We start from the raw sequence: 72,089 nt of genomic DNA, 5'->3' as shown, positions 1-72,089 counted from the left end.
CAACAAAATTACCATTGTAAGTCGAAATTATACATTTTATTGACTCTTCGTCCATTGTGGCAAACTTCAGCTAAGGTAGTTTCTATAAATAAAAAGGAAATGTTGTAATAATTTCGATTGCATGTTACGAGTTATACAAAGAAACATTTGAAATGTGCAAGAAGAAACCAAACATAAGCAATCTTACTCGTATTTAATGTACAGACGAACTGAAACTAAAACCAGCCTAGGCAGCTGAGATCAAGAAATGACAAATGTCCGGAATACATAATGTACAGTAGCTCCAAAACCATCCGTCCGGATCTCACTGGCAGAAGGGGAAGGAAATGGCAAAACAGGTGAGAGTGATACTGAAGGTTGGGACTCTGAGAAGCAAAGCAAGTTGTAAAGAAACAGACTGAGCAAATGATTTATTATTATTATTATTATTATTATTATTATTATTATTATTATTATTATTATTATTATTATTATTATTATTATTATTATTATTATTATTATTATTATTTCTTCGTTATGCCCAACTAAGGAGCGCGATTTAACTGATTTATCTGATTTCGTTGCCTTTTACTTCTCCCAAAATCTGTTCATCTTCTCGCTGTGGCTTTTTTTGAGATCTTCTGACCAAGTTTTGTTGGTGGTAATGCTTGGATGATGTTTAAAGCGGTGATTGTCGACTAATTTTCTGAACTTAGATCTGTCTAACACAATGTCATCTGTGATGCCCATTTTCTTAAGATCTTTTCCAACTTCGAGCAGCCAGTTGTGTTCACTTTCAATGACTAGGATAGGTTCAGAATTATTTTGGTCAATCTCTGATTACTCATTCTGAGAATATGTCCATAAACTTTCAAATGTCTTTTCCTAAGTGTGTCTGATATTTTCTCTGAGTCTTGGTACAGGTCATATTTCCTTATCATCCAAATTCCCCCTGTACAGACTGGTCCAAAAATTTTCCTTAAGATTTTTCTTTCTTTCTTTTCTACATCTTTAATTAATGACCTTCCCCCAACGATCAGTGTTTCAGATGCGTATAGTGCTTCGGGCTTGATAACAGTGTTGTAATACCTTAGCTTTGCATTTCGGGATATATATATTTTGTTATATCTGCTCCAAGTGAGTCTGCACGCTCTTTGTAGTTTAAAGTCCCTTTCTTTGTTTGCTTCGCGATTGAGTCCTGAAGGCTCGATAAATTCTCCAAGGTATTTTAATTTAGAGATTTGGAATATTTTGCCGTATTGGGTTTTCATTGGTTGTGCATCTAGGTACCGCAGGGATCCTTCCATGTAGTGAGTATTCTGATATGAGATCTGGAGTGCTGTTCTGGATGCAATTTCATGGAGTTTTTCAATGGATGCAATCGCTTCCTGTCTGTTATTGGAGAACACCGCTAAGTCATCAGCGAGGACCAAATACTGTAAATTAATTTTGTTTTCAGGTAATCTGCCAAAGGTTATTCCTTTAACTTCTTTTTCCCAAGTCCTAATCACTTTTTCCAAAATAAGATTAAACAATAAAGGAGACAACCCATCTCCTTGTCGGACTCCTCTTTTAACATCAAATGTTTCAGACAATTCCTCTAAGAATTTAACCTTGTTAGTAGTGTCTGTTGGTGTTTGCATAATTAATTCTCTTGTTTTCCTGTCTATTCTGAATTCTTCAAGTACATGAAAAATTGTCGGTCTATCTATAGAATAATATGCCTTTTTGAAGTCCACAAAAGGAATCACCGTTTGCCTGCTATTACGAGTTTATTGGATAGTTTTGAGGTTAAGAATCTGTTCTGCGCACGACGTGCCTTTTCTGAACCCTGCCTGATAGTTTCCAATCAAACTATCTATTTGCATTTCAAGTTTCTTGAGTAGGAGTTTTGAAAGAATTTTGTAGGTGACTGCTAGAATGGAAATACCTATGTAGTTTAATTACGTCAGTTTTATACACTTTCTTATGTAATGGGTGAATTATTGCATACTTCCAGTCTTAAGGAATTGTTTCACTGGTCCAGATAACTATAAGAGTTTTATGGATTTTCTGAGCGAGCCTTCTGCCACCTAGCTTCCACATTTCGGCAATTACACTATCTGCCCCTGGAGCTTTTTTTTAAACTCATGTATTATTTGTTCAACTTTTTCTTCTACTGGAGGCTCTAAATCTGGATTTGGTTCTAATGTTTCAAAAGTGAGTTGGTCAGTAGGAGGTTCGCAGTTTAGAAGGTCTTTGAAATGATATGACAAAAGTGTACAATTTTATTCATTATTTGTTTCTAATGTCCCATCCGATCGCTTAAAACATAGAATGGGTGCTCTATAACTCGCTAGTTCTTCTTTAAAGGTTCTGTATAAGTTCCTAGTATTGATTTTCTTGAACTCTTGCTCAATTTCTGCCAGTCTAATCTGACCATAGTGACGTTTTCGGAATCTTATAATCTTTGATGTCTCCTTTTTAATGCAAGCATGCCACTTCTCTTTGGATTTCTGTGAATTACAGTCTTGCCATGCTTTCATGCGAAGTTCTAACGAATTATAACAGGTATCGTTCCACTCCTGATGTTTGCGTTTCCTCGGTGGCATGTTAGTACACTTGGCTGCTTTTACAAGTTCGTCTTTAAATTCTCTTCAACTAGTAGCATTTTGTTCGGAGTTATTAGATGGTCAGATTTCTTTTTTCTAAAAACTTGAACAAATGTACTTGCCTGCTATATTGATCTCATGGCTTCACATATTCAGTTATTTTGTGACTCTTTTTTTTTTGCTATTGGCTTTACGTCGCACCGACACAGATATGTATTATGGCGATGATGGGACAAGAAAGGGCTAGGACTGGGAAGGAAGCGGCCGTGGCCTTAATTAAGGTACAGCCCCAGCATTTGCCTGGTGTGAAAATGGGAAACCACGGAAAACCATCTTCAGGGCTGCCGGCAGTCGGGTTCGAACCTACTATCTCCCGAATACTGGATACTGGCCGCACTTAAGCGACTGCAGCTATCGAGCTCGGTGTGTGACTTATAAATCAGTACGATGTTGACCTAGTGGTTCTGGGTAAGTTTGCCAAACGTCCGTGTTTAGCATGACATGTCCGTACTTTCGTATTTAGTTTAATTAACGAAGTTGAGTAGGCCTACTACTGATCTGTTTTCAACTCCGTTTCTAATCGTTGCCTCCTCGAACCTTACGGTAAGGTCGAGTTCCTAGTTCTATGAAAAGAGACTCTTTCAGTAGTTATATTTAACAATATCTTCAGCTTTTCCTGATGTGTTGGCCTTTTCTCCGAGTTTATTGGGATGTAAAATTGGATTTTATTAAAGAGATTACTTCAGCGTATTTGTTAAATTAGAAGCTAGTGACGTAGTCATCTAAGAAGATACGAGGTGCTGCGAGCCAGAAGGAACCCAGAAGGGTGAACACAGCAACTGATGGGTGTGAGAAAAACTCGTATTTTTGAAATAGCAACAAGGCGAACTCATCTTTTTATGCTTTCACCATTTATTTATTTATTTATTTATTTATTTATTTATTTATTTATTTATTTATTTATTTACATTTTCAATCTCTGTATTTACTAAAGGTGAAAAAATATAGGAACCACAAAACCTAGTTTGAAAGTGAAGTTAATTTGTGATCCGACTGGTCGGTCATTTTGTTCATAATTATCCGGGGTTTGAAGTACCGTTTATTCCTTTGTAAATATATTTGGCACTATTGCTTAACATTATAAACCATTAATACTACCAAAACCGTCCACCTCCGTGGCGTAACGGTTAGTGTTATTAGCTACCGTCCTGGGGGGCCCGGGTTTGATTCCCGGTATTGCAAGAAATTTAGGAATGGCAGGAGGACTGGTATGTGTTTGAAATGGTGCATGCACTCACCTCTATTGCGGGTGTACCCAAAAAGAGCTGCTCCATTTCGGGATGAGCATGCTGGCCTTTGGTCCAGACGGTCCCGGGTTCGATTCCCGGCCGGGCCAGGGATTTTAACACAGCAACTGGTGATTTTATTTAGTTAATTCCAATGGCTCGGGAGCTGGGTGTCTGTGACGTCTTCATTAGAATTCATCATAGGAAGGGTCCCATCGTCATAGACGCTCAGGTCGCCTACACGGCGTCAAATTGAAAGACCTGTACCAGGCCTCTTCGGAGGCCACACGCCATTTTTTACTACCAATACCGTAATACATATTCCCCTCGGACTGTTCTCAAGATTCTCTACTCTTCCCTCTCTAGTTATTCCTATGTTGCTTGGAGGTAATCCTCTACACCGGGGAGTCTAAACCACTTTCCACGTCCCCTTGCTAAGTTCCGTGTGTGTTGGGTGTGCGAGCAGGACTCTCTTGCGTCGAGAATGGCGGGTGGAGCGGAAGCAGTAGCAGTTTTTGTTCATCTTTAGACTGCAGTACTTAGAAAACATGGGGCAACTGCTTGCATACTAGGTACGTGAGCAGGATTGAGAAACCAGGGAAATTAGCTTCTAAGATATGCAATAATAATAATAATAATAATAATAATAATAATAATAATAATAATAATATTTGCTTTACGTACCACGAACTACTTTTACGGTTTTCGGAGACGCCGAGGTACCGGAATTTACTCCCGCAGGATTTTTTTTACGTGCCCATAAATCTACCGACACGAGGCTGACGTATTTGAGCACCTTCAAATGCCACTGGACTGAGCCAGGTTCGAACCTGCCAAGTTGGGGTCAGAAGGCCAGCGCATCAACCGTCTGAGCCACTCAGCCCGGCTCCGAAAACTTTTAAAAACATGTATAAATGTTAAATAAAATTTTACAACCAATTTACTGTTCGAGTTGGTATAGACTATATTTATGTTATAGACATTATAATAAACTTTTGGGTTTTTGCCAACTCAAGAAAATAAGGTGAAATTCTTTACGTTTCGCAGATAAGTTTGCTCTGCGTCTTCAGAAGAAAATCTCGACTGTTCACGAGGAAGATTTCTCCAGTTGGAGGTGTCTCTCCTGGAATGCGGACATTTCGAAGAAGTAAGTGGTGAATAAAGTGTCTTTAGTCCCCAGATGGACAAAGCGTTGTGAAAATTCTCAAGTCTCCGTATCCCTCCTCAAAGTTATGGTAACATTCAATACCACAGGCGTAAATACTTCAAAATCCTCAAACATGTAAGAAAATGACTCAAAAGTTACAAAATAGGCTAATAAATTCCGTAAAATGAACAAATAAAGACGTATAATTTTAGAAAATAATCTGCAAATACAAAAGGGCAAAAATGACAAAAATGACCTAACAAATTAGCATTTCTACAATGTGGGAACTATGATCAGGATTTCTGTACGACTTAGCAATGATTGTTGTGAACCAATTAAAAGTTGACATGTCATCAAAATCCCAGCCCTAATAATAATAATAATAATAATAATAATAATAATAATAATAATAATAATAATAATAATAATAATAATAATAATAGTGTTATTGGTTTTACCTCCCACTAACTACATTCTTGTTACCGTTTTCAGAGACGCCCATGTGCTGCAAATCTGTCCTATACATGGATGTAATCTATCGACACGAGGTTGAAGTATTTGAGGATTTGTAACACCACGGGAGATTCGGGATCGAACCCACCCACTTGGGATCAGGTCTACTGTCTGAGTGATCCTACCGGCTCTCAGATATTCAAAAGTGGAATTTGAAGCCATTTCCCTCCTTACTTACTTTACGAGGCACCATGTGAAATCGAGATGAAGCTGTACGTACGAGTTTTAATTGCACATTTCATGTTGAGTCAGATTTGTTGGCTCTGAACGAGGGAACTTTCCGTGTCCGGTATCACTGTACGAGTTACATTTGCTACAGTGCGCGAGCAATCCCGTTCCATTAAAAGCCCTCTTTATCAGACGTGCATGTCATATGGCGTACGTTGGAGTTAATAAACGTTCAGGGAATACGGCTGAACTCTCTCGACCGTCCCCGGATTGATTTCCAACCCTCTGCAGAGGTGTGAGCAGTCAGAAGAATTGTACGGTCGTCGCCACTCAGTCAGTAATCAACCGAGAACCTTTTCCTTACCGTATCAGAGTCTAAACTTCAGTAAGTTACTCCTCCTCATGAATTTACGTTCGGTTTCAGAATTACCATTAGCACTACATAGCTAAACAGAACTGTTGCCCTCGAGCAAGTTGGGTAAGCAGTTCACGCCGCGTAGCTGGGAGCTTGCATTCGATAGATGATAGGTTCGAATCCCACAGTCGGCAGCTTTGAAGAGCTTGTCCGTGGTTTCCCGTTTTCGAATCCTGCACAGATTAACACCATGGCCACTTCCTTCTCAATTGTCCTTCCCCGTCCCTACGTCGTCAGGAACCGTCGACATGTGAAACGACGTTCTACTGCCTGCAAATACATAGTTGGTCTAACCCTAACATTGTAAATTAATGTGCAATATGTAGAGAATTAAATACATGTAATATCGTGTAAATTGATAAAAGTTAGTAAGGATGTGAATCGTAAGACGGACCGAGCTCTATAGCTGCAGTCGCTTAAGAGCATCCATTACCCAGTATTCGGGAGATAGTTGGTTCGAACACCACTGTCGGCAGCCCTGAAGATGGTTTTGCGTGGTTTCCCATTTTAACACCAGGAAAATGCTGGGGCTGTACCTTAATTAAGTCCACGGCCGCTTTCTTCCCAGTCCTATCGCTTTCCTGTCCCATCGTCGCCATAAGACCTATCTGTGTCGGTGCGAAGTAAAGCAACTTGCAAACAAAGAAAATCGTAAGACGTGGAGCAAGAATGACATGAAAATTAGCATTTCGAAGACGAAATGCAGTAATAATAATAATAATAATAATAATAATAATAATAATAATAATAATAATAATAATAATAATAATAATAAAAATAAAAATAAAATAAAGGCCAAAATTACAGAAGGCCTACAGACTCACCTGGAACAGATAAATAATGAAGAATCAATATTCAGGAACGCAAAATTAAGACATTACAACTCAGTTATCAAACCCGAAGCGCTATACACCTCGGAAAGCTTGATGATTGGAGGCAGATAACTTATTTTAAAGACATAGAGAAACAGGAGAGAAAAGCATTGAGGGAAATATTACGTACAGTCTACTCAGAGAGAATCTGGATGAAACGGAAGTCTGAGGAGCTTTATCAACATTCCGAAAAGAGCACCGACACAATCAAAAAACGGCGATTGAAGTTCTATGGTCACATTCTCAGAATAAACAATGACAGATTCACCGAAAGGATTCTCATCCTTGCTCTCTCTATGAAAGTCAACAACACCTGGCTTAGTGAAATTAATTTTCTTTTTTACGATTTGTTTTACGTCGCACCAACACAGATAGGTCTTATGGCGACAGTGAAATAAAAAAAAAAGACCTTCAGTAAACTGGCATCCTACAGAACATTAATCAAGACGGACTCCAATTCAAAAAAGCAGTCAACAACCATTATTTTGCTAAGAAAATGAATACGAGAACCAATAAATCAAGAACGGAGGAAAAGTTTCAGTGCCCAGATGAAGTGACTTTGGGAGAAGACAAAAATCAACATAAGCTACTGTAAATAAGGTCTATCGCCCTCCACAGATGGCCGTAACGCTGTCAAAAACAAAAACTGTTCATATCAGTTTTACATCTCAATCTAGGCCTACATTCCTTTACTGTTTTTAGAGACGCCGATGTGCTCAATTGCAGATAGGAAATACGAAAATGGAAAACAAGTGTATCAAACGAAGTCGATTCAAGGTGTACCAAAACTAATGTAGAGACCTCCCAGTTCCGATCAACAGTATTCTGCAGAGAATAAAATTTGAACTCTCCGAATTAAACTTCTTTATATCGGTCTGTCTTGAAGATGTCTCTGCTGTACGGGAGTGAAATATGGATGGGCTCTGGATATCTTATACCTATATTGGATGTAACGTACATGAAAATAATGAGAATGATTGCAGATACAAACTGGTGGTGAAAATTGCAAGAGGGAGCTCGGAATGAAAATATAAAGGTAACTTAGGAATGAACTCGACGGATGAAGCTGTGCGTATCAGCCGACTTTGGTGGAAGTTATATGCGAGGCAAATGGAATAGGATAGAATGCCTAGGAGAACAACAGACTAGACTATGGAGGATAAGATAATAATAATAATAATAATAATAATAATAATAATAATAATAATAATAATAATAATAATAATGTTGTGCATCCGGGAGATAGTGGGTTCGAACCCCACTGTCGGCAGCCCTGAAGATGGTTTTCCGTGATTTCCCATTTTCACACCAGGCAAAATGCTGTGGCTGTACTTTAATTAAGGCCACGGCCGCTTCCTTCAAATCCTATCCCTTTCCTATCCCATCGTCGCCATAAGAGCTATCGGTGTCGTTGCGACGTAAAGCAGCTAGCAAAAAAGTAATACTGTTGTTACCTTTACGTCCCACTAACTACTTGTACGGTTTTCGGAGACGCCGGGGTGCCAGAATTTTGTCTCGCAGGAGTTCTTTTACGTGCCAGTAAATCTACCGACACCTGGATGGTGTATATGAGCACCTTCAAATACCACCGGAGTGATCCAGGATCGAACCTGCCAAGTTAGGGTCAGAAGGCCAGTGCCTCAACCGTCCGAGCCACTCTGCCCGACACCAGTTGTTTTACCAAATAGGTTCTCGGCTACGTAAAGATCGAGGCCTTAATTAAGGTATAGCAGCTCTGTCCAGCTTTAATCTGGTATCTAAGTGAAAAACATAGGTAACCATTTTTCGTATCGCCGAGGGTGGTGCTCGAACCCCAGCTTACTTTTACACTGCGTAGCCAGGAAGCTCAGTTCATTGGGATTTTTAAACTATGGATTAAGAATAAGTCGCAAGAAGACAGGTTTTTCAACTTTGCGCAGACAGGGCAAACGGGCCCACATAACACACTCTTCCTCGCTGGAGAACCACTGACAATGACCGACAAGTTCAAATATCTTGGATCTGCCGTCACAACTTATTGATAATATCGACGCAGATGTCGAGCACCGCATCAGTGTTGGCTGGATGAAATGGCGATCTCCAACTGGTGGGCTATTCTGTGTGATAAGCGGATGCCAATCAAATTAAAGGGCAAAGTGTACAAAACCACTGTCCGGCCTGCCCTCATGTACGGCTCTGAATGTTGGGCAAGACAGAAAAATCATGATCATCGAAGGCTTGTCACAGAGATGCGGATACTGCGACGGTCGGCAGGCGTCATTCTGCATGATAAAGTGCGCAATAAGCATGTGCGAGGATCCTTTAAAGTTGTACCCATCAGCTACAAGATGGAGGAAAAACAAAGCCCTTGCCACCGAAGAGCAGAAAAGAGGAAGACGGCATCCAAAGGCAACATGGAAACGAACTGCTGAGACTGCCTTAAGGGAAAGTGATCTGGTACAAGAACGTCGGACATATTCTCTCCAAGTCAGACGAGCCAACCCTGAGTGAGCTCGGGAGTGCCCGTTTTGTGGCCAGGAAAGAATAAGCCAAGTAGAAAATACTTCAAGATATGGATTGTTTCCTCACACCAACGGGCAGTGAAAGGTGAAGCTTTATCAATCAATCTAACGTGCAATTTAAATTGATCTGTTAGTCCTTCATTCTCGCAGGTCGACTAGAAGCACGTCAGCAAACATAATGATTTAACATTGGTGTGCGATGTTCCATGTAATAGTTTTCTAATATATGAATGAATTATAGCACGAACTAGAGAGCTTTATGTGGATATATACTGCACCCGTAACCCCATATCAAACGGCTGCAATACATCAGCCGTATGATTTAAATCACATCATTAACAACCTTTCGTGATGTGAATGGGCGAGTTTCTGAATTAAGCAGCGTTAAATCACTTGCCAACAATTGAAATAAAATACTTGAAGATCGATATAAATATAGTACATAGTAGGGTGACTGCCTATACTGGTACCTAATGTTGGATGAAATACTGTAAGACAGCAATTCAAATTTATATAATTAGGCACAGCCCACATGAAATGCGCCTATAATTTAAAATAATACGTGAGAGCACTCGCGTGCACCAGATGATTAACTACCGAACAATAATAATAATAATAATAATAATAATAATAATAATAATAATAATAATAATACCATGAGGGTTGTCATGATTTACATCGCGCCGATCTCAGTGGGTGTCAGACGGAAAGGCGTTGGCCTTTTTATCCCAAGTAGGCTGGCTCGATCCCGGTTCAGTCTAATAGTATTTGACTTATGCTCACGTACACCAGTCTCGTGTCCGTAGATTTACTGGCAGGTAAAAGAACTCCTGCGAAACAAAATTCTGGCACCTCGGCGTATTCGAAAATCATAAAATTGTATAGTGGGACTAAAACCTATAATATTATTTATTACGTTTATTGATAAATTGTTCCTTGGACAAATGTGTGTTACAGAAAATGAAGAAGTATTTTATAACGAAAGACCATAGCATGGTATGAGGTGTGGTTTACTGGGACAAAGCCCACTCAGCCAGTGAATTACGTAAGAAAGGGATTTATTTAATTTGTTGTTGGGATACAGGAGAGTGGGTTCATTTTCTTGTCATAAGATCCTTTATGACTTTGAACGGTACACATGAATAGGCCATGGGACAGGAGGTAGGAGTGGATTGGTTGTAGTAGGGTAAGATGGATGCTAGGTGAAGGTTTAATTCCGTAGTTCAATATCAGAAAGAAACGCATATAACTCGAGGTAGGCAGACTGGTTACCTTTATGGAGAAATGACGTAAGAGTAGGTGGTAATTGGCATCGAAATGGCAATTTTTGCAGTAGATGAGTAGTGCGAGCAAAATGGCGTGGACACGCAAAGCATACAACACAAGAATAGAATCCCCCATGCTTGTTTCATTGTAGACTTTGGTGAAGCTTTTTCACAACATCAATAAGACAGCAATCTGCTTCAGAGATCCCTTAATAAACAAAAATTAAAGACATCCATTTCCACCAAGTTAAATCGAACGACAATACTCACTTCGGAAAAGAAGAGCAGCTGCAGAGAACACTTTTTTAATTACGATGTAACATCGACACGAAAAAGGTTTTCAAAAACATTTTAATAAATGAACACGTAAGAAAAACACACACACATCAAATATGAACACTGTGCTATATACTTAAAAATTTTAACATCTATTTAAGTGAATAGTAAATTGTTTTACATTAGGTTAGAACACAAGCAGATTCTTCTTCCCTTCCCACCGCACCGCCCCATTCAACACTTCCCACCTATTTTAATTATATTTTATCCTTTTAAATTTAATTTATTTTAAGCATATCGAAGGTACTCTTTTAAGATGGCTTTATGAGAAGATAAATCTATATAATTTCACCTAAGCTATGTTATGTATCTGAAGATATTCCTAAGGAATGAAACATGTTCAACAAATAATTCAATTGCTTAAACAGGTGGAAGTTCATTTTCATTGTTTTAATGCATCCAAAGATAATGTGGGATGAGGTATACAAAGTTTGATGCTTACTCTTCCGTACTAGAATCCCCTCTACTTTCGACATATAATACGTCTATAGTTTCGGAACCGTACTTGACCCCGTGAGCGTTCCAAAAACATGCAAGTTATAAATTTGAAATAGTTTCAAGACAGTACGCGCGAAGACAGTGTTCAATATCTCATTGTAAAGAAGAAGGATCATTGTACTTAGAAACAAAAGTCTGACGTCGGTATGACGTCATCGGGTGATGCAACACTGTCGCCCTCTTGTGCCACATGGGTAACAATAATTGATGTAGCTCAGGATACCGGTAGTGAGGTGCCATTTGATTCTTACAGTGAGCTCTACAAGAAACATATGAGAAAACTGTGGTGTAAATAAGCGCGAACAATTTATTTATTTCGTAAAATGTCATGGCATATGGCTAGAGGTATGATTTTTTCGCGTTAACGATAAACGCGACAAAAACTATTTTGAAGTGATTATGAAATATCTTAACGACTCAAGTGAGTCTGGTTAAGAAATTAGTGCTTTTGTTTTCGCAAATTACAGCGAATTAAAGCCACAAGGCTAAGTTAAAGCGAAATTTACTTATTTTGTGATAAGTGTGAAAATGCAGCGAAATTCATGGAACATAACGATCTTGATATTGTATTCCAATATCACGTGTGTGAAGGGAAACAGAAGGCCGACTACGGATTTCTCATTCCAATAGAAGTGTCTCTTCGTATTAATATGCTGTAAAATCCCTCAATGCTATGACCATGTAGGGAGAAAGCTGTGGTCATGTAGGGTGCAAGGGTAATTGGTTATGCAATCTTGATTAGGGCAATATTATAGTTCTAATCAATTTTTTATCAGGAATAATGAATTATTATCAATAATGCTTCTCGTTATTTATCTATCTTTCACATAAATAATTCACAAATCTCACGAATAAAACTTTTTATAATTAACGTTAGAAAAGGATTAAAGCGATGGGGGTCAGCTCTATTTCGCGACATAACGCGAAAAATTGTTTCCTTTTTGCGAAATCGTACATAAATTAATGCGAAAAATCCTGCCTCTACATAGGGATTTAGAACTGTACAACACATATTTTACAAGATGGAGCGGTTTGTCAGAATTACAGAAAGTTTGAAATCACCGATGTCGAACGTTAGAAGGTTTACGGGAAGCGTATCAAAGTTTAGGCGGCAGGGCATCAAGAGGCAAGTGCCGAGGAACTGGAGCCGCAGTCGAGCACATCTACTACCTCACTAGTCCGGCTACGTGGCTAAATGGTTAGCATGCTGGCCTTTGGTCACTGGGGTCCCGGGTTCGATTCCCGGCAGGTTCGAGAATTTTAACCATAATTGGTTAATTTCGCTGGTACGGGGACTGGGTGTATGTGTCGTCTTCATCATCATTTCATTCTCATCACGGCGCGCAGGTCGCCTACGGGTGTCAAATCAAAAGACCTGCGTCTGGAGAGCAGAACTTGTCATCGGACACTCCTGGCACTAAAAGCCATACGCCATTTCATTTTTCACTACCTCAGTGGTAGAAACCGTCTTAAAACTCATGGATATGGATAGGCCTACTGATCACCCTGGTCAGCTCGAATTTTTCTTGAAGACGTACAAGTTTGTTTAAAATTAAGAAATGCTATATCCAGGATCAAATTTCACACCCGTACCGTCTAGACAGTGTGAGCTTCCGCGGCTCAGGTGGCAGCGCGCCAGCCTCTCACCGCTGGATTTCGCAGTTCAAATCCCGATCACTACATGTAAGATTTGAGCATGATAAAGCGGAGGCGGGCAGGAGAGCCGACTTCAGTTAATTATTGGGGTGGGGAGGGGGGGGGGGCGCTTGACTAACACGAACACAGGCATGTTAAATGAGAAACAGATATTAATGCAAACATTCCTATATAATAGCAATATTCACTAACAAACAGGAAAAGCAGAACAATAATAGAGCTTCTTTATCAAGTAAATTTTCGAACGAGTCTTATGTACGAAGTTTTCAATAATATTCAAAAGTAAACAGGAAAATAGGACGTGATTCATAAATATTTTAAAAGAATGTTTTATGTACGAAGCTACCAAAAATAATCACAAGTAAAAAAAATTAGACTTGGTTCATAAATACATTTTCTTAATAAATGTCCATTTCATGATTAGAAATGTGAAAAGCTCTACCGTCAGATGTACCGCCTGAACAGTCTCCATTGGAAAACGTAGTTCTCTGAAGAAATACCCTCTTTCTAATCTCATTTAAACCTATATATAACTGTCTACCACCTTCTCCAGATTTAACTCCTTAGCAGCCTACCAAACTACCATGACTACCAAACTCCATGTTTTCAGGGGACTTAACATCTAGGAGGAGTTTTTTTGGGGGGTGGGGGGATGGCACTCTGCTCCCTCAGATCATTTTTGGGGGTGGGCAGAAAACGCCTTGCTCCTCCAAAGGTGGGACAGGGTTTTCTCCCGGTACTCCGGTTTTCTCTGTCACCTTTCATTCAAATAACACACTCCAACATCATTACATTTCATCTGTCAGTCATTCATCAATATCCCAGAGGAGTGCGACAGGTTTCGGCAGCCGGCACAGATCCTATCCTCGCCGGTAGATGGGGGCTTCATTAATTCCATTCCTGATCAGGTTGAAACAGGCTGTGAATCTGAATTTTCACTGACTAGATACTTCATTTTGAAACTAGCTATCACGCATTACATATTTTACGTCAAAACTTGCCGCGCAGACCCCGGCATAGCCCCATTCGACTTACTTTTTTTTTAAGTCTGGAAGTGGACTGATCACCTGTGGGTGGTGGTACTGCCATTCCACTGGGTTTGAAATGGGAAACCACTGAAAGTACAGGGTGACCTAAAAGTCCGTTCACATTTGACAAGTCAATACTTCACGCAATATTGGAAGTAGAGAGGTAATAACTGACATACATGATTGGCATGATATGTGGTAGTGATGGGACATTCGATTCATTTTACTGAATCGATTCATTTGATTCCGTTCACGTTACTGAATCGATACAGTGATCCGATTCACGGCTCATTGGTCACCGCTCCTACTGCATCTGTGTAGTATGTGCTGGTAAGACAGCAGCAACAGCATTCAGTGCTCGCAGCTGCCATCTGGTCTTCATACTATGAACTCCTTTCTTAGAAAAAATGCTAGTTACTCTAATACATCTAAGGTTTCCGGCGACGCAGGGTGGGAAAGGTTAGGATTAGGAAGGTAGCAGCCATGACCTGAATTAAGGTACAGTCCCAGCATTTCCTGGTGTGAAAATGGGGAAACTACGGAAAACCATCTTAACGGCTGCCGACGGTGGGATTCGAACCCACCATCCCCCGAATGCAAACGCATAGCCACGCGATATTAACCGCACGACAACTCGCTCAGTCCTTTTTTTAAAAGTATTTTTCTATCAGCTGAGGATTTTTTAAATCGTCATATTTTGTATAGGCTACTCGAGATGTACAGTAGCCCGCTGGTTTTCTGATTCAACATACTGTTATTGCGTCTGTCCACATATGATTGAAGTCTTGTGCAACGATGTGACATATGAACTGAGAGAATACTGAGCCGTTCTTCCCAATATAAAACAGGTACTTTTGAGTGGTCATGAGCATGGCTCATAGTCATAGGGCAGGCTAGAGTCGAGTTTAATTGTCAAATGTCAACTAAGTTATAATACTAAGATTCATTAAACTAATAAATAGTATAACCTAATAGCCTACCTACTTACTAGCTACTTCAGAATTATGTTGTGACTACCTTTTTAACACTGCAAATAAATCAGTCTATTATTTAAACCTCCCTGTAAGAAGAGGACAGTGAATGCAAATGGGTATTATTTTCAAATGAGCTGAGCTCGAGAGTCCATTATAGCATACGATTCTTTCAGTCTAGCATGTCTCACTGTATGTCTCGCTGCAGCGGAAGCTCGGCTCTCCGCGTGTCCAGTGAGCCGATAAGGAGCCGTGTGTATCATGTGTCTCACTGAGCCGCGCTCGTTCACGATTCTTTCGATGTGCCATGATTCACTGTATGCCTCGCTGCAGCGGAAGCTCGGCTCTCCGCGTGTCCAGTGAGCCAAAGGAGCCGTGTGTATCATGTGTCTCACTGAGCCGCGCTCGTTCACGATTCTTTCGATGTGCCATGATACACTGTCTCGCTGCAGCGGAAGCTCGGCTCCCCGTCAACGTCCAGTGAGTGCGCCACTCAGCACTGTCCGCTGGGAGTAAGCTGAATCGTGTGCCGTGAGCTCGCCTTTCCTGTGAATCGATTCACTCGGACACTTGAATGAATCGATACACTGCTTCGAATCATGCATTCAGTAGCCAACACTAATATGTGGTACTGTCGACACCAAAATAAAGTAAATAAAACTTCACTAACAGTGCCTTTACTGGTAACGTCAACATGCCGCGATTGCAGGCACATCTGACGCTCTCCTTCATGACAGCTCCTTTCATATCGCACACGAGTCTCACGAGGAATCACTGATGTGTTGCTGTCCACCGCCATCTGTTGGCCTGTTTATACACTCGTTGTTGGTGTCAATAAAACCCCATGTCATGTCAAGCATGTGCGGCCATTTGTACCCGACGTGTTGCTGTCCAGCGCCATCTTCCGGTCATTTTGTGTACTTTCTTTTGGTGTCAATGAAAGCCCATGTCATGCCAATCATGTGTGGCAATATTACCACTCCACCTCCAATATTCCGTGAAGTATTGCCTCGTCAAATGTTAACGGACTGTTGGGTCACCCTGTATTTATTTCTAACATGGCCTAGGTGGGTTAACAACCCAATTCTCGTCTTAGTATCGTTTCCCGCTCGATTTTCACATATTGATTTGAAATTTCGGCAGAGCAATAAATGATCCCACCGGGCGAGTTGGACGTGCGGTTAGGGGCGCGCGGCTGTGAGCTTGTATCTGGGAGATAGTGGGTTCGAATCCCACTGTCAGCAGCCCTGAAGATGGTTTTCCGTGGTTTCCCAAATTTCACCCATCTTAATTAAGGCCACGGACACTTCCTTCCAACTTCTAGGCCTTTCCAATCCCGTCGTCGCCATAAGACCTATCTGTCTCGGTGCGACGTAAAACCACTAGCAAACAAAAAAATGATCCAGTGCTTACTCGACGGGAAACTATTAGTCTATTGATGGGTTGCAAAAACGCATTTATAGGTTCATTTAAACGCTATTGGTCTGACAATAATTTTTGATGGAGCGTTGCAAGAACGATCTTTAAAGTTCCTGGATCGTTAAATCGCTCTTCAAACTATAAGTAAAAATCTGACACATAAACTGTTAACGAAACGATAAAAGGATGATATTATTCGTTATTTGTGCTCTTGTATCCAAATAATTACCTGGATATGTCATCACCGGATACTGGTAAGCAAAAACTAAACACTTACAACAATAAACCCGTGTTTATCATGCGTGATGGCGTAGTTATGGTGTATAAATGGATTTTATTCGTAATTATAGAATCATCATCGGACGTTGAGGTTATATTGGTCATTGTACGGCATCTTCTAAGGTCAAGAATATTCAGACAGAGCAAATACTTTAGAAGAGTATGTCAATGCGGATATGAAGGTAAGATTTAGATTGTCGAAGTACACATTCATGTATATTATACATGTAGTTGGGCCTCATCTAGAAAAGCTAACACCTCGCAGTATGGCAGTGCCAACAATTAACCAGCTACTGATTGCCTTGCGCCGTTATGCAACAAGAGCATAGCATTTCAGAATGTAATAGGGGATCATATTGATGTTCTCAAGTCTACAATTTGTAGAATAATAAGTACTGCAACGTGTACCATTGCATGAATGAGAGAACAGTTCATAATTACGTATGCTCCAGGGCAATTCTCCACAAATAGTAAAACAGGATTTTTTCAGTTAGAAATTTCCGTAATACTTTTTTAGCTATTTGCTTTACGTCGTACCGACACAGATAGATCTTATGGCGACGATGGGACAGGAAAGGCCTAGGAGTGGGAAGGAAGCGGCTGTGGCCTTAATTAAGGTACAGCCCCAGCAATTGCCTGCTGTAAAAAACGGGAAACCATGAAAAACCATCTTCAAGGCTGCCGACAGTGGGGTTCGAACCCACTATCTCCCGGATTCAAGCTCACAGATGCGCGACCCTAAACGCACGGCCAACTCGCCCGGTTTCCGTAATATTATTGGTGTTATAAACTGTAGCCATACGAAAATTCAAAGTCCTGGTGGGCACTTAATGAGATGAACCGAAACAGGAAAGGTTATTTCTCTATTAATGTCCAGACTGTATGCACCGCAAATCTGAAAATCATTTATGTTGCACGCTGGCCTGGCTCAGTTCATGAACAATATTTGATGCCTGTCTGTTGCACGTCAAGTTCGAAAATAATGAATGCCCTAACTTCTTTCTATTAGGATATAGTGGCTACCCTTGTAGGTCTTATCTGTTGACCCCACTTGATCAGCCTACGACACAAGCTGAAGAAAGGTATCAGGAATCAGAATTCGCCTATAACTAGAAGGAACGTAATAGGGAGATCATTTGAAGTTTGGAAGAGGAGATTTCGCATTCTGGCAATAAGAATGAGAACAAAAAACGCATAATATTTTCTGTGCCATCAGTTTTTTATTTTCTATAACGTCCTTGAATTCTCTAATGATGTCCAGGAGAAGCACCTTCTCTCTTTCGGAATTTTTTTGCAGGGTTTCTTTTTTGATCAATATCTTTTCCAAACAGTTCGCAACATAGAACTACGGTAATATTATCAGTACTCCTGTACAAAACGAACTGTGAATACCACTTCACTATACTAGCACACGATGTTGCTCGAGTTCAATGGCGTCCAATCCACGAGAAAGAGGTAAGTTCAAAAGGACCCTCTCATTCCGTGCAAACAAGAGAATCTGAGAAGTGACAAATGAATAACGTTCTGCGTTTTGCCTGACACCGTTCAGAAGATCGAAATAATGTTAATGCTACACGCTGCTTACCCGGTCTTTAATGGAAATGGCTTCTAACGGTCCGTTATATAACGAGTTTGTTTGTTTGTTTGTTTGTTTGTTTGTTTGTCCAGCACTTGTCCCGTTTCTCTACGGGATCGGGTGTAAGGTGAGATGAATCTGTAGTGGCGGGTTTTTATGACCGGATGCCCTTCCTGACGTCAACCTCATCACAGGAGTTAATGAGATGAAATGAATGACGTGATACATGATGGTAGGAAGGAAGAGGGTGAAACCCGGTCCCGTCACATAGCCTACGCCTAGTCGTTAACGAACGGATCGTTAGAGTATTTTTAAAAGAATATTGATGAAACCGGCCTTATGTTAAGTGACGGACCTCAAAAGCGGCTACTGATTCAGTTTACCACGTTCAAATCACTAGGTACTCAAATACGTCAATTTCGTGTCGTTAAGGCTTACTGGCACGTAATAGAACTCCTGCGGGGCAAAATTTCGGCACCTTAGCTCCTACGAAAGCCGCAATAGTAGTTTGTGAGACGTAAAGTCAATATCATTATTAATATTCTCTTGTTTCCATCAGCATAACGTTGATCGCAACTACGAACTCAAAAGTATTAGATGCAACACTTTACTGAATTCAAAAACTACCATCGTGAGAGAACACACATCCTAAATATTTAAAGTGAACCACTTGTTCGTATTTTGTTTTCCCATTCTGATATTCAGTTCTCTTAGGCTCTTCCAAACTGGCATCACTTTCTTCTTAGGAAACCTTATTTTTATACCATACTCGCTGCACATCTTTTCAAGCGAAAAGATATTAGATTGAAGGCTTTTAGCACATTTTGACATAATGACCAAGTCGTTGGCATAGGCCATACTGTTTACTACATTTCCAGCCAACTGAATCTCCCGCTGCAGTTTTAAATATTCCATATCGGAAGCCATATTTTTGGTCATGCTAGCCCGGCAGGGCATAAATAGCAAGTGGAGATGCAATTCTGCCATAGTACGTCGGCACTGCATTGTACTTACCACAGGATAGTTTGCAGTGGTGTTGCAGTGGTGCAGTCTAACAGGCCACCTCCCCCTTCAGGGGAGAATGAAAACAGTTTAGTAGTGGTGGTAGTAGTAGTAGTAGTAGTAGTAGTAGTAGTAATAGAGGTGTCGCTACCGGCGTGCTAGCCGGCCGGTAGCTTGGGAAGGTGCGGTATCCAACTGATGAACACATGCCGCATTGGGGCGAAACACTGGGAATTTTTGACTATGGAGTTTCCTGAAGTTTGTTTAACAAACGTGGAAGTTGCCTACCTATTGTAAATACTTTGAATCAAAGGGGAATGCATAAACAAATAAGAAATTACAACAAATTTAAATTATGGATGTAAAATATTGAAATATTACGTCCATATCTGTAAGAGAAAGAGCAGCTAGCATAAGTTTACTAAATAAGCTGTGTTTTTTTTTTCTATTTCCTTTACGTCGCACCGACAAAGATATGTCTTATGGCGACGATGGGATGGGAAAGGCCTAGGAATGGGAAGGAAGCGGCCGTGGCCTTAATTAAGGTACAGCCCCAGCATTTGTCTGGTGTGAAAATGGGAAACCACGGAAAACCATTTTCAGAGCTGCCGTCAGTGGGGTTCGAACCCACTATCTCCCGATTACTGGATACTGGCCGCACATAAGCGACTGCAGCTATCGAGCTCGGTAAAATAATAAGCTGTTGACCACATTGTGCCTAAAGTGGACTCAACAAACCGCGCTTGACAGAGAAGAAATTCAAATTTCATTCGGTTATTTCTTGAACAGTATACATTAACATCAACCGAATAGAGTACACACAGGATACTATTTGAAAGTCAGATGAGAGTGTAACTATCATGTTTGAACAGAACTACTGTAGCAAACAAACAGATCAAATACGTACTCTGGCTACGGTTTTAAACACGAGTCCTTTAAAATAAGCTTCGTTGCTAGATGCTAAGAACATGTGTACATGTCTAATGGAGGAAAGTAACTCCCTAATCTGTTTCTAATAGCTTTCACTGGCTTACAGTCTCGCGATAACGTCCACTTTATATCGTAATAGCACGCCAGGAGCATATAAAGTAGCACGTAGAGGTGACTAGAGATTTCATTCTACTAAGGTGTTATAAATTAGAGGAATACGTTTCGCTCAGATTTACTTATCAAAAAAGGAGACCGTGTCTTAATAAAAGACAAAAAAATGAGGAAAAATGTATAATGTTGATGATAAGAATGTTATCTATTTTTTTGTCCCACTAACTACGTTTATGGTATTCAGAGACGTCGAGGTGCCGCAATGTTATCCCGCAGGAGTTTTTTTTTTTTTTTGCTAGTTGCTTTACGTCGCACCGACACAGATAGGTCTTATGGCGACGATGGGACAGGGAAGGGCTAGGAGTGGGAGGGAAGCGGCCGTGGCCTTAATTAAGGTACAGCCCCAGCATTTGCCTGGTGTGAAAATGGGAAACCACGGAAAACCATTTTCAGGGCTGCCGACAGTGGGGTTCGAACCTACTATCTCCCGAATACTGGATACCGGCCGCACTTAAGCGACTGCAGCTATCGAGCTCGGTACGCAGGAGTTCTTTAAACCACTTCACCCCAGTGACGTCATTTGATATCTCAATATTTCTGGACGTTTTAGACCATTTATAATTCACCATGAAGCCATGTAATATCACGATAATTTACCTTGGAGTGATAATAAACAGCTGATAAAAATGAAGTAGGCTAACTCATCAAGTGATAAGTCAAAACATTTAAACACTTTCGGGACTTAACGGGGTATACAAGAGACGCCAGTCTGAAACCTCGCCATTTGTATTACACACAATGCTCAAAAAAAAAAAAAAAAAAAAAAATCACAACGTTGGTATGAACTAGCGTAGACACATACTGTTTCACGTCCATGGTGTTCTGCAGGGTTGTTTTGTTTATCCCTTGGTGACATTAATGTGGTGGAATACTGAAGTCAAGTACATAACCTTCCAGTCGTAACAGTTATCTCTGTGACCGCACCCCAAACATGAGTGGTTCGTAACGTACAGGATGGCCTGTCAGTGCTGTGTGAGCTGTCGTATTGGTAAGCAGCCCAAGCAGGATGGAGCAGAAGACATGGGAAGGCATTTACTATCAGGAACAGTCATGCGTGTAGTAACCCTCTTCCAGGAAGGACGAATGCAGCGTTACGTGGCAGAGCGTCTCGGAGTGTCTCAACCAGTCGTCTGCAAATTGTGGCAACGATATCAAGAACTACACAATGTCAAACGGTGACCTGATTCAGGGGAAAACGGAAAACAACGCCATCCGAGGACCGATATCTTCGTTTACAGGCCCTCCGCAATCGCCGCAGTACAGCTAGGAACCTACGAGGTAAACTAATTAATGCACATGGAACTGTTGTCAGTACACAGACAGTCCGCAGTAGACTAGGGGAAGGTGAGCTCAATTCCCGAAGACCGCTTAAAGTGGCCAGGTTAACCTCTCATCACCGAAAATGCCGTCTGCAGTTTGCACATCAGTATGTCAACTGGCAGCTCCGACACTGGACTCCAGTATTTTTTGCCGATGAATCCAGATTCCAGCTTTCTGGGTCAGATGGTCGTATTCGAATCTAGGGACGTCAAGGAGAACGAAATTTGCCCTGCAACATGCAGGAAACAGTCGCTTACAGTGACGGATCAGTGACGGTTTGGGGAGAAATTCCTTTGAACCATAAAAGTGACCTTATAGTCATTCAGGGGCGATTGACAGCTGTGCGCTGCACTGTGGAGGTTCTGGAGAACAATGTACTACCTATCGCTGACAATATTGGGCATCATTTCACATTAGTGCATGATGGAGCCACTGCACATTCTGCTAGCGCCACCAGGGACTTCCTTGCAGCTGCCGGTAATGGTCTGGCCCGCACGTACCTAGCCCCGACCTCAACTGTATCGAGCATTTGTGGGATCAACTTGGTAAGCGTATCCAGAATATCCCACAGCAACCCCCCCACACACTCCAGAAGCTGACAGCAGCATTATTAGAAGATGGGATGCAATCTGGAGGCCTATCAGAAGCATGCCACGCCGGTGTGCTGCTGTGCTACGGTGCTGTGGGAACACAGAGTACTGAAAAGTGAAGTGTAAGTTTCAGTTTGTTTTTAGTTGCATTCAAGTGCAATGACTTTCGGTTTTGGACAATCAAGCGTAAACGTGTGCGTTTTTTGTTCACTCTTGGTTTCTGTACAAGTAAATGAACATGTTTTGGTTCTGTATAATCTACGTCTGCAAAACGAAGGCACACAAAGTATTACAGTCTAACAAAAGTTCGATAAGATTTTTTGTGTGAGCAGTATATAAACCTTTACATAGCATTGATATTCACTTCAAATTTTGTTAACACATATTGAAAATATTATGAATAAATATTTAGTTTTATTATTCTTCGCTTAACTAAGGACAAGGATAATTTTACGCCACTCATATTAAGCTGCTAGAGGACAATTTCTCCTTGAATTTCTAGTTCTATTTTCTCTCTTATTTATTTCTTAAATCTAGTGATTGTCCTATGCGTTTTCATACCTCTTATTTTATTCTTTATCACATCAAATGCCTTTGCCTCTATACGTGTTCTATAAACAAGAATTTCTATAAACCATGGGTCATCTTGATAAATGAATTTAAATTTGTATTCCTGTTTTATATGCAGAACGTTCGTAAGAACTTTTATTGATTTTGCTGAATGTTGCCGTATGGCATAAGTAATATTTCAACTTGGAAACGACCGACTATAATATTTCTTGTAGCACAGTATTCAGTACGTCAACACGTTTTCTTTCTTTCTTTCTTTCTTTCTTTCTTTCTTTCTTATAATCAGCTACAATGCTAGATTGTGAAAACATGTGTACATGTCTAATGGAGGAAAACAACTCCCTCATCTGTTTCTAATAGCTGCCACTGTCTTCAGAAATATTTAAAGTAACGAACTCCTAATATAATGCAGTTTTGCACTTCCATATTCAGTACGCGAAATAAGGAAGGTTAGGTTTTGATATGACAGAGTCTCACTCCGCAGCATCCACGGGAAGCTGGCGTTACGAAAATCAGCCTATTTCATCAGAGGCTGTTTCTGGTAAACTACAGTGTAAGTGTTACATTCGATATTTTGATATCACTGGGTAACTCAAGATCTCAGCTACATGCCACAACAATGAATTGGCGTGATGATATAACCATCGCCAGTGGGAGCCTCGTCCATTGAGCGCTCGATCATGCGAACTCACGTCACTTCGGAGCGCCGCGCCGCCGTGGCGAGTGCACGCGTCAGCCGATTTAAAAGATTCTAATCTAGTTTTGTTCTCAACCAGACAAACAAATGTAAATGACATTGTAGCGAATACAAGTACATTTTGTGAAAAGTGACTGTGCAAAAGTTGCAAAGTTGTAAAAAAACAGGCGATTTGCCTATCTAAATATAAATTCCGACTCCTCTTTGGGGTACCAATAAAAACCTCTGTACCCTCTTCCCACACTTTATTCTTTTTTTTATTTATGTAGCTCATTGCTTTTAGTGCCGTGAGTGGCCAAGGACATGTTCGACTCGCCTGATGCCCATGTGCGGCTTGCGCGTCTGGTGATGATGATGATGATGATAATGATAATGATGGTGGTGGTGGTGGTGGTGGTGTAGGGAGAAAGTGAAATCTGGTGTCGGCACATAGCCTACTGCTCTCGAATAATAATAAGACGGCTGCTCAATGCTTAACGTCGCCATCCGTCGACCATCAACAGCGTAATATGCCCTCACTCCACATGAACACTGCAGAGAGGTTTAGAACGCAATCAAGTGAATAGAAATTGTAACGTGCCAGCCAACATTCTGATGGTGATTTCTTTTTTTCTTTTTTTTCAATTATTGCATTACGTCGCACCGACATAGATAGGTCTTATGGCGACGATGGGACACGAAAGGCCTAAGAGTGGGAAGGAAGCGGCCGTGGCCTTAACACTCCAGTTGTCGCGGTTTTCTTTGTGATATACGGCTATTCTGTACCATTTATTCAATGAATATGGTTATGCATTGTGAAAAGAACTTTATTTTCTGTACAATATAATATAATTCTGCATGCATTTATAAAAAAATACCAGAAAAATTACCGAACATTTTGATTTGTCTCACTCCCTCCATAATGTTTTTGAGGTACCTCACTGTCTGATTCATTCAGCCATCGATTTATATACTCCTAGTCAACCATTTTGTACTTATACACCAAAAATTAATATAAACTCATAAAACGGAGCAGATACATGCACATGAACTGAGATTAGACACCGTAATACGAAAACAAACAAAGTCGAAATAAGTCACGCTAGTAGTGGTCGCACGGATCACAGTAAGTTGTGATCCACAAGAAATAAATTGTTCTATAACGCAATAACCATTAGTCAAGGTTAGCAGATTACTGCATTATCCGAGAGGGGATGGGGCACGAGGAAGGTACACAGATGCTCAAGGTCAACAATCATACCAAAAAACAGGAGCGAAAAAAACTAAACGGCTGGATCACGGAAAATCATCTTCGGGGCTGCCGATAGTGGGGGTTCGAACCCGGTTTCTCCCGGATGCAAACTCACAGCTGCGCGCCTCTAACTGCACGGCCATCTGGCCCGGTATGGCTTTTTCTCCACTCGAACTGGCTAACCACAGTGTCAGACTTAACGCATTCACGATCATGGCCACCAAGCGGGCTACATGGTAAGAGCATGTGTGCGTATCCAATGGAGAAAAGTAACTCGCTAATCTGTTCCTAATAGAGTATAAATTGGGTTGGAAAGGGTTAACTTGCCTGTGAATCTACGACATGAAGCTGACATATTTGAGGACCTCCGGATCTGAGTCGGGATGGAAACAGGTAACTTGAGCTCACAAGACAAGCCCTTCTACCGTTTGAGCCACTCAACCCCGGCATAAAAAAAACGTGTATGACAGGAGATAAACGGATATGAGTGATAATGAAAAAGGTTATCACGATGACAGGGGCAGGGGCTAGGATGAAAGGAGGAAGGAAGAGCTCTTTGTGGATCCATGTTTAAGTGTCCTACGGACTAATAAAAGACTTCAAAGACGCCACAGTGATGGACGCTCAACCCAGAGGAATTCTTTTACACGCCTGTGTTGTAATCATGCCTCAAGAAAAAACCTCCTGATCCTTGAAGACAAACGATGGAGGGGCCCGGTATCTCGGCGAGATAGCCTCTTGTGCAACCAGGGTAGAAGATGCTCGGAAACAGAAGCACTCATTGACGGAGTCGGCATTTTAAAGAAGCTTCGCGTACAACTACTGTCGCCCACCTGGAATTTATTTAGTCTCAGAGTTTTTTTTGGACAACTTGTTTTACGTCGCACCGACACAGATAGGTGTTATGGCGATGATGGTATTGGGAGTGTTGGGAGTGGGAAGAAAACATCCGTGGCCTGATTTAAGGAACAGCCCAAGCATTTGTCTGGTGTGAAAATATGAAACCACGGAAAACCACCTTCAGAGCTGCCGACAGTGGGGTTCGAACCCATTATCTCACAGCTGCGCGAACCTAACCGCACGGCCACTTGCCCGGTCTCTCAGAGTTCTAATCTACAAGAACAGAGTCAACTGACCTCCCTTTAATTGCTATTGGCTTTAAAAGACGTTGGAATGCCAAAATTTCGCCCTGAATAGAGATTGCGTGTTGTCCTCATTTCGCTTTTAACAATATTCACTAATTATTAATTATTAATAATAATAATTTTACTTTTGTGTCCTACACCTACTTTTATGGTTTACGAAGACGTGGAGGTGCCGGATATGTGTCGAAATCATCGATAGCAGGTGTCTTTTTGCCAGACGACTTTCTCGAACATGGAACCTAAACCTACGTGACGTGCTGTGAAGATACTGCAAAATCTAAAAGGTGCCATGAAGTCTAAAACAAATGAAATGCTATCGAACGACATTATCCGTCTGACTTCACAACAGATGAGAGATGCGTTTAGAGATTTGGATGGTAAATACTTCTATATCAGCTCTATATCCTAGACCGGGGATGGCAAAACTTTTATTCTCCTTTAAAATCATAATGAAGCCCCTTACTTGTCTTCATTTAGGTATGAGATTGCATAACATGTAAATCCGTTCGACTGAATGTTTCATGATTTTGCAAACATCGCTGAAAAACATTTAAAAACCTGTACAATTTAAGAATAAGTATAGTTTTGTTTTAATCTCATGACATTTGTATAAAAATATGGCCACAGAATGACATACTTCATTTTTAAAACGTAATGTTAAAGTAGATTTTCGACCTATTTATTACATGTTAAAAACATTAAAATATGTTAGTATATGATGTGCCATTGAAATCGCGTTCGCGTGTCACCTAGTGGCACTTGCTGACAAGGCAATACTTTCGTCCCAATATCATCCTGTCTATGGCACAATCTGGACAACGTATCACTCCTTTTCTCCTGTCGCCTAGTTCTTCTGGTGTGTGACCAACACTACAATGGCTGTCTCTATTCTCCTTGAAGAGCTGAAATTCCAGAAACTTTTAAGTGAATTTCATAGAGACCAAGGGAGGGGTAGATTTAATGAGTTAATATTTAATAACAGTAAGTGACATCGTCACTGGCTTTTCATCAAGGAAGCTGCGGTTCGAATCCCAACCAGTACATGTGGGATGTTTATGAAATGATAGTCGCATCGCTGTCGTACGGATTCCATTTAAAACTGAAATACCTATGGCTAGGATTACATCAACCGTCGTGTAAAACTAAAAGCTTGCATTTTTGTTTTTCTTGCAATGGAAATACCTGTCAACCAGCATGTCAGTTTTCTTCCGATTTCGCTGCCAGGTCGTCAATCTTACTCTTACAAAATCATGTACGCCGCTGATGATCCACTACAATAGCCAGTCGCACACATCCTCATCAGTTGCAAAATCGGTGTCCACGAATGTCTCTCTCCAGGTTGCCATAGATGTGAAAATAGCATATATTCACCACCCTCGGCGGCGGTGGCGGCGGTGGTGGTGGTCGTGGTGGTGGTGTTAGTGGTGATTTTTGTTTTAAGGCCGGGCTGAGTGGCTCAGACGGTTGAGGCGCTGGCCTTCTGACCCCAGCATGGCAGGTTCCATCCTGGCTCAGTCCGGTAGTACTTGAAGGTGCTCAAATACATCAGCCTTGTGCCGGTAGGTTTATTGGCATGTAAAAGATCTCCTGCGGGACTGAATTCCGGCACCTCGGTGTCTCCGAAAGCCGTAAAAGTGTTAGTGAGACGTAAAACAAATTATATTATTATTATTATTGTTTTAAGAAAAAGTATAATCACTGCATGGTAGGGCCGTGTAACTATAAATCTGCATTCGGGAGGTGGTAGGTTCGAACACCACTGTGCCCGTTGCATTTTCGGACGTGTTCCAAACTGGCGCCTAGGAAAGGTATAGACCACTCAAACTAAAGAGAGTATACAACGAAGTTTTAACATTTAGATTCAATAGGAGGCCATGACTATCTTCGAACGACTACATTTCAAAGGCGGTGCAGAACAGAGCAAGGTCAAGCGAATTGTTTAAAAGAAAAGTAAAATAGAATAGATTATTGAAAAAACTTACTTGAAAAACTGAACTCGAGAGGACAAGAAGTGAATTGCTGTTGCTTTGTAGAAATAAGGAGATTGTCAAGATTGTGACAGTAATCCTGAAGGAAAACTATCATAATTTTGAAGAAGACGGCAAAACAACCTGCAGAAATACTGTGGAGGATATAAAATACAGCGATATATACGAGGATTTATTCAAATACGTATACTGATAGTCCCTACGTGCAAGATCAGCAATACTTCGGAAAACATTGGAAGCCGCAAGAAGAGGAACGGACAGGAGAGAATTACTCCATTAAAAGAAAAGTCGTGGAAGGAATACAATTTTAGAAAATAAATAATCGAAATTCGAAGATTTTTCGCAAGACAAGACAAAATATCTTACACGGACTTAGAGAATTGGCCGATTATAACACAAAAGAAAACTAAAAGAATAGTCTGAAAGAAATATTATTCTAACAAGGATCTAACATGAATATTTACTTCTCGGAAATATTTGATTTTATTGGCAGTTATTTCAAGAAGAAGATGATCTGCTAAGCATCCATATGGACCAACCTGGAGGGAGCTATCATCCGAACAGCTGAACCTACCCGAGATGAGAGGAGGAATTCGTCCAGCTGAACTTACCTAAGATGAGATGAGGAGTCCATCCGAACCTCGAACCATGGCCAATGAACCAGCGATGTGACGAGCAGAAGGAGAGCAACTGACGGCTGATATGATGAAAGACGAGCTAAGTGTTTATAATAAGTAATATAATTCTTAATTTATTTAGGCATATGCGTTAGAATAGAATATTCTAAGTATGAAATATTTAAGTGTGGAAGTGAAACAGTGAAGTGAAGTGCGTTACATTTAAGCTGCTAATGCTATATTAAGTCACTGTAGAATTAGATAGATATCTCGTGAAGTATGATTGTGTATGAACAGGTGATTCAGCGAGGTAGTTGAGAGTACAAGTAAGAAGAAAAGTAATATAACAGCTGATTGCAAATATTGCCATATGATGAATAATATCTATGAATCTCGCGAAGCCATTCAGTCAAAGATTACGTCACAGGTGGATCGCGCTTGAGAAGTGTTAGATAGAGTCGAGTTATTCCTTGTAAAGTAATGTTGTTAAATGCACAAATACGGCATTTAAGGTTATGCATCGTAATTTTGGAAGAGAATTGATCAATGTAAAGGAGTATTTACGTACAGAAGAATGTTACGTCTCAGTAGTTGCAAATAATATGAAGAAGGTTATGAGTAATGAAAATAGATATTGAGAAAGTTGAGATGGAATTAATTGAAGGTTGTATAAGGTAATAAGAAGTCATATGAGTTTATTTGAGTATGATAATGAATTAAAGGTGTATAAATTATGAGAAGGAATTCCAAATTTTCCTAATGTAATGGTGTCACAATGATACATGTGAATGACTAATTTTTTCAAGGATGATTATAGATAATTTGATTTCATTTCAGAAAGATTGAATTCATAATATCATGTTATTTTATTAATAAGCCAGCGCTGACTTAAATATTGAATTTCACGATTTATTAATTTTGAACAACGATTGTGGAAGTTCATAATGATACTAGTTCTCATTTCTTTGAGTTTTTCTTAGTTAAATAAATATCTTTCTTCATTATTTTATAATTCAGTGAGTGATAATTTATAGTAGTAGTTAGTAGATATCACTATCAGCATCCCTGAAGACGGTGTTCTATGATTTCCAATTGTATCATAAGGCAAATGCTGGGGATGTAGCCTAATTAAGGCCACGGCTGCTTCCTTTCCTATCCTGTTGTCACAGTAAACCTACCCAAGTTGGTATGACGTTAAAAAATCTCCATAGACTTTTCACTGGTTTCTTTTATAATATTCGCCATAAGCTTCATTAAAGGTCTAAAATCTTAGTTATGTCAATTCGTGGCACTATAGACATATTTAGCATTCATCTGTTTGGCCGCGTGTGCGTCTAATTGGCAAATAACATGCACTATTGTATAATATTAACAGCAGAAGTGGTGATAGTATTGTGCGTGTTTTGTATTACGAACACGTGGTTGGGATATATGTCCTAGCACACCAAACAAGATTATTCTGTAAAATGAAATGATATCTCATAGAAAAAAGCAGAAAAAAAGAAAGTGGGGAAATATTCGCACACCATATGTCAATATAGTCAGGGACTGAGCCATTTCACTGTTGTGAAAAGTGCTGCATAACATTCAGGTTTTTATCGTACATGTATCGTATCTGTTCGATACACAGGGCTATCGTGGTACCAGTGCTGAAGTATTGGATGATGAACAGAAGGGAATGTATACGGTATACGAAGGCTTCAAGAGCGTAGGATGTTACCGAAATACATAGAGAAAGCAATGGTAACACTTCATGGATGGCCGACGGCAGGGATCATGAATAGTAGCCATTAATGTGTGAAATATGTAAATGAAAGTTATCGTATCTCAAGATCGATCCACTCAGATTTAAGCTGTTAAGTCTTTGGGCTTTTTTTTCAATCGTGAAATGACCAGCGTTTCGCCCCAGTGCAGCAGCGGGTTCATCAGTTGGAATGCTACACCTTTCCAAGACGCTGGCGCTAGTACGCCGTTGAAACACCACTATACAAGTGGCGGTACATGCTTCCCCTAGTACACCGTCACTGCATTGTCCTACATAGGAGTCTTGTAGTGGTGTCTCAACGGCGTACTAGCCGCCAGCGTCTTGGAAAGGTACAGCATTCCAGCTAATGAGCCCACTGCTACACTGGGCGAAGCGCTGGTCATTTCACGACTGAAAAACGGCCAAAGACTTAAGAACTTGAAAGTTTTAACATTTTTAGTCGATGACATTAAATTATGGTTTCCTTCTAGGTACGTTATTTTTTGATACTCATGTTTATTTTCCTAGTCATAACTCTCATTACATTACAATATAACAGCTGTCCAAAGCGAAGGCTGTCTCGATAATTCCAAATTCCGAATCGCGGCCTAACGTAAGATATGACTAGCAAGTGGACTGTAACGGAGTGACCCCGTCTTGAGAGGACAATTAATTGCTAAACGTCTGGTCATGTAAGATATTGCCCTGGCACGCAAAGGTAAGTTTAAATGTTTCGGGGGTGGCGTTGCGTTAAATTCACTCGAAATCAGGAGACCACGATTTGAGCTGATTCTAACTAATCTTTAAATGTACAATTACTTGATTGTTATAATCACATATTTGAAATTCCTCTAAACGGTGTATATAAACATAAAATTAATGAAAAACTCCGTATCAACTGTATTTACGAAGATTGATCCTCTGCTGTACATAAACTACATAGTTCTGTTTGTAAACTCCAAATGACTTGCCATATGATAATACAAAATTTATCAATGGTTCACCAGACGAAAAACTTACAAGTATACAAACATAAATTCGCTACGAATCTGATGGCAAGTCGCTATTGGAAATTCGTGAGATATGGTCTACGATCTGGGAATCATTTTTACCTATGATTTGAAACTTGAACATTACAAAGAGGATATCGCAAGCTGGTGATGATATTGACTGTTTTAAGAGGATGTTCAACCAGGCAACCGTTCTCTGTTAGCACTAAACCCAAACCCCATGGAGCAACAGCCCTGAAGGGCCATGGCCTACCAAGCGATCGCTGCTCAGCCCGAAGACCTGAAGATTATGAGGTGTTGTGTGGTCAGCACGACGAATCCCCTCGGCCATTATTCTTGACTTCCTAGACCGGGGCTCAGACTCATCGTCAGATAGCTCTTCAATTATAATCACGTAGACTGAGTGGACCTAGCTCTCACATCCAGGTGAAAATTCCTCATCCGGCCGGGAATCGAACCTTCCGGGTAAGAGCCAGGCACGCCAACCCTACTCCATGGGGCCGGTGACCTCTCTTAGCAGTAATCAGAGTAAAAATGGAAGTGATCCGACCATTGGCAAACGAAAGGGAATTGCCAATGAAGGTAGTGAAAATGAACGACTGCATTGGCCCCACAAACCTCATATCATCGGGATCAGAAGAGAGCAAGAGTTGGTCAAGGAAGGTCGTATAGGAAATTTTAAGGTGAGGAGCCTGACACAAAGCAGTGGAAGCAAGTTAACTTACACACGACTGTATGGGGTTTGTCATCAGAAATTTTCACAAATGTTCATATAGGGCACCATTAAAGCTACACAGTACTTCTGCTATACGGAACTCACACACCTTAATGAATTTTGATCAGATAGAAATAAACAGCATATGTTAAAAGGTATCCGGCTCAATAGTTACATGGTTGGCGAGCTGGCCTTTGATCCAAGGGGTCCCGAATTCGATTCCCGACACGGTCAGAGATTTTAATCTTCATTAGTGAATTCCGGTGGCGCGGAGGCTGAGCATGTGTCTGCACCGAGCTCGATAGCTGCAGTCGCTTAAGTGCGGCCAGTATCCAGTAATCGGGTGATAGTAGGTTCGAACCCCACTGTTGGCAGCCCTGAAGATGGTTTTCCATGGTTTCCCATTTTCACACCAGGGAAATGCTGGGGCTGTACCTTAATTAAGGCTACGGTCGCTTCCTTCCAATTCCTAGGCCTTTCCTGTCCCATCGTCGCCATAAGACCTATCTGTGTCGGTGCGACGTAAAGCAAATAGCGAAAAATAAAGGGAGGAGTAGGCCTATGTTTGTGCCATTTTCAGCATTAATCTTCACCGTAGATAAGGACTCATCCTCATAGACTCGTAGGTCGCCTATAAGGCGTCAATTCGAAAGACCTGTAACAGGCCTCTCCAGAGACTACACGCCATTATTATTTAGTAATTCTTGAGAAATAACGGGCATGGATTTAAGAAAATAAGAATTACCGAGATTAACCACTGAAAATTTAGAGTCCCAGAGGCTGGTACAGAATTTAAAAAAGGAAAACCCATGGCGCAACAGCCCCGAAGGGCATGACCTACCAAGCGACCGCTGCTCAGCTCGAAGGCTTGCAGATTATGAGGTGTCATGTGGTCAGCACGACAAAAATTCTCAGCCGTTATTCTTGGCTTTCTATACTGGGGCCGCCATGTCACCATCAGATGGCTCCTCAGTTATAATTACGTAGGCTGAGTGGACCTCGAACCAGCCCTCAGATGCAAGTAAAGTTCCCTGACCTGGCCGGGAACCGAACCGGGTCCTCCGGGTAAGACGCAAGCACGCTACACCTACACCGCGGGGCCGGCCTGTTATAGAATTGCTTAGGGGTATTATTTCCTATTAAAGATCAATTTTGAGTCAGAAGGCTCATCTTATATCACTGATCTCCTCGCCACTCCCTCTGACTTACAGTCAACCCCAAGCCCATCATCGGCCAGATAATAAATTAAAATTGTATATATGCTATCAGCGCTCGTAACAATCACGCAATCCCAAGTTTCCGATACAGTGAAGGGTGAGCGGGAAAGGGAGGTTTAACAACTCTGAAGACGCCTACCTGTCTGTGCGTCTTCGATCCGCAGCGATACGTCTTGCCTTGCGTCTGGCATGGGCACGTCCCGAAGAACGGCGCCGCCTGTTAACTGTTGGGTCCCAAGCAGGAGATGCCGTAGCTGCGTCTGCAGTCCCATGTCCTGGTACTTGTCCTGGTGAGATCTCCGGGAGCGACGTGACGTGTGTAGCAAGAGCGAGGTCCCGCAGGAGCGACCACAGCAGGTACGACAGAGTCAACATCCCAGTCGACTGATCTTTCACCGAGTCTTCTCCATCCCGCACGTCCACAGCGCGTGGTGCAGTAAATTAACAATATAATGTCAACACAGGCTGCAGATTAATTTTTTATACATAAAAACGTTTCACAGTCCGCGCAAAATATCACTATTCTTCTTTCCTCTTGAAATGTTTCCCATTCACTGTTGTAACAAGTGCATATATGATATCACGTACATACAAAATAATATCAGTAAGTTATCACTGTTATGTAGAGTTTCTCGTTCTTTGCGTTAAGAAATCTACTTTTTGTCCTTTTCCAATAGAAAAATTTTACGTCAAAATGTTTCCACTCAGTGTCTTTATACAAGATCAAACAACGGAAGGAACTAACTTGAGCTCTAGCTTAAGAAGAAACTCTCTGTACTAGGGTTTGATGTCTTGAAGATAATTCCCAGACCGGCCGGGCTGCCTCCAACGTCACTTTTCCGTACACTTTCCGAGAGAGAGAGAGAGAGATTCAGTAATAGGAGATCAGAATACGTTACTGCTCATTTTACAAATAAATTTTATTTAGAATGGTGCAATATTTTTAGCTGAATTACGCGTTTAATCCGAAGTAAGTTGAGATTTGATTCAGAGATTAAGGGCATAACAATTCACAAGAAAGAAAAATCACCTACATTTCTCCAACGGAAAACTATACTCACACGAGGAAACACTATTTGAGAACAATTGGTTCAAAAAATTATCCCAGACCAGCTGGGATTCCAATAGCTAACAGCTTGAGATCAAACTAATACTTGGTAAAGGGAACTGCACATTAAGGGTGTATTCAGCTTTGCGTGCCGTGCCACCTACACGATCATTGTCTTTAGGAAACTTTCCTAGTACTCGTATTATTATCGTAAGCTTATTTCACGCTACGTCCATGATGGATCGAACACAATACTCTCTGACCCCTTCAGGCATGCATAGGATAGAAAATTGGCTGGCGTGCTGATCTTCTGAGGCACTCAACCGTGAACAAGTTGTTATTAATTTATCAAGGCTACGAACTCCAAGAGGATCGTCTCCAAACCTAGCCCATCCTACACAATACCTAATTTTAAAATATAACATAATTACTTCTTCACATACTGTACTTTAAGAACTGGGTATAAAACAAACGTTTCAACTAGGCACCAGAAAACATTTCTCCGTCAAACGTTACCTTCTACTGTGAGAATATTTCATTATTAATGTATCTGTGATGGAACATATTAATAAACATAATATGCCATATTTTTCAATAAGTGAGTTTTCGTTACTTTAGAAAGTAGCTATGTTTATAACGATCAAATCATTTCAGCTGAATATCACAAGGCGAATATTACCGATATTAAATTTTAACGGTGAATTGCATTCATATCGCATTCATCAGAAAATTGAATGTACACAACCTTTACTGTTTAGGACAAGGGTGACACATCTGAGTTCCAGCACGTCACTTTCGTACTGTTTTTCTGAAGTAAATATCAAAACTCTTTACTTATTCTTCCATCTGAAAATAAAATAATCGTCGTCAGTTATTGGCATAGTGTCATGGCGCAGCTTATTCTGTAAACGAATAATTTGAAATTCTACAACATTGTGTGTAACATTTAGGGCCGGATAACATCGTCTATGGAAATGTCCTAATTTTCTAATTAAAGATTAAACCTCGCAATTATCCTAACTCTACGTCTAAGGTGTTTGTCAGAAGAAATGTCACATGCTCATTCAATAGCGTATTGTTACTATGTGAATTATATTTGGCACATTATCTTGGAGGACAATCTAATGACATTTTGCAAGCTCACTGACACCTTTACTAAACTAAGTGAAGATATCAGGTATCTTTGTATATCTTTCTTATTTACAGCGACATGCTACTGACAGTAAGAAGATAAAAGCTAGCCTTGGCCTGACATTTCACGTCACAACAAAATAAGGCAATCTCTCTCTTTCTCCGCTGAACTTTCCCGCGTGAAAATACCAAGCACTGCTCTTAAACTTTCGTGTTTGACGGCGTCATTGTTTGTAACACCGCACAGCAAGGGATGAATAGTGTCACCAATAGAATTCAAACACACGAAAGTTTATAAGATCGCATTCCCTGCATACATTCTGTAAGACAAACGCCGCACTTATGCAGAATGAAATCATCTTTTCGTGGAACACGCACTAACTAAAATTTGACTGCGAACGTCAGAAATTTTCTTAGCTACTCGCATCAAAATATGTCTTTTCTTTTGGAATCCTAAATGTCATATGTCAGTTCGTTAAATTGTAGTGTGACGTTGCATTACGTCTATGACATATAAACCCATAATTAGAATTCAACTGTATCACTGAATACCACAGAAATATTCTTCAAAGAGAAAATGGACACTAAAACTCATACGTTACATAGAGATAAGATTTTTCTTTTATTAATTCACCGTACTTAAGGATCACCACACTATTTTAATTGTATTAACATTACTAAACAGCTCAAATTCTCCAAATCATAGCGCAAAAAATACACACGCTAACTTATATAGCAGCAACAAATTCTCGTGTTAATACAGAATTATTGTGCAGCACAGTTAATTCTGTGTACTGCAACCTATCCCTTTGTTTCCAGAATTGTAATAGGATATTGCGTTTGCTAATTTTTTGACATTTCATTATTTCCTGCATTTGTTTTAATATCATGTCATTACGCGAAAATTATTCTTTTCGGAGAGAAAGAGAACCAGATCGCGACGTAATCACAACATTCAACAGCCACGCTTAGACGTTGAACCCATGGCCCGACGGTGCACGAGTACGCGAAACTTCCGCACGCCCGGTACCCGCTGTACAATACACTGAAGGATATACCCGTTGCGTCATGGCAAACTATTCGCCTACTAAGCTACATGCTGTCAGACTGTCCACAATGCTCAGATATACGCCCAGAGGGGACCGGGGAGCCGTGTTCCGGCTATTGCTCATGCGCACATCTTCCGTCTCGCTCGCTCCCAGGACTTCCTTCAGATAATACCCATTCCTCTCCCCTCCTGCGCCCTGGCAGGCTACACAAACGAGAATGCACACATCGCTTGTTGCGGATTATGTTTTATTTTATTTTTTATGGTAATTGGGAACTATTTCAAGCCCCCACCACCATCCTTTCTATTAATGAGACCAGCAGGATAAAACTCCCGGCTTTTTTACTCTGTACTTGCTTCCAAATAGCTGTCGTATAAAAACTGTACCTAATTACGTTAACGAATTCGTCGTTCCCTGAAGGCATAAAAATGCGATTAGAATGTGAATGAATGCTGGAGGGATGCGACAGGAATGAATACCTTTTACAACGAACGCTCAATATTCGCCAATGACAGAGTGACTGGTGGGTTATTCCTTGATTACAGGCAAATTGTCAGCATATAGCCTAAACTACTACTTTCAACCAAACAGTCCGGCGCATTAGAGCTGGGTTCGATTATTGGGCGGTGGGATATTTTCAGTGCGAATGGTTAATTCCTTCTAGTTCGGGGATTAGGTGTTTTTTGTGTTCGTCTTGATACAATCCTCTTCATCTGCATGCAGCGCATCACGTAAACACGCAATAATGAATATAGCCCCACACATAGGACTGCCATGAGGGAGGACATCTGGCCGTAAAACTGGGCCAAATCCACATCAAGTGCCGACCCCAATAAATTGCTAAAAAGCCCAGGAAGCTATATTATTATTATTATTATTATTATTATTATTATTATTATTATTATTATTATCATCATATAAATAAAGTTGTAGGGGGTTCGCTGTTTGTAATTTCGTTTGTTTTGCCAATTTTTCAGATATTTATCCGTTTTAGGTCAACTCAAGACCGAATCGGTGGTTTTCACTTTTCGTGCCTGTTGTCTGTTTGTTTGTTTGTTTGTTTGTTTGTTTGTTCCACCATCACGGCAAAACGGCTGGATAGATTTCAACCAAACTTCATATTTGGAGTATATTCACCCCGAGGAAGGTTTCTATATGCATTTCATTTTAAAATCTTTGATTAGACGGGGGTTTATAGGAAAACCAGAACGGTTTTCCTCCATTTTCTGTTATACTATTGATTTCCTGTAAACTCCGTAGACCGTATGTGAAACGTCTCTTCATTATAAACAACTTTCGTTATGTTCATAATTTACCTTACTATTCAAATGACGGAGAAATTTACTATTTTCTGCGGGTATCATGGTCTGCGTGTGTGACCGACAGACCGACAACGAACCTACAGGTTACCTTGGCAACGTCTCTGACTGCTTCCCAGCAGGGAAGTAACGTATTGCCATTTTCCTCATCATACCTTTAAATTCATGGTTGTTCCTTGGGTAGAAGGCAAAAGAGGGCGTCAATCGGCCATTCTGCGGGATATTGGCGGAATATCGTTGGAGTTTATAACCGTCCTCGAATAGCTTAAGTAATAACACCATTGACCTAAGAATGCCTGCTCCTAAATTTCTCCTCTGTTACCTCTTTCTTATATCCATAACTCACACCAGCATAATTTATTGAGGGGCATTTGATTTTCCAATACGTTCACTTGGTATTTACATATTTGTCGTCATCCGACTGTCCTCAGTTTTTAATCCATTTTCTATTAATTTCAACATTCTTTACTGAATTATTTTCTTCCTTAATTACACCGTATGTATGCGAGTGCTAATCCCGAAAGCTTGACACTCTTTCCTTTGAGGAAATATTCTAAGCTATGCAAATGTATAACTTTCGGCCCCGGAAAATATTGAAATATGGATGTAATTTTAACGACGGTGCACACCTTCGTTTCGGGATAATTGGTGGCTAATCTGTAAGTCTTATCACAAATCAGAAAGCACAATCGCGTTTCATTTTGGAGAGATCTACAACTTTGGTCCTATGACTTTTTATCGTATTTCTATTCCTTATACGTTAAATAGAGCTGTATTTCTCGATTTCAAGTTAATTTTGTACTTTCACACGCATATGTTAACATTAATGTGGCACACTTATAGGAAAGATAGAATCATGACATTCGGCACGCACATTGGCATGACCTGGCAATGTGATAGCCAAATTTTATGATTCTATCTGTCACATGAGTATCACAAATATAAAGTAGTATGCGAAAACTGTACAAAATTTCACACCCAATGATTCTAACTCAATCTAAACCATAAATATAGGAGATACGAGAAGATGTCATGGGACCAATCATGCAGAACACTGAAAGAGGCGTCTGATGGTGAGGTCCGTTTGCAGATATGTCGCAGAGTTTCAAAGCAGTAACTCTCGAAATAAAGGTCTGCACTTCTAGAGTGTGTCTGTACATTGACTATTTTGGCGACATTTCTGTACAGTTATACCTTTTCAGGTGTAGTAATGACCATCTGCATATTTTTAGCTTTGGTGTCTGTTTTTCTGTTTGTCTGTCTGTTTGTCTATAACTTGGAAACTACTGGATATATTTCCACCAAACTTCATATTTAGAATCCACCTGTTGGGTAGGTTTCCTAAATCCATGAAATGACTGGGGGGTTTATACGAAACCGAAACCGTGATTTTGCACTCCCACAAAATATACACAACCAAACTTAATAGAAATTACCTGCCTTAATGGAAATTAATTTTCAAACCTTTTTTCTCATGTGCATCATTTCGGTAAGAGGATTTATAAGGGAGATATCATTAACCGGACTTAACTTAAGAACGGGCGCGTGTTGAGCGTATTTCTTACAACTTGAAAACTATTGAAGATATTTGAACCAAACTTTATATTTAGCATCCACCTTTCCAAAGGTAGATTTTAAAGGTCAATAACATTTCCTGTTCCTGGAATGGACTGGTGGTTTATAGGGAACCGAAATGGTGAATTTACTCTTCCACAATATATAGAATACATGACCAAACTGACGGGAAATCGACCAAATTTGTCGGAAATCCATTTCTAAATCTTTTTTCATGTGTATTTTTTCAACAGAAAGATTAATAAGGGAGATATTATGAATGGTCGGTTTTGCAGGGTAAGTCCAGCAGACATAGACCAAAAGGTGTTGTACGTGGAGCAGATTCCTTATCTATCTATATAAGTAAAATCCTAACGACTGTGTGGCTGTACATTGACTATTTTGGTGAAATGTTCGCACAGCTACGCGTTTAAGGGGTAATAATAACAACCATCTGCATAATTTTTTGGTTTAGTTTCCTGAAAGTCCTAATTTTAACCCTCCTCGCCCAAAATCCACATTGCGGCATAATCTGCCAGACGAACAAGAAAACAGAAATTTGGCAAAATTATACGTTTTAGCCTGTAACGGACAGAAGATTTCCAAGAGCTTTAAATTTTTAACTTTTTCCCCGAAGAATATCGAAATATGGAGGCAATTTTAATGATGGTGCAGATCTTCGCGAAGTCCTATCACATAAGGGAATGCACAATCTCCATTCAATTTGGAGTGATCTACAACCTTGGTCTTATGACTTTTTGTTGTATCTGTATCCCTTTTACGTTTGATTTTTGTCTATTTCTCGACGTTAAGTAAACTTGGACTTTTCACATGCATGATTCATACTTTCAATCACTTATAAGAAAGATAGAATCATCAAACCCTACACGAAAATTGGCCCACCCAGTAGCCATATGTGAGCCAAATGTTATAGTTATGTATGTAGCTGTCACATGATTTTCTGAAAAGTAATGCAATGTGAGATATTCTTACACAAATTTTACCCTATTCAATGTTTCTAACTCACTCGGACCCATGAATAGATCAGATATCATACGACCAGCCATTTAGGCCGCTAAATTTGACGTTTTATGGTACAATACTTTGTCGATATGACGTCCGTTTTGCAGCAGTCAATCTGTAAATGAAGGTCTGCAATATTTTAAGCATGCATATACTTTCGTATGTCGATCTATAAATATTCACTGATGTCGTCTTGTAGCGATCGAGAAGGGGTGTGTCTGCTATTGTAATCAGTACTCCCCACACCGACTTTGACTGGCAGTAGGAATGGGGTCCTTCTACAATTCCTGTGTAACTGGCATTAATAAGGCAGGCCTACCATTGTAATGTATAATTCACTTCTCGATTTGACTTTCAGAAGGCAAGGGAGCATGCAGCATACCGTCCTTGGCTGTAGGCAAGCGTTCCCGCAGTTATAAACAGATGTACCCATCTAAAATGTGACTGGCATTAGGGATACTGACCTGCTATTTTGATGGAAACTCACCAACTTGGTATGACTGGCAGTAAGCTGGCTGGCAGTTGGAAAAGTGGCCTCTCGTTATAATGATAACTGCACAACTCAATTTTGACTGGTTGTAGTGAAGTTTCCTGCCTTTATAATAAAAACTCCTCAATTTGTAATATGTCTGGAAGTAGAAAAGGGGGACTGTCATTGTAACGGAAACTCCCCAGATCGATTGTGACCGCGCAGTAGGCAATGGGGCCTGCAATAATAATGTAAACTTCCCAACTCGATTGTGAATGGCAATAGGCAAGTGAGCCTGTCGTTATCATCACAAATCCGTAACAAGCACTTTACATTGGAAACAATGTATGGGGACCTCTCCATGCCGTTTCTCGGATAACGCTAAGAGACATGCTATTTTAAAGCAATCTTATTTACTGCATGTACAGTATTTAGTTCAATATTCGTATACAATGCAGAATACCGTAGCGAAGCACGGGTACATTTGCTAGTTATTATTATTATTATTATTATTATTATTATTATTATTATTAATAATAATATTACTAACGGTTTAATATCTCACCAATTCGGACATGTTTTCTACGATGTAATAGGAAAGAAGCGATGGTATCAATAACTAAGGTATGGTATTAAAATGGGAAACCACGAAGAACCATCTTCAGGACTGCCGATAGAGGGGTTCGAACCCACTATTTCCTGAATGCCAAAAGGTACTCGGCCCGAAACGCGCAACCAACTCATTCGATATTATTATTATTAATATTATTATTATTATTATTATTATTGTGATAATTACTGCTTTGAGGAGCATTAACATCAATGCATCAGTGTCCGGGAATATTACCTGATTTTTTTTTTGGGGGGGGGGGTAATATTTGAAGTAATCACTTTTCAGTTTAACCATTAGGTTCCTTATTCTGCCGAAACTAATTTTGAGTAATAAAAGAAAAACATATGGAAACAGTATTATACACTGACTGACAGAGCAAATGCAACACCAAGAAGGAGTGGTTCGAAAGGGATGAAAGTTGGGGAAAAAACAGAGACGGTACGGACGAATAATTGATATTTATTTCAAACCGATATGCAGGTTACACAATGCGCACGGCATCGACTCAGTAGGATGTAGGACCACCGCGAGCTGCGATGCACGCAGAAACACGTCGAGGTACAGAGTCAATAAGAGTGCGGATGGTGTCCTGAGGGATGGTTCTCCATTCTCTGTCAACCATTTGCCACAGTTGGTCGTCCGTACGAGGCTGGGGCAGAGTTTGCAAACGGTGTCCAATGAGATCCCACACGTGTTCGATTGGTGAGAGATCCGGAGAGTACGCTGGCCACGGAAGCATCTGTACACCTCGTAGAGCCTGTTGGGAGATGCGAGCAGTGTGTGGGCGGGCATTATCCTGCTGAAACAGAGCATTGGGCAGCCCCTGAAGTCACGGGAGTGCCACCGGCCGCAGCACATGCTGCACGTAGCGGTGGGCATTTAACGTGCCTTGAATACGCACTAGAGGTGACGTGGAATCATACGCAATAGCGCCCCAAACCATGATGCCGCGTTGTCTAGCGGTAGGGCGCTCCACAGTTACTGCCGGATTTGACCTTTCTCCACGCCGACGCCACACTCGTCTGCGGTGACTATCACTGACAGAACAGAAGCGTGACTCATCGGAGAACACGACGTTCCGCCATTCCCTCATCCAAGTCGCTCTAGCCCGGCACCATGCCAGGCGTGCACGTCTATGCTGTGGAGTCAATGGTAGTCTTGTGAGCGGACGCCGGGAGTACAGGCCTCCTTCAACCAATCGACGGGAAATTGTTCTGGTCGATATTGGAACAGCCAGGGTGTCTTGCACATGCTGAAGAATGGCGGTTGACGTGGCGTGCGGGGCTGCCACCGCTTGGCGGCGGATGCGCCGATCCTCGCGTGCTGACGTCACTCGGGCTGCGCCTGGACCCCTCGCACGTGCCACATGTCCCTGCGCCAACCATCTTCGCCACAGGCGCTGCACCGTGGACACATCCCTATGGGTATCGGCTGCGATTTGACGAAGCGACCAACCTGCCCTTCTCAGCCCGATCACCATACCCGTCGTAAAGTCGTCTGTCTGCTGGAAATGCCTCCGTTGACGGCGGCCTGGCATTCTTAGCTATACACGTGTCCTGTGACACACGACAACACGTTCTACAATGACTGTCGGCTGAGAAATCACGGTACGAAGTGGGCCATTCGCCAACGCCGTGTCCCATTTATCGTTCGCTACGTGCGCAGCACAGCGGCGCATTTCACATCATGAGCATACCTCAGTGACGTCAGTCTACCCTGCAATTGGCATAAAGTTCTGACCACTCCTTCTTGGTGTTGCATTTGCTCTGTCAGTCAGTGTACTTGAAAAAGAACCAACTTAATTAAAACAGGATAACATATTCCGTTCTTGAAAGATCATCATCCGATTATATCACATCACACTGAAATATTTGGAAAAGTATATTTATGTTTATTTCCGTTTGAATACTTCTTCTTCTTAATCTGTTTACCCTCCAGGGTCGGTTTTTCCCTCGGACTCAGCGAGGGATCGCAACTCCACCGCCTCAAGGGCAGTATCCTGGAGCTTCAGACGCTGGATCGGGGGATACGACTGGGGAGGATAACCAGTACATCGCCCAGGCGGCCTCACCTGCTATGCTGAACAGGGGCCTTGCAGGGGTATGGGAATATTGGAAGAGATAGACAAGGAAGAGGGAAGGAAGCGGCCGTAACCTGAAGTCAGGTAACATCCCGGCATTTGCCTGGAGGAGAAGTGGGAAACAACGGAAAACCACTTCCAGGATGGCTGAGGTGGGAATCGAACCCACCTGTTCTCAGTTGACCTCCCGAGGCTGAGTGGATCCTCTTCCAGCCCTCGTACCACTTTTCAAATTTCGTGACAGAGCCGGGAATCGAACCCCGGCCTCCGGGGGTGGCACCTAATCACACTATCCACTACACCACAGAGGCGGACGTTTAAATACTTACGAACTTAAAATCTAGAACTTGATCCACTAGTTTTTTCGAATACAGAAATGTCGATAGAATCTAAGGATCAGAAGTACAATATTTTCAATTAGAACTCCACCTGTGAGTTACTTCCAGTGAATAATATCCTGAGTCCACTCAACTATCATTCAAACACCGATTCCCATACTGTACTACTATCTTGGGATAATGCACATATTATGTACTTAGGAACGATCCACTGCTTCTAGTTTCGTATTTTCTATCTAACATTCAATCCATTTAAGTTCCCTCTCTACTGACATCAGATTATTCTTGGACCGAAAATTTTCCTATATTTCCTTCTGTATATTTCCGTTTTCTTAATCTAGGTATCGATATTCGTTCCAACTCGTATAACTGTACTTTTATTTTCCATATTCAGTTATTATCGTTCGGTACATAACTCTTAAATCAATGGTGAAATTTATGGATTATATATTCTTACTTATTGCGCTGTAGCCCCTGCTTTTATTTTAAAATCATGACCTCGCGAGGAATTCCTCCGGAACAGCACATGCTGCAAGATACATAGCGCTATTGTTGACACGTTGGGAGATACCGAGTTGGCTTGTCAACAAAGAGAAAACTTATGATAGCTTTCACGGATACTACAAAGACTGATTCCGTTGATAGGCTAAATCCAGTAGTAAACAAACAGAAAAGCTTTTAGTTTACGTGACATAATCGTTATTATATCGTCAAAAATTGCAGTTTTACGTTAAATCCGGAACCCCTGAGTGCGAGTTTTGATTTCATAAACCTCACATGCACTGGGTTGAATTTGAACCGCGGCTGACTTGGTGAGAACAGAGAAACGATGACATTCAACTACTACTAATCCTCATGAAGCAAGAAGGAAAACCAATTGTTAATAATAATAATAATAATAATAATAATAATAATAATAATAATAATAATAATAATAATAACATGCTTTACGTCCATGATAACAGCCGATATTTAAGGGACGTCAGAGTGCAAGAATTTTACCCTGAGAAAAAGAAGTGTAAATCAATTAATATTGCTTTTGAGGACAAGAGCTTTCAAATACCCTAACTGCCAACATACTACGTCGGAGTTCGAACCTGCAAACTTGAGCAAAGCGAGCAAGCGTCCAAACAGCTTAGTTAACACAATTGGAATAATATTGATGAGGTTCCCCTTTATTGCACTAGGAATGAATAAAGACAAAACAATTAAGGTAAATAAATTTGCCGCGGTTGCCGATGAGCAGCCAAATGGTCTTATGATATTGTTTCATATGATTAGTGCAACTAGTTCCTTAGCTATAATACTTGGCTTCCACGGACTATCATATGTGGCATTCCACATTTGACCGCACGATGCTGAGATATCTTAATCACCGGGTCGGGTTTCTTTAATAATTTCAATCGTGATGAGAGGTTAAGCCATATTAATACAGTTCCTTATTTAGCGTTCAGGAAGTCGGAAAAATGAAATGGCGTATGGCTTTTAGTGCCGGGAGTGTCCGAGGACAAGTTCGGCTCGCCAGATGCAGGTCTTTTGATTTGACTCTCGTAGGCGATCTGCGCGTCGCGATGAGGATAAAATTATGATGAAGACGACACATACACCCAGCCCCCGTGCCAACGAAATTAACCAATTAAGGTTAAAATTCACGACCCTGCCGGGAATCGAACCCGGGACTCCTGTGACCAAAGGCCAGCACGCTAACCATTTAGCCATGGAGCCAGACAGGAAGTCGGAAAATTTAAGAAACGAGATTTTCTCTCCCGGAGGTGAAGATGGTCCTGAGGTTCACTCAGCCTACACTAAAAATAAGTACCAGATTAGTTCCTGAGGGCAAGGGCAGCCGGGCGTAGAGCTAACGACTCTACCCCACCAAGTGCCGAGGTTACGGATAGTGAAAGCCTTCATGGCCTGTACGGAGATGACTTTGTTTTGTTTTGCCTTATCCAGCGTACTTCTCATGGATGGTTGGAAGTTCGGTTTTTAGGGTAGGTTGGTGTTTGTTATAGGCAATATTTAAGTGGACTTGGCAACACTTGGTTAGAAAGGCAACAGAAAACTATCCCACTCTACATTTCCCTAGTATAAGTGCTGCTCAAATGAAAGAAAGATAGAGCTGACAACAGTGCAAATAACTGACTGGACAGCAAAGGTGGCAGCACTGCATGTTTGATGTTTTGTAGTATCAGCTCAGAACGTGGTCAGTCTGAGAGACGCGCTAAGAAGAGGAAAAGGTTGAAGCAGCATTCGTGTTTATTGGTTACGTCCAAACGAATACAAAGTAGCAAAGAATCGACCAGGAAAACTGTCAATAAGTTTGTTTGTGCTCGACAGTACCGTACGTCTACACGCCGCCATTGCAAAAATCGACATACGGCACTATTTTCGCTGGGGTTTTACGGATCACATTTCTTACAGCCAAGCTCTCTCCCTTTGCGACAGTTACGTCATTGGTCAGCTGAAGAAAGCCCTGAAGAGAAAGCATTTCACCTGCGATCAACTGGTTCCTAATGCTGTGGAGGGATGGTTCAACCAGCGTCCTTCATTGTGGAGATCTCTGGGACTTGTGTATGGATACACAAATTCATCGACGTGTTTCCCTTTTAAACATGCTCGTCATTGTGTATCGAGTGCTGCAAATTATAGTAAATCGCCATCATCCTGAGTCGCTAAAGAAGAAGAACAACCATGCTTTCCCCACGTCCTTTTTTTTTTTATTTTTATAATTAGCTTTAATGTAAATCTTTAACGTTAGGGGAAAAACTTCCCAGAATATCTGCAAATTTAAGGAGGACTGAGTAATATGTTCGATTTGTACTCATGTTGACGGTGTGTTTATACGTGAATGATTAAGAGGACATAACTCCGCAATTCAGGAAAGACCGAGGAAGGGCCCATTAATTCGCCTGAATTCCGTAACTTGCCCTTCAGACGAAAAAAAAAAAAAAAAAAAAAAAAACAAAAAAAAAAAAAAAAAAAAAAAACAGGTGTGTCCGGCTAGCTTGAACCTGGTAGTAGGGAAGAACATAGTACCGATAGTGGTGAATCTAGTGCCGAGAAAGTAAAGTGCTGTTAGACGTGTAGGATAGCGACACTGAAGATGAAAACCAGTGTAAAAATAATGTCATATAGTGAAAGAGGTCAGACACTTCTACTTTTTTTAACTTTACATTCAGACATTTTAGGAAAGTGAGATCTGCTGGTGACCACAGTTGGAGATGCTCGAAGATGAAGTGTAATGCCAAACATATAACATTGGGGAGTGATCATGTTTTGTCTAGGTGCGTGGAAAATCACACTTTTGATCCACCTTTAGAAGCGTACAAAGAGACTTTTACATTCGACTAAATAGTGCCGGCTCTGGTTCTAAACCAAAAACTGACAGGAAAAGGAATGAACGAAATCCAGAAGAAAATTGTGCAATGGAAAAACGGCGAAACAGATTGCACTTTTTGAAAAGTGTTTCGTACAAAGTTCGTACAAAGTTTAAATTATCATTAGCTTACAAATATCTTCGGAATATAGGTACTTGCAAGTTTCGTACGAATATTAAATGTTATCGTTAGCTAAAAATAAATATTCTGAATAGAAGTACTTTCAACTGAAGCACGCTATTATATAATTTATTTTCTTTGAGTATGTTCATAAAACGAGCGAAGCGAGTTTTATAATTTCCATACGAGTGTCTTAATTACCATTATAGGCGAGTTGTATACGACTGTTTATGCTCGACGATAACTATAACTCTATTTTTTAAATATTCACAAATTTCTGTCGAGATGTCGCTTAACAGTTGAGTTTACTGAGCAGGCGCAGAGCACATGCACTGGGTTGTTGATTTTTCGTGACTAGATCAAATACCTTCACAAATTCATATGTTTTCAAAGCTTTGATAGACGGTTATCACAACCTAGCTTTATTTCAAATACAAATTGTTTATTGTACAGTTGGTGAAGTGAATTTGCGGGAATGTGCCGTGTGGTTGTGGAATATTGGAAGTAGAAGGTGTGTGTGTCTGACATGTTTGATTTTGCTATCCTTACCTAATTGGTCAAACAGTTGTAGCCTATCATAATGAAAATCTGAACTCTGGTTGGCGGAGAACCTGTATCATAATGAATCTTGAACTATAATGAGCCTCATTAAGATTCCGTTTTCTGGCATATAATACTTATATTTCGGCATCGTTGAGCATAAACACTTTTTCATGATCCCAATGTTATAGTTAGCTTAAACTAATCTTCTGAATAACAGCATTAGTACTTGCAATTGAAGCTCGTTATTATACGGTTTACTGATCTGTTGCGGGTAGTGGCCACGAGAGAATCACAGGTCTGCCGCTAGTTGCGGAGTTCTTGTACTGATAATAAGAGCAGTTTTGGGCAAGTTGCGGAGTTCGGGTGTTGAGCAGGTAAATATAGTCTACTTAAATTTATTGTTGGGAAGTTCAAGAAAGTAACTGATGATGATGATGATGATGATGGTTGTTGATTAAAGGGGCCTAACATCTAGGTCATCGGCTCCTAATGGTACGAAAGGAGACGAAATGTAATGACAAATTAAAAGTCCAAAATCCTCCACTGACCAGAATTCAAAACGTGAGGACGAAGAATGGACGGATGGATACGAATGTAAGCCAATCAGTGGATCCGACCCGCAATGCCTCACAATCACAGAAACTGACGTAAAACAATAGCATTACTGACCAAGGGACTGCTTCTATAGCACAATACTGAATCGATGATGCTTGTAGTTTAAAGGGGGTCCAAAATCCAAGTCATCGGCCCCTCATAATGGTACTTATCGCTAAGAAAGTAGAACCATGGTATTGGTTATGCTGCGGTACTAATCAAAACTAACGTAGATTCGCGGTATTCCACACATGATGGTACTTCTCACAGGTAATGAAATTCGCATTTGTAACACAGACCTATGGTGTTTCGCACATTGCGGCGCCATTTATATGCAACGCAAACCTATGGTGTTCATCACATAAGTGTACTAACCACAGGGACTCGTACTATCCCGTCGTGTTCCTGATATAGTTGGTACTAACCATAGGCAAGCCTGAACCATGGTGTCGCTCATATAGTGGTACTAATCACAGGTACTGTAAAAGCCGACAACGCACCCTGTTGCCACTTATCACAAACCTAATTTGTACCTGACATAGTGGTACTACGCGCAAGTAAAAGCGACCCATGGTGTTCCCCGCGTGGTGATACTAATTACAAGTAGTCTCATGGTTCTAATTCGATCATCCTTTGGTCGCCCCTTTTAGTAGCCTCTTACGACAGGAAGGGGGTACCGTGGGTGTATTCTTCGACTGCGTCCCCCACCCACAGGGGGTAAGAGAGTAACCTAGGTGCAGATCCTGTCCTATTAGTCGTTTCCAGGGGTTAGGTAAGGCCCGAGTCACGGGAAGGTGTGTCCCATTAGAAAATGTGCCGTGTATGAGCCCTGAGCGTTCCGGCTAGCTGCGGCATAGCTGAGCAGTCTGTCACAGACACCAGTGTTGTGAGTTAACCGACTTTGAACTTGGGGTGATCATCGGCGCACGGCGCACGGCGCACGGGTCATTGCATTGCGGAGATTATACGAATTTGGTTTTTCGAGGTCAACAGTGTCGAGGGTGCATCTTCAATATCGCAAAGAGAATCTTACCACGAACGGACATCACGTTGCCTCCGCAGAACCATACGGGGCGCTCGACGGGCTATTGTGAGTAAGATCACCGCCCAGGTGAATGTTGGGAGTCAGGAACCCATTCTACCAGTACTGTAAGAAGGCAACTGCACCGCATAGGCTTCACCAGCCGACGACAAACTTGTATCCCTTTGCTGACACCTTGACAGAGCTCAACAACGTGCATGGACCTGCGAACATTGGCGGCGTGTGGTATGGTCCGATGAATCCCGGTTCCAGTTGTATCGAGCTGATGGGCGCGTGTGAGTGTGGCGTATGCCACATGAAGCTATAGATTCTGCGTGTCAACAAGGTTGTGTTGATGCGGAAGGTGGCTCAGTTCTGATCTGGGCGACGTTCTCATGGTCGCAATTAGGCCCCATTGTCCGACTGCAGGGAGTGCTGACAGGTGCACGTTATGTGGGCATTCTTTCAGACCATCTGCATCCCTTTCTGACACTAGAATAGCCTGATGGAGATGCCATGCTTCAACAGGATAATGCGCCATGTCACTGCTCTGTGGTGGCACGCAGGTGGTTGGAGGAGCGCTCTGGTGATGTTACGACTATGAATTGGCCCTCCAGATCGCCCGACCTTAATCCAGTGAAGCATTTATGGGAGGCTGTCGATGCTGGTGTAAGCGTACACTCCATGAACCCCACACCAACTACACAAGACCAATCGTGGGTAGCAGTACAAGATGCATGGGATCAGAACCTTCCAGAACGATACCAACACCTTGTAGAGTCGATGCCTTGCCGTATTGCTGCCGTTTTCAGGGCTCGCGGAGGAGCAACCCGTTATTAACATCACATTCAGTGTCTTCTCATGACTTTTGGCCACACAGTGTACATGCCCTGGGAGATGATAATTTTCATGCTCTATGAACATTAAATTCGAGGGTTCCATTCACGATATACTCTGGCGCTCGAATCTCCAGATTCATATTATTATTATTATTATTATTATTATTATCATCATCATCATCATTGTTACGGAGATATCCGTGGTAGTTAGAGGTGAAAGAATGTGCGGGCGGGAATAGGTCTCAACTACAAAATTAAAGTTAATTTAAAACTTTAACAAAGGTTATATTTTCTTTTCAAAATCAACAATTAACAGAGTATAACAGGTACCAAGTAGCAGATCAACAAATTAACAAATTACAGTTCGTTACAAGATTTGGGCTTCGAGCCCCAAAGTCTAATTTCTGAGCTCTCAGCTCACAACCACAATTGCTAAAGGGCAGAAAACTCCTAAGTACGAGGAGCACTTGCTCCTAATTACAATGTTAAGAAAAAGAGCAGACCCGCTCTCAATTTTACAGGCCTATCAAAGGCTACAACAAACCTCATTTCTATCTGCCCTTAAGGCACACAAGAAAAAAGGGGTAATTAATACCCAACCTACGGGGCCTTCGCATGAAGAAAACAAAACATCAGGTTAAGTTACTGGCCCAAAGTACAGAAGAGATTGGAGGCGTGAACTTGCACTCCTAAATACACTTTAAAAACCTAAGTGGCTCTAGGCCGAAACACAGGGGCTAATCCCAAGCTAGGGAGGTGACACGTATGAGAAAACTTACTACATTAAAGAAGAGAAGAACGGTTATGAAAACGTAGTCACTTCCTTTTCAAAATGAAGGGGAGTTCGAGAGGGTGAAGCACTCTCTATCCCCGCTTTACAGTAATTTATAGATTTATAATTTATAGATTTTACATAGACAGAAAAGAATTTATATTTTAAAACGGTAGGTTACATACTAAAGGTTTCGAACCCTCCCCGAGAGTTAAACTGCTGAGCTAGCAAGAAATGAAGATGTTAACAGGCCATTACCTTGTAGAAGAACTGCTGCTTGAAGAAAGAGGCGCTTCCCGCCCCCTGCTACATATTCACACACTAAGAAAGATGTTACTGAAGTGGCCCCGAGACAAGAAAATCAGCAGTTTATATACCCTCGTGGAACATTCGAGACCTTTAAGGAATGAGTAGACACACCCTTTCGCTTTTATTGGATAACAGCAAAAACTAATACACAAGACGAGGAAGAAACACCTTATTGGTGGAAAATTAATTACATAAATTCCTGATTGGTTACATTCAAACGGGCGGGAAGAAAGGATTTATATTGCCAAACCAAAAACCACAGAACAAAATTTAGTAAAAACAAAACTTAGGAATACAATATTTCTTTCAGAGAATACATTCCTTTACACCAGAGTGCGTTATCATAGTTTTTGGTAGAAACATCTGTTAGAGAATGTCCCAACTTCTTGATACGGAGCAAACAAACACAAATCGAAATAGACACAGTTCAGAACACTTTAAAATTACCAAAGTGACATCTTCCGAGAAACCGTTGAGTTAATTCAGTTTGTTAAAGTTCAGGCTTTCTCCTGTAGAGGAGTTTCAACTGACGCAATATTTGAATTAGCGGCGTGGAGGTGTACAGCCCGGTACAATCATCATCATCAACGGTAAGGTGAGTGTAAGGAAGAGTAGTTACCAGTTTCGTATATTTGTATGATCCCCTATGTAGGTCAAATTATGCCTTCATTTAACCACAGAGCCGGCCTGCCTCCAGCTTGACTCGGTTATAATTTGCATTCTACTCACGAAGTTCTATCGGGATTATTCGAAGTATTCTGGCCACGAACCTTCAGTCAAACGGTGAAGTTTAGAACGAAGTTGGAGAGCGGAGTGTGGGTGGTGATAAATTCGTTTACTCGTTGCACAACCACAACAGCAGAGTAATGAAATTCGTTCCCAAACAGGGAGATTCCGTTCCGCAACATAAGCAAAAATTTATCGCGTTAATTTCTAAGCAGCCTTTCCTTCAACACGCACCAAGCCTTAATTGTACAGTCTTTGGTAGTATTGTACAGTCCGAACAGGCACTAAGAATTAGTGAACAGCCCAGAGAAACATAGAATTCTGAAATGAAGACAATTACACGCTCTAGTAGTTATTGCTATAGTGATAATGATGATTGGCCGTGACACATCACAGTGAGAGGGGATGCAAGCAAAAGAGATTGAATACCAACGAAGGATTCTCAACTCACGTCAAAATAATTCTGACGGCGAACATAGCCTGAGGTCAAATGTAGAACTGTCTCGTGTTTTACGGTCATCTCTCTCGAATGCTTAACACCGGAATATCACGCAAAATTCTGGAATTCTCATGAACTGGAAATGCACCACTTCATGCGCAACTGCAATGAAGTAGGATCTGACTGGTGCGTCTGGGGCGCTATTTTAAGAAAGAAGTAAGTGCAGGACATAAGGACATGCGATAAAGGACTTTCCGGAAGGAGTGCGGAGAAGAACTGGCCAAAAGTGGTCTGAAGAGCAAAGAACCACGATCTTCACCAAAATTATACGTTTGCTAACGGTTTAAAGTCGCAATAATACACATGGCCTTTCGGTGTCGATCGTGAGGTTCGAACCCACCATCTCCGAAATGCAAACATATAGCTATGCGACCCGTACCATGCAGCCAACTCCCTCGCTCCCCCAAAGTGAAAGAGGATAATAATAATAATAATAATAATAATAATAATAATAATAATAATAATAATAATAATAATAATAATAAAACGATATATTTGTTTTTACGTTCGAATAAGTACCTTTCATGGTTTCCGGGAACGCCGAGGTGCCGGAATTTAGACCCGCAGAAGTTGTTTACGTGCCAGTAAATCTACCGACACGAGGCTGACAGAAAGAGACAGGTTACAGAAAGAGACCTAAAAGCATTAGGATCACCAAAACTACTTGACCGGAATGAAATCAAGAAAATCACTCACACACGGAGTTTCGAGGAAGAAGAGAAGACTACACAACATACATGGTCAGAACAACGAAAACAGATCCAATCTTCGCGCATGAAGGAATACTGGACCAACAGGAAGGCTAGAAAGTGTTGATTCTGAGTGGTCCTAAGCGCCCCATTCGCGAAGAAGAAAAAGAAGAAAAAATTGTATAGCAAAGCCGTGTGCTCGTAGTTGCAATCAACGGTACTTTCCAAGAAAGCAGTTAGCTCTCAGCCGAAAATACAGTAGGCCTACGTGGCCAAACGTCTCCGGACATCCCTTTCTATTCGATCCAAAGACACCAGCCATGTAATTAATACCGTGTAGGACCTCCTTTTGCTACTGTTACAGCGTTTAATGTTCGCGGGAATCTTTCCACTACCTAAGTTCTGGTACACTAAAGACGAAATTTGTTTCTATTCTTCCTGAAGCATCATAAAATGTTGTTACCGAGTAGTTGCGCGAATTGATCTGGCACGTATATCCCAAATATGTTTGATTTATAGACAAGAAGTGTGAAATGAAATGAGACCACAGACCTAGTTTCATGTAGGTCTATGGAGACGCTTAGGTCATTCACAGACTCTTCCAGACTAAGCGCTGAAAGGTCTATAGTAATGATGTATGTACTGGGGCGAGCCAGTGGAGGGGGGGAGGGGGGGGTTACTGGTGGTTAGAACACCCAACCCCATGCAATTTTTACATACATACGTAATCATTATAGACCGTTATACCTTTCAGCGTTCAGTCTGCAAGCCTCTGTGAACTTACTAAACGTCGCTACAATCCTCTATTTGCAAGTAGTGCTGTGGCCTCATAGAGTTCTATACCTCTTATATTTTAAATCGTTAGAAACTGAGTCTAACCATCGTCGTCTTGGTCTCCCTCTACTTCTCTTACCCTTCATAACAGAGTCAATTATTCTATCTTCTTCCATTCGCCTCACATGGCCCCACCACCGAAGCCGGTTTATGCGTACAGCTTCATCCATCGAGTTCATTCCTAACTTAGCCTTTATCTCGTCATTCCGAGTACTGTCCTGCCATTGTTCCTATCTGTTTGTACCAGCAATCATTCTTGCTACTTTCGTGTCTGTTACTTCTAAATTATGAATAAGATATCCTGAGTCCACCCAGCTTTCGCTCTCGCAAAGCAAAGTTGGTCTGAAAACAGACCGATGTAAGGATGGTTCCGTCTGGGAGCTAACTTCCTTCTTACAGAATATTGTTGATCGCAACTGCGAGCTCACTGCATTAGCTTTACTACACCTTGGTTCAATCTCACTTACTATATTACCATCCTGGGAAAACACACCTGTTCCACCTTTGTATCACCAATCTGACATTCAATTCCCTTGGATTTCTTATCTACTGACATCAATTTACCGAGCTCGATAGCTGCAGTCGCTTAAGTGCGGCCAGTATTCAGTAATCGGGAGATATTGGGTTCGAGCCCCACTGTCGGCAGCCCTGAAGATGGTTTTCCGTGGTTTCCCATTTTTACACCAGGCAAATGCCGGGGCTGTACCTTAATTAAGGCCACGGCCGCTTCCTTCCAATTCCCGGGCCTTTCCTGTCCCATCGTCGCCATAAGACATATCTGTGTCGGTGCGACGTAAATCAAATAGCAAAAAAAAAAAAAAGACATCAATTTAGTTTTCGAAAGGCTAATTTTCATACCATACTCATTGCATCTATTTTCAAGTTCCAAGATATTAGACTGCAAGCTTTTTAGAAAAGGATCGTTGTCTCATTGTCTCGCCAGCTTACTCTACAGCTAATGATAGCTCTTCCTTATCAGGTTATTTCAGTATCCATTCTGTCCACCTCCGCAATGTAACGGTTAGTGCTATTTGTTGCCATCCTTAGGGACGCGGGTTCGGTTCTCCGTACTGCCAGAAATTTGAGGGCTGATAGGTGGTTAAGAAATGGTACATGCAGCTCACTTCCATGACGTTTGCGCATCAAAAGATCGGCCCCACCATCAGAGGACACGAATTTGTTTCTTGAGTATTCATTCTCCTTCCCTTATTGACGTCAATTAAATTCATAGCTTTATTTATTACTATCTACAGTTGTGACTGTATACATAATGTTGGGACAGTGACTTTCTTATATGTTGATTTGTACAATTTTTCTTATTGTATCTGTTGGTATTTGCATTATTAAAGTGATTTTTTGTGTGTCCCGCTCGGCTGCTCGGTTGGATGCCCTTAACAGTGGGTTGGAGAGACTGTTGGACTTGGCAACAATAATTGTCTATTGTAGACTTGAACTAGAGCTACTATGTTTCACTTACCGGGCATTTAGCAATGATTGCCGCGCGCTATTGTGTGTCTGAACTTCTTAAGTATTTGATGTAAATATGGTTAATAAATTAGTATTGTTTTTCATATACAGTATGTTTTACAAAATGAGCTACCAGAGATATGTTGTTTTACCAGCAAACAAACACATAATACGTACAGAATTGAAGACTGACGCTTTGTGGTATTTAATCTCTAACTATATTCTCTTGAAGAGGATGTCGTCATTTAACTGGGTTCTGAACTGTAATTCTTATCATATATAGTTCTAACTATAATTATTTCGTTACTGATTAATACTGCTCTATGGCTTTTCTGGCGAGATGTAGTGTTTACAGTACACTATGTCTTCTGGTATGGGCTAGAATAAATTTGTTACTTTCCTTGACCTGCCTCAGTCTCATCCTTGGCTGGTGGTGGTGGTGGTGGTGGTGGTGGTGGTGGTGGTTGTGGTGGTGGTGATTATTGTTTTAAGAGGAAGTCATCCTTGGCTTTGAAAACATGAAAGTGACTGAGGTATGAGCGATGCTAGTAATACCATGCAGCCCGTCCCTGGTGTGAATAGTATGAAAATATCGCTCATAGGATCGGTTGGTGCGTGCTTTTCAGGGGGCTTGGCAGACTGATACGCAATAGCAACTTCTGACTCGGTGAGGAAAGCAACGGGAAACTACCTCACTCCTCATTTCCCTAGCATGCCTCTTCAGTTATTCCTAGACTATCTATGACAGCTGTTGGCGGAGCTGTGGAGGATCAAACCAGCCTTCAGGCTGAGTACCCAACATACACATAATACTGCTCTCTTGAAGTCTAAAGAATGGGCTATCGAAACGTCCGAGTTCAATGCTTCGTCCTCTACCAATTTGCTATTTGAAATGGATGTTGTTTGTTGAACTGATAAGATTGGATTATTTATTCAGTGATCACATTAACACATTTAATAGAATACAAGCCATGTATATAGACTTCAGGTCGCAGAGTGCTTTGGAATATGTTACGCCGCAATAATACATATGGGCTTCCGGTGTCAATGAGATAGAGCTATCGATGGTGAGGTTCGAAACCACCATCTCCCACACTCATACTCAAATTGTTACGGGAAATCTAACGCAAATAGATTTTACGTACTGTGGAAGTATATACAGTACTTTGATCGTTATGCCATTCATGTTTACAACAGTGTAAATAAGAGAATGCTAGGTCAGAACTTGTATCTGCCAGTTCTGTGCTCAACTTCAGCTCCTATTGAAAAATGAATGAAAAATCCCAGAAACATCCCAAATGAAGTGACTGCAGAGTTTTCCTAATTGCTTTTGCGACAACAGGAGCACACAACGGAAATCCGACTTTTGGGAATTATAACACTTCTGAAATGAGAATTAATCTGCGATCTATGGTTTCGACATATACACTGCAACCTCTCCCTGTGGTAGGTATATCTACTACCAGTGAAGGAAACAGTTACGAAATACACAATATGGCGAAGCTATACAATTTTGAGGGAGAGATCGTATATTGATGGATCGGTTTGGGAAACACGCAACAAGTTTATTAGGAACTAATCTGGAGAAAGCTATCCATTTAACGTAGAATCTAGTCAGAAAACGGGGAAAGAGGTCGATGAAATCTACAAAAGAAGCTGATGTTCGTTTGACTAGAAAACAGTATGAAACACGCATTATCTAGAACCTACAAGCAAGATAATGCCGAAGTTCCACTCATTAATGAACCAAAATCAAGATGTTTTGCTTAGTGGAAGTGAAAAGGTAGTCAGCAAGAATATTACGTACTAAGAAAAAATAATACAGGCGAACATTGATCTACTACGGTTAGAATGTGCTTCATGCTGCTTTCACAACGTAACTTAGAGAGCCTATCTCAAATTACAGTATACTACTGTATGTACTAATTCACTAAGGTGTTAAAACGGTTCGTATCCATGGCATTTCATCGAATGTGAAATGAAGGTGAGGTATGAGGGCAATTACGATGGAAGCAATTCTTCACTATCGTAGACAGGCTTACAGCTAGTAAATAAACAGTAATGTGACTTGACGCCGACTTTTCACTACGGTCGAAATCCAATGTGAGTGCTCCAGAGAATTGAATTCCACGTAAAACTGCAGGCTTCGAGTGTTGTTCCTTGCCTCGTAAAAACTTCAATCTTGTTTTGTTGTCCGTATTTTTTTGCTAGTGGCTTTACGTCGCATCGACACAGATAGGTCTTATGGCGATGATGGGACAGGAAAGGCCTAGGAGTTGGAAGGAAGCGGACGTGGCCTTAATTAAGATACAGCCCCAGCATTTGCCTGGTGTGAAAATGGGAAACCACGGAAAACCATCTTCAGGACTTCCGACAGTGGGATTCGAACTCACTATCTCCCGGATGCAAGCTCACAGCCGCGCGCCTCTAACCGCACGGCCAACTCACCCGCGTGTCCGTAATTTAAACCTTAATCAGGTCTCCAGCATTTTTAGTACTTTGCAATGCTAGGCGACTTTGTCATGATTTAAACCTGCGTCCTTTAGCAAAGTTAAGGGAGCACCTTACCAACCACAGCTGGAACAGCACCAGTAAATTACGGTATTGCTAGAGCTAGAGAATGCCATGTTCATAAATCCCTCATACTCTGTGCGTTAAAGTTAAGACAATACGAAATCCATTAAACATTTATCGCAAAACTGGCCACGTAGAACGCTGTCAATATTTTACGACTATGACGCAGTTACGACAGAAAAGATCTCTAATTAGTTTTCCTGCAGCCGTAAAAGAGCCGGCATTGAAACGTTAAGACATTAATCGAATTAAAACCACAATATTCTACCAGCTGAAAGGCTTCCAAATGTTACCCTTTCAGAAACTGGTCCAAGTTAGTACTCTCGTTAACAGATTAGTGACGGACAGCGTACCTAACGTGATTGGACACTTCAGCTACTCGCCTCCTCTGCTTGCGGATACTAGATAGAACACCGGCGCAGTCGATTTTACATTTAAGAGGGTTTAAATTTGGGAAATGCGTATCAGTAAATTTATGAGTACTTAAGAGGAGCGCTTCTGTAGGGGGAAAATATCCGCTCCTTCGGCTTCTCTTCAGACCAACAGCAACTGAAGGGATGCAGTTACATCATTACCAGTATCAACATGAGGTGCAACAGTTGAGTGACACACACTGGCTACTTGTCACTTTGGGTGCGGTTCAAATCCTGGCGAGTACATACGTGATATTTAAAAATGAAAAGACATGTTCCTTTGGTTTGGTTTCTATGTAAAATTGAATATCCTAAGGTTATGACCGCTATGTTTGCAAGCCGTTTTGAATTATTATTATTATTATTATTATTATTATTATTATTATTATTATTATTATTAGATTCGTTTTCGTTATTTTTGTATTTCGCCACAGAAGTTTTTTGAAGAAACAACGGAAATTAGTTATTCTTCGATTGTCTGACGTGTGAGTGTCGGATGTGAACCAATTTCTCTCTCCCATGTCCATAGATAGTAGTCGCTATTGACACTAACTAAAATATTTTGAGCTACTCTAGAAGGTAGTCAAATCATGTAGGTTACAAAAAGAGAAATAACAGAAATCAATATTCACTAAGAAAAAAAAAAAAGCCCTGGCGCAACAGCCCCGATGAACCATGGCCTACCAAGCGACCGCTGCTCAGCCCGAATGCCTGCAGATTACGAGGTGCCGTGTGGTCAACACGACGAATGATATTTTAGACCGGGGCGGCATGTCACCGTCAGATAGCTCCCGAGTTTATCACGTAAGTTGAGTGGACCTCGAGCCAGCCCTCAGATCGAGGTAAAAAAATTCCCGACCTGGCTGGGAATCAAATCCGGGACCTCCGAATAAGAGGCAAGCACGCTACCCCTACACTGCGTGGCCGGCGAATGTTCATTAACATTAGCCGTTAAAATGTTTTGTGATCATAGAAGTCGAGAGAATAAGAATTATCTGAAAGTTAAGACCTGATTCTACTGACAAGTCAAAGGAATTTCGCTGGCTTATTTTCTTATGTAATTTCGTATACTGTCCATTTTCTATTCGATATCTTGAGAATTCTTATAAAGAATAATTACTAGTAATACCACAGTTTGAATTTCGTTAATCATCACTATATAGGTATTTGCTATCATTAAACTCGGATGATAATAGAAAAATCGAGAGTTCGTTACGCAACGTAGCTAAAACAAATTAACACTATTATAGTGTCAAATATATACATTTAAATTTCTTATATGGAGAGCTTCAATTTTCAATTTAAATAACTATCTGACATGCCAAAACGTCTCGTGTGTAATAGGTATCAATATCATTATTTACATTAAAAACCTGAAGAGAGTTACAATCATTTGACTCGTGGTGAGGACTGCGGCTACTTATGGTTCTTAAAGTACTGCAGGGGTCTGTAGCAGAACTATAGCTGTAAAAGCTGCAGATCATTTTTCCCTGAATATATTTCTGATCGTGGCTGAAGAAACGTGAATATTCCAGAGGAATTTTTGCTCTGAGTTCGCTCTTGTTCGCTTCTCCATCGTACAACTGACCTTTAAACGTCATGTGCCTGTGCCCTTTCTCTGTTTCCGCAGACCACCGCAGCTATTTTATTGGCATTTCTTTTTTAAGAAACTCAACATTCTCCATTGGCGAGCTGTCAAACGTGCCATCACAGGATGTTGCTCAAGTAAAGTTATACTACTGATAGACGTCTTTTGATGTCACATCTTCAGTCAAATAATTTATATTGAACGACAAGGAAGAACTCCACATTCAGATGACATGACACACGTTTCTGATGCTGATGACAATTTGAAACGTTTGTCCAGCGTCGTTGATACGTTACGTAAAGGTTATTTCGTTACAGTGAACAGTAATTACTTAACACACTACAGTACTTTTAACATTTCATATGACACATACACAAAATACAATATGAGCATTTCAGACAATAAGGACAGCCGAATTATAATTTATAGATCAATATTTTCTTCCGCTACTTCTGTAATTTGACGATTCTTCTTCGTTGCTCTTTCATTTATTTTTTAATGTTTGCATTTTGCTACTTCATTGTAAATATATTTTTCATTGAGGAATTCTGTAATTCGGCATCTCGCTGTTTTAGTTTTCCAAATAAATAAATAAACAAATAAATAAATAAATAAATAAATAAATAAATAAATAAATAAATAAATAAATAAATAAATAAATAAATAAATAAATAAATAAATAAATAAATAAATAAATAAATAAATAAATAAATAAATAAATAAATAAATAAATAAATAAATAAATAAATAAATAAATAAATAAATAAATAAATAAATAAATAAATAAATAAATAAATAAATAAGTAAATAAATAAATAAATAAATAAATTAATTAATTTTAGACATTCCCTTCTATGTGGAATTACTTGATTTAGTTGTACTAGTTCGCCTGGGAATTATCTAGGAGGACACTGAATAGTGAACTGTGTGGTCTGGAAAGCTACTTCACATTCTTATTTCTAGAGTTCCTACTTCTTGACGGGGAACTGAACTCTTGTCCTTTCGGGTGAGCTAAGAACGTCTTTACCACCTCGGTTAGGCGGCTCCCGGTATTTCAAATACCTTCATTATTTCCATTATCAGCATCGAATCACTCGTCATCAGTCAGAACAATAACCTACGAGTTAAACTTTATCTAACACTGTATTTCAGTAATATTCCCATTCATATGCGCAAACACTGAGTTGTCAGCTATGATTGACACCCATGCAAAAGAGGCATCAGCAATGAGAAAGAGCCAGTTTTGATTTGAACAGAATATGTTATTGTCACGATGTCTGATCGTATAAATGTCAAAAATAACCTGGATAATGCATGCTTATTCACAGTGTCATGTCAAGGAGATATTAACATGTAAGACTTGGGTTATAACTGGGGTTCCCAACTGTTCGGTTTTGAACCGGAGATAGCTTGTATTGTAGAGCATTACCCTGTCCCTGGTTACAACCTTAAACCGGATGCCAAATCTGTGGATATTATGATTTCTTCCAGCTGTGAGGTGAAATTGTGTATGTTAAGATTAGTTCCATGATCAAAATGCTCAATGACATCAAAATATGAATAATACTCTTAAGCTCGGTTTCTCCGGCAGATTCCTAAACACAACAACTCTAGGACGATTCAGAAAACAGTACTGTAGGTTTGACAGTATACCCTTTGATTATCATATTAATTTGCGAGAAATATCATGATGCGCCGATGCAATAATAGGCCTATGTAATAGAACGGAACTTGAATCAGTCAGAGCTGAACTTTTCGTAGTCATTAATTTCGACATGTGATGCTGCAATTTTGTAAAATAAGCTGAAAGCTGTCCCAAAATTTTGAAGGCAGTATAAGGTTTCTTAAAGTATATTTCTACAATACTGTAAAGTGTAAGTTTTTCATTAATATTCTATAGTCATGTTTAATTTGAATTATTCGTTAAAATGTGAAGTCAGATAACGTTTAGGATATAAGCAGATCCGCAGACCCTTGTAACGGGACAAATGCTAGGAAAGAAGAACACAGGTTCAAGATATATTAATATGTAGGTATCTTCATACCAATAGAAGTCGAAAAATTTAAGAAACGAGATTTCCACTTCGGAGGTGCACGTGTCCCTGAGGTTCACTCAGCCTACACCAAAAATGAGTACCAGGTTTACAACACAAACATTCAGTAGCACTTCATTAATCCGCAAATCGACATCATTAAGGGCCGGTATTATAATGAGGGTTTAAACTGAAGATTGAGTTGAACTGTAACTCGAGTTTAAACCGATATTGAGTCTTATAATGGCCGGCCTAAGTTAAACTGAGGTGAAGAAGGAAATATATGATCTTGGTAGCAGTGACTTGCGAGAAAAGATGACTGTCGATAATGTTTTGCAGTGACTTGCAAGAAAAGATGACTGTCGATAATGTTTTGTTTACTTCTTGTAGGAAAAATGGCGGATGAAAGCAATAAACGTTGTCCAAATTTTACGTGTGAGGAAATAGAATTGCTTGTGCAATTAGTACAGAAATATTTATATAGTCCGTGAAACAGTGGCCTTACGAATTCCTCAGAAATCTCTCATTGTAATAAACATACTACCGGAGGCATAAAACCGCAGTGCTATTACTAGCTGACCGAGGGGTTCTACAGCATGATTTCTGAACTAGAAGGAAGTTACTTTATTTTCTAAAATTTACACGTTTGACATTGAAATAGTTCAGAAAGTCATTCTTACATTCTTACCTTTTCGTTGGATGCTTTATTCTCGCACCAATTTGCTGAAATAGCGTTATGACAGTCTGTTTTGTAAGCCTAAACCTGTTTAAAAATTATTTTCCATTCCATATATGAAAATAACGTGGCCTTGCTCGAAAAACTTGTGGTGCCCGTGGTCGCTCAATAATTTGAACCACTTCCTCATCATCGCTTAGTATTTCTTCAAACACCTCAAAAATATCTTCGATCCATTCGTTCTGCAATGTTGTAAGGTTATGTATTCTTAAACTTCAGTTTAAACGGTAGATGAGTGACAGTAAAATTAATCTCTAGTTAAACTTAAGATTAAGTTTTATAATACACGACTAACAGATAAACCGAAGTTTAAAGTGAACCAACAGTTTAAACCTCTATTATAATACCGGCCCTAAGCCAGACTTCACAAACCATTCCTTCCCTTTAGTTACGATGTGGCCGAGTTAGCTGTGTTGCAGTAAGCTTGCAGACGGGAGATGGTTAGGATTGCCACCACAAAATTGTCAAATTCAGGACATTAATTCCGGAAATGCCGGGCTTTGGGTGTAAAAAAACCAGCAGGACAATCTTTGCGGTAGTATATACAATTCTATTTTAATTTATTTAAATATGGAATAATAATAATAATAATAATAATAATAATAATAATAATAATAATAATAGGGGAAATAATCCGAGAAAATGGTTTAGAAAAATCTGCAGTAGAGGAGAGGGTACATAAAATGGAGAGAGCTTATGGTGTCACCAAAGATATCTACAATAAAAGATGCCTATCCAAAAATGCAAAAATAAGGCATTAGGCTACAACACAGTAGTGAAGCCAGAATGCCCATATGCAAGCGAATGTCTGGCATTAAACTATAATTTAGATAAACTAGAAATACTAGAAAGGCGAATCATGAGGAAAATATTAGGCCCACAAAACACAGCAGAAGGTTGGAAATTACGAAGTAATGCTGAAATATATATTTAAAAAAAATAGAAAATATATCAGATGTAATGAGGAAAAGGAGACTTATGTTTTTTGGACATTTATATCGAATGCAAGATAGTAGATTAACCAGTAAGATATTCAGATATATGTGGGGTAAGAAATCAACGACAAGCTGGGTCAATGAAGTAAGAAAGGATTTAGAAAAAAACAATATAACAACAGAAGAAATAAATAATAGAGACGGCTTTCGGGAAAAAGTATTGAAAAGAGAAGGATTCCAAGGTAGGAAAGTAAAAAAGACTGGTTCAAAGTGGTCTGAAGACAGAAAGAAGAAACATAGTGAACAGATGAAAGCATACTGGAAGAAAAGGAAAGAACAAAGAAGAAGGAATTGAAATTGGCACGTGGTCCTCTGGTGGCCCATTCGAAAGAAGAAGAATAGATTTACGTCACACTATCTACATTGACGGTTTTCGGAGACGCCTAGGTGCCGGAATTTAGTCCCTCAGGAGATTTTACGTGCCAGTATATGTACCGACACGAGGCTGACCTATTTTAGCACCTTCGAATACCACCGGACTGAGTCAGGATCGAACCTGCGAAGTTGGGGTCAGAAGGCCAGCGCTTCAACCGTCTGAACCACTCAGCCCGGCAAATATGGAATCCATAGGATTGTAGAATTGATGAAAAAACAGTGTATGAAATGCAAATGTTGCCTCTACTGCCTTTCTTGTCTGTGGAAGTAAGGGACCAAAATCGAATCAATGTTGAGTGATACAGCACTGGACCTAACGGCTTTATAATAAAAATTCACAGTTAAAATATTAGGCGAACATGTTTTGAGCGTATGCCATGCTCCACAAAACAATACCTCATACCCAGGTATATTAGCAACTAAATATTTATTATTTACCGTTGAAGTATACAAAACACCATCGATGGATTCGCGTTCATTTTCAGAACACAACCGGAAATGTCCAAATAGGGGCGAAAACAAAGTGATAACAGTCCTCCAGGGTCGATTTTGTATCACAGGTGGAGAGCTTCAATATGGTGTATGTCCTCCACGAGCATTTATCACAGCTTGGCACTTACGTGGCATGCTCCGTATAAGTCGACGGAGGTCACGTTGCGGTATCATGTCCCATTCTTCAATGAGAGCCTGTTCGAGGTCTTGGAGAGTCTATGGTGGAACAGGACGCCCACGAACACTTCTGGCGAGCGTATCCCATACATGTTCTATGGGATTAAGGTCGGGACTCACTGCTGGCCATTCAATCTCTTGAATGTCCAGTTCTCGCAAGACAGCTGTGGTGATGCGCGCTACATGAACCCTGGCATTGTCGTGCACGAGTATGAATTCAGCACCAACACCGTATGCAGCAACCAACACATGCTGTAGCGGTATCTGCTCGATGTACCCCCCAGTAGTAAGATTACCACGGAAGACGACAAGATCCGTACGACCATCAATACTCGTGCCACCCCACACATCACAGAACCTTGGCCGAATCGGTCGCCTTCCTGGACAACATTTGGCATGTACTGCTTACCACGGCGTCTCCATACACGTTGATGTCCATCACGCTGTGTCAGGGGAAATCTGGATTCGTCTGTGAACAACACAAGTCTTCATTGGCGAAGATGCTAATTGACGTGAGTACGGGCAAACAGAAGGCGAGCTGCGCGATGTTGCTGCGTTAAACAGGGCACTCGAACAACACGTCTGGAGATCGTAAGGACACTTCTCTTAACCTGTTCCTTACTGTCTGGTCAGGCACCGTGACTGTAATGACCCTCCTGAGGTCCTGTTGCAGTTCTCTGGCAGTTGCTGAACGACGCCGCAACCCACAGATGGTCAGGTATCGGTCATCCTGTGGGGTTGTCATGCGTCCACGACCTTTTCCAACCCTCTTTATGAACTGGCCTGTCTCAATGTAGCGATTCCACAAGCTTTAAATAAATGTTGGAGAGACATTGAGATCCACAGCAACACGACGAAAAGTCCATCCTTCCTGGATCAAAGTAACGGCCCTTGCGACTTGAACCTCGTTAAGATGTCTCATGGGATAAGCTGGTTAACGTACAACGTGCTCAAATGAGCGCAGTAGTCTGTGTACCTCACAACGACACACGGACGTTCCACTGTTCACTTTGTTTTGAGGGGTCACCTGACAGTTTAATGCATGGCTACGCCTGCTGTCCTTTCTTGATGGATACAGTACTTTTACATCCATACCTTGGCACAGGCCAGAGTCAAGTGTAGCTTCCACCGAAGTCCCAGTCAACATCCATGGCTGTGACAATATGGAAGTTGCTGGGATATGGGTACTGCTGAGTAATGACATTCAGAGCATGACTAGTGCATCTGAGTGTTATGAAAGGTGCTGCTCATAGGGTCAGTCGTGCTGCAATAGTACTTTCTGACCCATTGAGGAAAGCAATGGCAAACTACCTCACTCCTCATCTTGCCTAGTACGCCTCATTTTGGTGCTGACATCCGTTTTGGGGGTTTCCTTATAACCGCATAACCTTTGGTGGTGCTATTTGAGGATCCAACCAGCCTCTGGGCTGATGACCTAACGGACAGACACGCCTACAGATGGAGTATTACTTCGATACGACATACCCTGAGAAGCTAAGGTCTCAAGGTATGCTGTGCGACCATTGGAACCCCATCTACCAAATTAACGTTCACATACCAGGTGTTACAAAACATGTTCCCCTAATTTTCTTGAACTGTGTATGTTTCACTACTGATATGTCAAGCCTTTGCTGGCGGGAGGTAGTGTTTAAAGTGCACTATGTCTTCTGATATGGGCCAGAATAAATTTGTTACTTTCATTACCTGTCTCAGTCTCATCCTTGGCTTTCACAATATGAAAGTGACTGAGGTATGACGATGCTAGTAATGCCATTCATTATGTAGCCAGTCCGTGTTATGAGTGGTATAAAAATATTGCTTCTAGGGTCAGTTGGTGCATGCATTTCAATAGGCTTGGCAGACTGATCTTCTTTTCCTACCACTTTTTCCAATACCTGTGGCGTCACGGGTGCGAACTTCGTCGCACATGGGGATTTGGCTTTGTTTTACGGCCGGATGCCCTTCCTGACGCCAACCCTACATGGGGGATGTAATCACTATTGCGTGTTTCTGTGGTGGTTGGTAGTGTGGTATGTTTTCTGAATATGAAGAGGATAGTGTTGGGATGGACACAATCACCCAGTCCCCAAGCCAGAAGAATTAATCAGAAGCGATTAAAATCCACGACCCGGCCGGGAATCGAACACGGGACCCTCTGAGCCGAAGGCCAGTACGCTGACCTTTCAGCCAACCCGTCGGATAGGCTTGGCAGACTGAAATGTAATAGCGACTTCTGGCTCGGTGAGGAAAGCAACGGGAAGCTACATCACTCCTCATTTCCCTAGTATGCCGCTTCAGTGACGCCAAAGCTAACTGACAGCTGTCGGCGGAGCTGTGGAGGATCAAACCAGCCTTCGGGCTGAATCCCAAAATACATACATTGATATGGTATGTCTTTCAAGATAGCCACCACTTTTATATGCAGTTGCCGCAAATCAATCAAATATGCCGCACATTGTCTCATTTTCACTTCGTCCCATCGGCCCCGCGCTCTGGGGATAGCGAGCCTTCTCTTACCCGCAGGGTACGGCTTCTATTCTAGGCAGCTCAGAAATGTTTACCTCTATCTGAGGGCTGGTTCGAGGTCCGCTCAACCTACGTGAGAACTGCTGAGGAGCTATGTGACGGTAAGATAGCACCCCCGGACTAGAAAGCCAAGAATAACGATCAAGAGAATTCCTCGCGCTGACCACTTGTCACCTTCAGACGTTCAGGTTGAGCAGCGGTCGCTTGATAAGCCAAGGTCTGTTATGGCTTTAGATCCATGGGGTTTTAAACACGGGAATTTCTGCCTCAGAGTGTCACAAAATTAATATTATGTTTCTCGATTTTTACTTTACCATTTACTGTTTTAGAGGTAAGGTAAGGGTTATTCTGCCCGAAGGCAGGTCCGAACCTCCGCGGAGGTGTTCCTGAGCCGGAGTTTACATGCGGTAGGGTGGCCAGTTCCTTTTCGCTCCTTCATTCCCTTACCCCCACCAACAGCGCGTGGCAACCCATCCAACTCCTGACCACGCCCAATGTTGCTTAACTTCGGAGATCTCACGGGATCCGGTATTTCAACACGGCTAAGGCCGTTGGCCACTGTTTTAGACATAGTCGTATTATTTTCTTAATTAGACATTTCACAAGAAATTTGAAACGTAACAGGCAACACAAAATAGTACCGTTCACAGAAAGAACAAAATAAATTGCATCTCTTTCATTAACATATGAACGTGCACGGCACAAATAAAGTGAGGGACTGGCGTAATATTGAAATGTGAATCATGAAATCAAGAGGTCGAGATGATGGTTGTTCTTCGAACGGGAATCCCCACTTGCCAGATGGGCAAAGCGTCACATATCATGACCGTTCAACAACTGTTATTGTTAATATATTGAACTTGTTAACTTCAAAATGCTCGGTAAATAATAAGGTTACTAGTTACTGTTGCACATTTACAAGGAAATTTGAATTCCTGCCAGATGTATGGTTAAATAATAAAAAAACAGAACCTGTCCACCAAGTGCCAGAAGGATTATAAGCCTAGATATTGTGGGTTTGATCCTCATTGTCAGCAGCCCTGGAGATGGTTTCCATTCCATGGTTTCTTTCCCATTTATATTTCACACCAGGCATATTGGCGGGCCTGTAACGTAAGTAAGGCCGCTACCTTCCTATTCCAATACCAAGCAAAGCAGTCTCTGTACAGGCCATGTAGATCTTGGGAGCAGTGGAAAGCAAAGGCTTCCACTATCCGTAACCTCGTCACTTGGTGTGGTACAGCGATTGGCTCTATGCCCGGCTGGCTTTGCCCCTAGGAACTAACCTGTAGGCTGAGTAAAAATAGGAAATCTCGTTTCTTAAATTTCGTCTTCCTGACGGGGAATTGAGCCCACGTCCTTTCGGGTGAACCGAGCACGCCTTTACCACCTCGTCTGGTCCAGGCAGCCCCTTCTTATTCGCATATCGCCGGTAAATCCTTATAGGTTACTGTGACATTAACCCCGGTGAAAAATATCACGTTTTCTGAGATATTACAAGGCTTTAGTCCACTTCTTGTTCGTCTTCAACACGTTGATACTCTTGAAAGTTTATTTACAGACACCATATTCACGTCGATGTGAATAATGGTAGAGCATTTTCAACTGAAGTTGAAACTTTCGTATATCCATCAATTGTGTTTGATAACAATCGCATGTTCCGGATGCCGGTAAAGTATGTCTTTCTATGGATCGAAGGTAAGCTCACAGGCTTAAGTCACGCAACCTCGATAGTGCAGTGGACATACATAACCGCTGCTTTGCAGATGGTATGCAATACAATTTTAGGGCATCCTATTAGTAGTGATCGACAAAGAATATGCGGAATAATTCAACATTTTCTTCACAGGAATCCAGATTTATTACGCTAATATGTAGTCGTGTGTTGAATGACTGAAAACGCTATGCATTTCAGGAGGTTTATTAATTAAACGCAACAAGCTTCAATTAAAAGTTGAATACTTACTTAGGTGAGCATTTGAGAAATTCGAAAGTTCTACGTAATCCAGTAAATATCCCTCAGTGCGAAGGGGGTAGGGGCAGTAGAATACATCCACGGTAACCCCTGCTTATTGAAGAAGTTTACTAAGGGCCCGTATTATAATAGAGACTTAAACTGTTGGTTCAGTTTAAACTTCGGTTTATCTGTTAGTCATGTATTATAAAACTTAATGTTAAGTTTAACTAGAGATTAATTTTACTGTCACTCATCTACTGTTTAAACTGAAGTTTAAGAATACATAACCTTACAACATGGATCTCGAAGATATTTTTGAAGTGTTTGAAGAAATACTAAGCGGTGACGAAGAAGTGGCTCAAATTATTGAACGACCACGGGCACTACGAGTTTTCCGAGCAAGGGGAAGTCACTTTCATATATGGAATGAAAAATGGTTTTTAAATAGGTTTAGACTTACAAAACAGACTGCCATAACCCTGTTTCAGCAAATTGGTGCTAGAATAAACCATGCAATGAAAAGGTAAGAATGTGAAAATGACTTTCTGAACTGTTTGAATGTCAACAGTGTAAATTTTAGAAAATAATTATGTTTCAGAAATCATGCTGTAGAACCCCTCAGTCAGCTACTAATAGCATTTAGGTTTTATGCCTCCCGTATCATGTTTATTAAAATGGGTTCGGAGGAATTCATAAGGCCACTGTTTCACGGACCATATAAATATCTCTGTACTAATTGCACAAGGAATTCTATTTCCTTACAAGTAAAATTAGGACAAAGTTTTTTGCTTTCATCCGCCATTTTACCTACAAGAAGTAAACAAAACATTATCGACAGTCATCTTTCTTCACAAGTCACTGCTACCAAGATCGTATATTTCTTTCTTCACCTCAGTTTAACTTAGGCCTACCATTATAAGACTCAACATCGGTTTAAACTCAAGGTACAGTTTAACTCAATCTTCAGTTTAAACCCTCATTATAATACCGGCCCTAAGAAAGTTAACTCTCAGTGACTGTCAATTTGGGAGAGGGAGTTGACGAACACGGGGACCCTAGGTGAGTCCTCACGTCCACTTTTCCTATCCGATCATCTTTGGCCAACTCTCATTCTCTTACTACCCTGACGTACTGTATTAGGTAGGCTTGTGAGACCTCCAGAGTTTTTCATTTTCACCGCCTTCACTGCTCTTCTCTTTCTCTAGTTGACATTCTCAATCTTGAAAGGTTAGGATCTCGTCCTTTATATTTTCTGATTAGTGTCAAGAGGAGGACGTTTGCCCAGTTGTACTTCCTCTTGAAACATTAATCAACACCACAAAGAAATACATTATTTTTAATGTTTTAAAATGGCAGTATTTTTATTATACAATTATTAATCAATTACCGGTAATGTAATATTCGTAACAACTGCAGTCATCAATATAGCGTTCACATAACAAACTATGGCCACCTTAATGTCTGTCATGATTTTTAAGAGAAATGCATTTAACTGAATACCTTTTCACTGCAAAATCGTCAGTTTTTACAATATACTTTTGTCACAATTTATGGCATGGGGATGGCTATAAATTATTTCAGTTCTCTCTGCTGCAGACCAAAGTAATTACTCGACCTTGGATCGGATAAAATCAATAACTATTGATCGTGTTTCACTCACACCTAGATCATTGAAGTCCATCTTAGAGAATCTTGGTAATTTTACTTCTCAATTTCACCAGTGTTACCAACAATAGGTCACTTAACTTACAAACGACCCTACCCAATCGACCCCCCAGGCATCGAGATGAGAGTTGGTGAACAATTAGTAGAGTCCTACATCAAATTACGAATTCGTACCCAAATTCTCAGGAGCTACTCGCGAATAGTTTCAGATAAAGGGTGGAATGCACTGACTTCGAATAGTCAAATATGTGAATATTTAACATAATCACTTCATCTGTACAAAGCTATGTATCAAAACAATAATAAATGCATAAGACATAACCACTTAATCATTTTGAAATGATTGTAACAAAGAAAAAAGTTCATAATATGTTTACACATTTTCTGATTATTATTATTATTATTATTATTATTATTATTATTATTATTATTATTATTATTATTATTATTATTCAGTGGGGTTCGAACCCACTTACTCCCGAATGCAAGCTCACAGCTGCGCGCCCCTAACCGCACGGCGAACTCGTTCAGTAAGGTGAACGAAGGCTGAATATGAATATGGGAATACAACGAAACGATCGGCGAAACTATAATCAATTACAGAAACCTATAATGTTTCGCTGGATATAGCCACGTCCATTCCCTTGCGTTCTATTACAATATTCTACCAATTTTCGGTACACTAAGGAGATTTTTA

Source organism: Anabrus simplex, chromosome 1, assembly GCF_040414725.1.
Source record: "Anabrus simplex isolate iqAnaSimp1 chromosome 1, ASM4041472v1, whole genome shotgun sequence".
Taxonomy (NCBI): Eukaryota; Metazoa; Arthropoda; class Insecta; order Orthoptera; family Tettigoniidae; genus Anabrus; species Anabrus simplex.
The sequence above is the reverse complement of the archived record's forward strand: the minus strand, read 5'-3'. Positions refer to the sequence as shown.